A 72089-nucleotide genomic window follows, 5' to 3' on the forward strand; every position below is an offset into this window, starting at 1 on the left:
ATTTCACCAACTCTCTTGCGCATCTTCTCCATGACTTCAGACTCCTCCATTGGAATCTCCTCGCTTTGTACGCTCAAAATCGTGGACGTGTTTAAATCTCAAATGCCATTCGTAGAAAGGCAAAAATTAAATAATTTAAAAAAAAAAATTAGCCAATAATAAAGGGCCACATCAAAATTTAGTGGCAAATACCAAATTTTTATTTTTATATGTTAATAGGGTCCATAACTTTTCAAATATGTCAATTTGATTCCTAATCTTTTGTTATTGTGTCTGTGCGTTCCAAAATAAGGCTGTTGGGCCTCAGAGGAGTTTGGGCTCACAATCTATTTGTATAGTGGGTTTTTGAATTTCCTACCATGGGTGGCGCTATGCTCAGCAGGTCCGTTTCCTGAGTCTCCCCTCTTTTCCCACTCACATTCCCTTTTCTTCCTTGGGGACGATTAGTACTATTTCCTCTAGTCTCTCCACTCTGGAATTGCCAACCTCTCCAACTGAGTCATCCCTGCCTATTTATAGCCATACTTAGTGGGGTGGCCATGATTATTCCCCATCATTCATAGTGGCCGCTTGCTGATCACCCCTTATTATTATAATCCCTTCATCAGTTCGGAACTTGACTTTTACGTGCAAGGTGGACGGCACAGCCCCCATGTCATGTATCCACGGCCTTCCGAATATTGCCGTGTACGGTGAGAAAGAGGCGACCACTATGAATGTCACCATTACCTCCCTGCCTCCCATGATAACTGGGAGCGAAATCTGCCCTTCTGGAATCACCATATGCCCGTCGAATCCCATTAAAGGTGTATCATACTTGGACAAGTCCCCCTGTTTCAGGCCGAGCCCCCTGTATAGGTCCGAGTACATTACATCTGCGCCACTCCCTTGATCTATCATTATTCTCTTCACTATAAAACCCCTTATTCGGGCCGTGACTATTAAAGCGTTGTGGTGGGGCTGAGTAGTACCCTCCAAGTCGTCTTTGTCGAACGCGATGGGTTGTCTACTGTACCTCGGCTTCTTACCCGGGGGTTGTTCGCTCGTGCTTCCTTCTGCTAACACCACGGTCAACACCCCTTTTACTGTGGGTGCTCTAACCACCCTTGGTGTTGCGTGGATGACCTCTATCACTCCCAAAGGGGGTGGGAGGGGGTTTCGATGCAGCCGATCAGCCTGTCCGGTCTCCTGATTCCTTGTCTCCACAGAAACTCTTTCAAATGCCCCGCCTTCACCAACTGTTCCAGGTGATCTTTCAACACCCTACACTGCTTGGTGGTGTGCCCTTTATCCCTGTGATAGAAGCAATACAAATTCTGGTTTCTCCTTGATGGGTCGCCCGCCATCCTGTTCGGCCGCTTAAAGTACGGCTCATTTTTTATCCTATCAATGATGTAGTGTACGGGCTCCTTGAACGTCGCGTTGACTCCCCCAACCGCAGGGCCGAGCTCTTGAATTCTCAAATCCTTCCTGTGTCTGGGGTTGAAGTCGTTGTTCCGAGGATAACTGATTATTGGCTCCTTCCCTTTGGACTGCAGCTGATCATCTTTTAAGCGCTTGTACTCTTCAATACGCCTCATCAACTGCCTCATATCCTCGGGAGGCTTTAGGGTCAACGATTCTCTCAGCCCGGATTCTTCGAGTAGGCCCATCAGAACGGTGCTCGCAGTGATCTTTTCATTACCCCCGCCAATCTCGTTGTACAACTCCCAGTACCGACTGGCGTAATTGCAAAGGGTCTCTCCAGCCCCCATCTTCATTGATAGCAACGCGTCTACGAGCTGCGGCACCCGGCTGCAAGTCATGAACTGCACTCCGAACTCCTGAATCAGTTCCGAAAAACTATGGATCGAACCCTTCTTCAACCCGTTGAACCACCTTAAAGCAGTAGGGCCAAGGCTCGTGGGAAAAACCTTACACATCAATGCATCGTTATGGGAGTGTAAGGACATCATCTGAATATAGTGACTTACATGTTCCACTGGGTCTGTCTTCTTCGTGTAGGAATTGAACGGTGGGAGTGCGAATCGGCTCGGCATAGGCGCGCTCTCGATATCTCTAGAAAACGGAGACCGAGTAGCTTGACGCAATGCTCGGCTCATGGTATCCATGGCCGCATTACATGGTCGCTCCGCGTCGAGGGAAGTCGATTCACGGTCCGCATACTCCCGCGAATGGTAGCGGCGCCTACGAGACCCGGATTGATGAGATCTTGCCTCACGGCGATTCCCCACGCTTACTGACCTTTCCCTTCATTCTTCCTAGTCCCTTCTCCTGCATCGACCCCATGCTTGCAACTCCAAATCCCTGACCGTCCTGCGCAGGCGCTCGAGCTCTTGATCCCTCTGCTCAAGCTCCTGGTCTCTTCTGTCAAGGCGGTTGCAGTCTAAGGCATCAGACATTGTCCGGAGGGTTTGGTACAACCCTTCTCCGGGCCCGGATTCTTCTGCCTCCTCATGCCTTCTGTCTTCCTGCCTTTTTTGCCTCCTTTCTCGCCATGTAGACCCCCGTGACGACCCTCTAGTGCCGCTCTCTACATGACTTCCCTGCGCACCTCCAGACATTCTTGCCAGCGTGCTCAAATAGCACCACAGCTACGTAGGAGATTCCCACAGATGACGCCAATTGTGCGTTCCAAAATAAGGATGTTGGGCCTCAGAGGAGTTTGGGCTCACAATCTATTTGTATAGTGCGCTTTTGGATTTCCTACCACGGGTGGCGCTATGCTCGACAGGCCCGTTTCTTGAGTCTCCCCTCTTTTCCCACTCACATTCCCCTTTCTTCCTTGGGGACGATTAGTACTACTTCCTCTAGTCTCTCTACTCTGGAATTGCCAACCTCTCCAACTGAGTCGTCCTTGCCTATTTATAGCCATACTTAGTGGGGTGGCCATGATTATTCCCCTGGTGAGTGGAAAGAGGGGTCCAATACCGTTAAGGTTAAGTGGAGGTTTAGTTGGGGGTGGGAGGAAGCGAGAGTGGCATTAGAACTGGTTCCACCGATGGCTGTACTGCTCGGTGGGGGTGTTCCTGTAGCCTATACTGGTATTTACGGGCGGTCATATTCTCCGAACGGACGGGGTTTTGCATTTACAACCTGCCGCTGGTGTTCCCTTTATCTGAAATTGGGTGCCGAGAATCATCGAGACGGTACTCATAAGCCCGGTTGCACGAGTGATCTTCAAACGTGACAATTCTCGAACGCGAACCCCAGCCATTCGTGGGCTTTATGTACGTGGCATTGTTGGGATGGGCTTTAGTGAGTATTGGGCCCGCGAATGAATAGCGTCCCGTACAGTGTCAAAATGAACCCTAATGTTAAGTGATAGATGAAAAATGATGATGTAACTAATTGCCAAAAAAAAAAAAAGTTTATTGCCACATTGCCTGCCAACTGTACTAACATTCAATATAACCTTAAATAAATAAATAAATAAATCAGATAAGTAACACAACATGTGAGGAAAATTTTGGGATCAAAATCCCTAACTCACGACTTTAGAACAATTCGTTAGGGATTTTAGTTAAAGACCCAAGACATGATGGTAGCACTCCAGAAAAGGAGTTCAATCCAAAGCAGACAACTTCCAACTGGCCCAAATAAGCCAACTTGTTGGGCAAAGAGTCGTGAAAATTGCTATTTCTAAAGGATAAATGAGGTAGGAATGATAGGTTTCCCGCTTGTGGAGCAATGGTTCCTGTAAGACACATGTGAGAAAGGTTTAAGGTAGTGACTCTAAGGTGTTTGGAATCGCAAGAGATCCCAACCAAGTTGCATTCGGAGGTAGGTTTTGTAAGCGTCATCGGTAACATGGCCTTTGAGAGCAAGACGAGCTAATTGGTCTATGGTGATGCTGGTTTTTACTGTCACAGTTAAGCTAGCCATTACATAGTGCAACAGCAATAACACAAAAAAAATAAAAAAGATAGGAATCTTCATGAGTTTCTATCTGTAGGTAGGTTGAGATTTGAGGCTAGCTATATGTATAAAACAAGTGAGGTTGAAAGATGTGACTTATATAAACGGAGAAGTCAACTTTTTGATCCTAAATTTTTCCTCACGTGCTATGTTAATCACTTATCTTATTGTGTGATTTTTTTTTTTAAAATTTAATTTAAGGATATGTGGACACATTAGTATATGTGGTTGTCAATGTGACAATAAACTATATTTTTTTGTTTTGGCCGTAAACCACGTCATCATTTTCCATCCACCACTTAACATCGGGGACCATTTTAACATTATTATAAAGGTAGAGACCAAATTGACACATCTGAAAAGTTAGGGACTATATTGACATATAGCATAAAAGTTAGGGACCAAATATGTAACTTATCTTATAATTATTATTATTATTTTTTTTTTTTTGAGGACAAATTTATATTGGCAAGTTGACATTATATTGGCAAAAAATCAAAATTTGCTACATATCACTTGAGCCCTAAAAATAAAAATAAGTCTTTAATTCATATTAGTTGATAATTATACTTAAACTAGTCACAGACCCATGCGTTGCGTGGGAATATACAATTATTTTGTAATGTAGTATAGTGTATTATTTATTCTATAAACGTACTGGAGATATTATTTCTCATCTCTCCATCTCTACAAAAATATCATTCCATTATTTTGAATTTTTTTTTTTGTTGAAAAACTTACGTGCATTTGATCGATATTATTCCATTATTGATTTTTTTGAGATAAAAAATAGAAATATTATTCTTTTTTCAAGTGATCTATATAATTCAAACTTTTGTATAGTCTGTTATGGTTTTTTTTCTACAACTAAAATTTTTAAGTTCCAAAATTAACTATTTGAATTTCTCATTCTCTTAAGAAGATTATCATAATAACCAAACCTCATTACAAATTTATAATTAATATTACTCAAATAATTTATAGAGACATTCAAATACATAACCATCTCAATTCTAAAATATCTAAAAATTAACTCAAACCAAAACTATAAGAGGGATAGAGAGTACAAGTGATAAATAACTCAAAAAACATACCACCAAAGTGTATCATTTAAAATTAGAGACAAAAAAAAAAATCATCAATCTAAAATAGAGTTGCCAAAAAGAATTAATGAGAGAGAGAGAGAACAATGTTAGGATTAGTGCCCTTAAATCCTATTGTATAATACTATGTATGATATTATATATGACATTATGTATGACATGATGTATGACTTAATATTGTGATTGATAAAATTGTTTTATTATAATCTAAAATAATGGTAACATAAATATTGGACATTATCATATAGTTCTTGAGATGCATAGTATGTGATTTATGTGAAAAGTTACAAAAAATATAAATCACAAGTTTTTTGTAAACTCATAATTATAGTTCGTAGTCGGTGATGAAATTGAGAATTTCATCTGCAAAGACTATAACATATCAACTAAGATAATTTGTCTTGATCATAGAAATGTAAACTTCTAGTTGATATGTTTTAAGAGTTAAAACATATTGAACTGGACCGCTGTGAGATTTATTATTCTCCTAACGACTGTCAAATGAATAATAAATCTCACAACTTCTATTTACATGAACTCTTAATCCTGAGAGGATAATGGACATGATCATGAAATGTAGGTTGCTTTGATATATCAGGAGTGAGATCTAAAATAGCGGTCAAAATTTCAGTATGTTGGGCAGCCACATTTAGTGTTGATGGAACATATATTCTCAAGATAGAATTCATAGTCTCTTAATCGAGATATAATATATTCCATTGAGATAAGTTTAATGGGTTCAGTTATTCAGAGTGTTAGGCCTAACCACTTTGGTAAGAAGTTACTAAAGTATATATTTATGAAATTTGATTTCATAAATATATAATGAATAACTTTAAAGGATTAAACCGGGTATTCAAGGATAAAATGTAGTAATTTACAAAGTGGCAGTCTACATTCATGACTTTGTATTACTACAAATATTTTATGAAGGGGCTGCATGTATAATAAAATCTTGGGATATAATTTATAAATAAGGTCTATAGTGCAACTATATTTATATAGTAGTATTAAATATAGTTTAATGGTAACTTTGGAGTTATTAAGAGTTGACAGAAAAGCCCAAGGCCCATTGGAACTGGTGTCTTATTGGTCACTTTTTGTCCCACTCCAAGCCACATACTAAAACCCAATTGGAAAAGCCCAAAAGGCTAGCCCAATTAGATAATCAGTTATAAGGAGGAAAACATACAAAATTTTAATGTATGAAGAAAAAAAAAACATCATTGTGAAATAGTGTGTATGTGAGAGTGAGATACTCTTTCATTCTCCTTTGAAAACTGATTGAGAAACCACACTTTTTGGGCGTAAAGTGGAATTGGAGTGAAAATTAAAAGTGTATCTGAATACTTCTAATTTTGGTTTTGATTTTCACCACACCAAGGTACACTCTCTTGTTCTTGAATTCTGAAACTTGCATAGTACATGTTAACAATTGCAAATGAAGTAAATCCGTTAATTCTGCTACATATGTTTTGTATGCGATACAAACATGTAATTTTCCATCAAACAATCACATTTTTTAGAAGAGAATGTGAGACAAATAACAAAATTCTATAAAAGAAGATGAGTAGAAGAATATTCAAAAGAAAATGTATAGTTGTAAAAACCAAATTATCCAAGTCATGCTTCGTGATAGAATAACATTAAATCATTCTATAATTTTAGTGAATAGCATGTAACCAATAAAGAAAATAAAACTAAAAAGGTAAAAGAAATAAAATATAACCAAATCATATGAACCTAGAGTAGAGTTCAACATAAAAATTCATCAATCTAAAGAATTAAACATCCACCAAAAGAAACAATATATATATATATATATATATATATATAGAAAGAGAGAGAGAGAGAGAGAGAGAGAGTATCCACCTTTTTGTGTGAGCAAAATATGGATTGAATGAAAGACAAAATAACAATTTTTTTATAGTAAAAAAAGTGGGGAAAAGAAGAATCTAAATAAATGGAAGATAAAGGGATAGAGAAATTGTAAGGTTAAGATATAGAATAGTGGGGAGAAAAAAATGTAAAAATAAGTAAATGTTGGAGAAGTTATAATTGTAAAGTGGCAAATTAATAAGGAGAAAAATAATTAAAAATGAGAGTCTTTTTGTGTGAGCAAAATTTGGATTGAATGATACCGAAAATAACAAATTTTTATAGTAAAAAAAAATTAGGAGAAGAAAAGTCAAAATAAAAGGAAGATGAAGGAATGGAGAAATTGTAAGGTTAAGGTATAGAGTAGTGGGGAGATAAAAAACGTAAGAGCAAGTAAATGTTCGAAAATGTAATTGTAAAGTGGCAAATTAAAAAGGAGAAAAATAATTAAAAATTGTTAGGAAATTTAGACCCCGTTGATAGAATTAACAAGTTTTAAATCCAAGTTGTTAATTAGATTTATTATGCATAAAACTTATTAAAACAAACAAACAAACATCAATATCATGTCAAAATCATATGCAGCGAAAAAGTAAATAAGACAAGATATGATGACAAAGGAAAACTAATGAAACCAACTAGTTTCACAGTAAAAAACCTGGGGAGAAACCTTTTCGAAAAGCAATCCACTATAGTAAAAAAGAATTTCAAATCTAGTACAAAACTTTTGCCCTTAGACTCTACAATCCCCGTAGATGAACTCAAAGTAGAAACCTTTTACTGCTTCAGAACCTCTGAACTCTTCAATATATGAACGCCACCCTTTGATGCACAGATCCCAGTACGTGACTTAGTACGTGACTTAACTCTTTTGCACGAATCCCAGTACGTGACTCACTCACCAACTTGAGAAAGAAGAATGTTGGCTGCAAAGTTCTTCACTTCATCAACAATGAAGATTAAGAAGCAATTGGTTACAAGACCCTAAGGTGCAAAGATGCAGTAGCTTCTTTTTTAGAGAATAAGGCTTCGGTCACCTTTTGCATATGTTCTCCTTGTATTCTCTTATGTGACGGCCTCTAAAATAAGCCTTATATATGTCTAGGGTTGTGAGAAAAAAAACCCTACACAAATACATAAGCATGGGCTGAAAATCAGATCTGAAAATTCTGATTTCCGTAACCTCGATAGATACTTCGATAGATAGTATCTGCCGAACCTCATTAAACCTCGATAGATAGCTATTTGTCGAACAACTGTTGAGCTTTAATAAATCAACATTTCTTCACTTATTTCTTGGACAGATTTGCATGGCTTCAATACTAAACTTGAACTCTTGTTCTTTGAAGTACTAAACCCATCCTAGATCTACCCAAATACAACTAAAGTGCATTTTGTCAAAGAATTAGCCAATTACATAAAAAAATGACATATGTGTTAGGATTAGTGCCCTTAAATCCTATTGTATGATGCTATGTGTGTTATTATTTATAACATTATGTATGACTTAATGTTGTGTTTAATAAAATTGTTTTATTATTATCTAAAAATAATGGTAACATGAATATTGGGACGTTATTATATAGTCCATGAGATGTATTGTATGTGATTTATGTGATTTAGTCACAAAAGATGTAAATCACAAATTCCTTGTATACTCAAAATGTAATTCGTAGCCGGTGATGAAATTGGGTATTTCATCTGCAAAGGCTATAACATATCAATTAAGATGATTTGTCTTAATCATGGAAATGAAGATTTCTAGTTGATATGTTTTAAGAGTTAAAACATATTGAACTGGACCGGTGTGAGATTTATTATTCTCCTAACGACTGTCAAATAAATAATAAACTCACGACTTATATTTGCATGAACTCTTAATCCTAAGAAAATAATAGACTTGATCACGAGGTGTAGATTGCTTTAATATATCAAGAGTGAGATCTAGAGTAAAGGTCAAAACCTCAGTATGTTGGGCAACCACATTTAGTGTTAATGGAACATATATTCTCAAGATGGAATTCAGAATCTCTTAATGGAGATACAAAATATTCTCTTAAGATAAGTTTAATGGATTTGTTATTTAGAGAGTTAGGCTTAACTACTTTAGTAAAGAGTTACTAAAGTATATGTTTATGGAATTGAATTTCATAAATATATGATGAATAACTTAAAGGATTAAACCGAATACTCAAGGATAAGATGTAGTAATTTACAAAGTGGCAGTTTATATTCATGACTTTGTGTTACTATGAATATTTTACGAAGGGGTTGCATGTACAATAAAATCTGGGGATATAATTTATAAATAAGGCTTAAAGTACAACTATATTTATATTGTGGTATTAAATATAGTTAATGATAGTTTTGGACTTGTCAAGAGTTGACAGAAAAGTCCAAGGCCCATTGGAGCTAGTGTCTTATTGGTCCATTTTGGTCCCATTCCAAACCACACACTTAAGCCCAATTGAAAAGGCTCAAAAGGCGAGCCCAATTAGATAATCAGTTAGATATAAAGGGAGAAACATATATATTTTTCTGTAAGAGAATCGTAAGAACACAATTGCAAAGTGGTGTAAGGAGTGTTAGACACTTTTTGAAATTCTCCCTTTGGAACTGATTGAGAGACCACACATCTTGGGTGTTAGTGTAATTGGAGCGAAGATTGAAAGTGTTCCCAAGTACTTTTGATCTTCGGTTTTGAAATTCGCCGCTCCAAGGTACATTCTTTTGTTCTCAAATTCTGAAACTTATATAGTACATGTTAACTTTTACGAATGAAGTAGATTCGTTATTCTTCCGTTGCGTACATGCATATTTCTATCAATATGTTCTCAACAAGTGAACCACATATGTCCTAACAAAAATGAGAGAGAAAAATATTGAAAATAGGTCAATGATGTGGTGCTAATGTAGTTCAACAGGAGAATAGTAATATTAAATTCTACGCTTCAACTTTTAGACGTATATAGATAAAAGAAATAAAATTAGGAATAACTATTAACAAACATAAGTTCTAGTGAGAATCTTTGATTTTAGGCCAGTCAAAGTTCACCATTTATCCTCAAGGATATTAAGTATGACTCATCTTAAGAGACCACTATAAACATAAGCATCTCATAACTCATTCAAGGAACTAATGTCGAAACTTAATTAAGAAATTCTGCCTTAAGAACATTTGAAAAACATTTCTACAAATCTTTCTCCAAACCTCAAAGTTCTACAGAAATATAGCTCCAAAATCCTCCAAAAACTTCAAGAAGCCCCAAATAAACAAAACTCTACAAATTCAAGTCTCGAAGGCTTCGAAGTCCTTCAAATATAAAGAAAATTCAAAACACATTCGAGGAATGCAAAGAACAATGAGCCTTTAACAAGCTCAAACCCAGAAATTCGTTGTAATTCTATTGTAAAAACCATTCGATCTATTTTCCAATCAACCGAGAAGATTATGCTTTCGAATCAAAACTTCTTATGCATGTGGATCGAAAAAAATATTCAAGAAGACTAATTTAAAGAATCAAATTTTTGTAAAATAATATACAAATAACTATACTCATTTATTCATAAATACAAATATATATTTATGATTCAATTTCAATTGTTTAATTTCAAACTTAAGATTTTGTGTTTATAGAAAGCATTTACGACCTTGACTCATAGCAACTCGGCTCGGTTATGTATCAATAACAATCATACAGCGATCGAGCTAATTCAGATCCATGCTTCACTTCAGTGCAGTTAAAAAAATTTGAAGCTGACTCTCAACAAAAAAAAAAAAAAAACTTCTGTGTAGTTAAACAAATCCTCCCATTCCCTTGTAATTTGACGCGGTCTAATCATGCAAGAACTCTAGCCTCCCCCGATTGTAGATTGCACCAAGTGAATATTGGGCCCATAAACCCCAGATCATGGAAGCCGCAGAAGTCAATCTTTCTAACCAACTCCAATGCTCATCAGCCTTAATAGTTCGTCATAAAATCCTTCAAATAAAGCCACGAAATCAAAATCTATCTTGAAAAAGTTCTCAACAAACTCCACTTCTTGTCCTTCGTTGCAGAGGCAGAGTTAGGGGGGGGTCGAGGGTGGCACTTGCCCCCTGGCCCCACCCAAAAAAATAAATGCATTTAAAAATTATATATATAAATAGTTAATAAATATGACCATTTTTTAAACCAAAAGCAAAAGCAAAACCCTTCTAATATAACATAATTTATAATTACAATTTCAAAATGATTTTTTTTTATGTAAATAAACCCCTAATAGATAAATAATATAATGAATATGTTATTTTATTTTGAATTTTCTTGAATTCAAATATTGCTTAATATACACATGAATGAATTGTTATTTTGCAAATTGATCTCAGATACTATGTGTGTGTGCGCGCGCGCGCTTGCACATACGTAAATGTGATGTCAAATGTAATTTTTGTCCTCCCTCAAGTCAAATCATGGCTTCACCACTGCTTCGTTGGATGGTAGGGCCTGTCAAATGGGTGGATAAAAATACCCCTATGACCTCTAAAATGGTCAAAATACCATCAAAATGCCCCTTAAAATTTTAAATGACCAAAATACCCCCAAAACTCTAGAAAATTACTAAAATACTCTTAGAACCTAAGAAAATATCCAAAATACCCTTCGAACCTAAAGAATGAATGAAATGCCCCCTAAAACCTAGAAAATTACAAAAATACTTTTAGAACCTAAAAAATGATTGAAATACCCCTGAGACTTCCAAAATGCCCAAAAAACTATAAAATGACCAATATACTCTCAAAACCTAAAAAATTACCAAAATACTCACAAAAAAAAAATTATCAAAATACCATCTAAAAACTAAAAATGACTGACTTACTTGATAAAACCTCAAATTTGATGGAAATACCTAAAACATCCAAAATGATCAAAATATCCTTAGAACCTAAAAAGTAACCAAAACAGCCCTAATACATACAAAATGACCACAAATACCTCTTGAACCTAAAAAAATGTCAAAATACCCTCGAAACTCCAAAAAAATACTCTTGAAATTTTAAAATAACTGAAATACCCCTAGGCATAGAAAATACCCTAAAATCTTAAAAATGGTCGAAGTACCCCCTGAAACTTTAAAAATGACCAAAATACCCTTAAAACCTTAAAAAATGACCCAGAAAATCTCCAAAACCTCTAAAACGGCCAAAAATACCTTTAAAATAACCAAAATACACCCTGAAACTTATAAAATGACAAAAATACCTCAAAACCTATAGAAACAAAAAAATAACCTGCGACATGTAAAATGACCAAAGTACCCTTCAAAACGTCAAAACAACCAAAAATACCCATGGAACTTCTAAAGTGGCCCAAATAGCCTGAAACCTCTAAAATGACCAATATAGCCCCCAAAAAACTCAAAAATACCAAACCCCCCCTCCAATGAAACCTCTAAAATAACCAAAATACCCTCAAAATCTCTAAAGTAACCAAAGATTTCGGTGGTATTTTAGAGGTTTAGGGGTAATTTAGTCATTTGAGAGGTTTAAGGGGGTATTTTGGTCATTTTAAAAATTTCGAGAATATTTTGGTTGTTTTAGATATTTTGGGTGTATTTTAGTCATCTTAAAGGTTTGAGAGTATTTTAGTCATTTTAGAGCTTTTAGGGTATTTTTGGTTATTTTAATTGTTTTTTTAAATATCATTTTAGATGTTTCGAGGTATTTTGGCTATTTTAGAGAGTATTTTAGCCATTTTGAAATTGAATTGCTGTGCAGATTCCTTAACATTATATTACAAAACCACATCACATTGTATGATGCAATGCGATTATTATATTTTGTAGGTGATTTTGGTCGGGTTAAGCGCGGTCATGCCGTTTCATGAATAGCCCTAGGTTTGTAGTAGAAGGACTCGGAACTCTTAAGTCTTACCTGCGTTGATCATATATTACGGGCCTTCAAATTTTTGAATCCCAAGAAATCTGGATTCCACAATAATGGGGATTCTGCCGTTATCACTGCCTGTCTCTTCTTCTTGTTTTCTGGAAACTTCTAGGAGAAATAAGTGGTGTTGCCCTAACACACACTCATGTCATGTCATAACAATACGTACTGACAGTCTGATACTGATTCCAGACTATTGAGAGAGATGGTGAGATCGAAGAGAGAGCTTCATTGCGTGGGAACACTTGAAGTAGTAAAGCCCAATTCCAAACCCGTGGGTTTTCTCTGCGGTTCAATCCCAGTCCCCACCGACAATTCCTTCCATGCTTTCCATTCTTCCACACTACTCGTCCCTTCACTCCACCACACGTACTCTCTCTCTCTCTCTCTCTCTCTCTCTCTCTCTCTCTCTCTCTCTTTTTTTTTTTTTTGGTTTATTTGGAATTATTATGGTTGATATATTTGTTTTTGTTTTGAAACGGTATATACAGAGTGAGTAGTGCTCCTCGTTATCGTATGCTTCCGACGGAGACAGATTTGAATACACCTCCGCTTCTTTCAAATTCCAACCCTACTACTACTGCTGCCAGTACTGGAGGTACAGCTAACCTAACTACATTCTTCAGCATTACCTCGCTCACGTTATTTCCACTAAGCATGAGTATAAATTGCTTAGCCTGCAGGCAACTGGTTCAAGATCTATTGCATGTATGTTTTACTGTCTAAACAGGAGCCCAATGAATAGCCGAAAGTACGGTAGATAAAAGTGCCAAAAAAATATAATGTGAATTATAAATAATAGCAAAAATAAGTTAAAAAATAACAAAAATAAACTAAATAATAAAAAAAGCTGCATTTTTTACCCAATGCCAACTGCAACCTTATTTGGAAATATTCTCTCTGTTATCACCAAAAGAAAATGAAAGTGTTTGATGCTTGATTTTTAGGTTTTATTACAATGTTTAATGTTGTTTATTTGTTAATAATATTATCTGATGTTTGTACTATTGTGATAAATATGCAAAACAGTATTTTGATAATTCTTTAATATTTGAATTTGCTTCTTTTTAGTATCAGTTTTATTTTATGATATTATTTTATTTTGGCAATGGGAATTAGGTGACAGTGTTATGTCAAATTTTTCTCGAAAATGTGAGGGCCTAGCAGTATCTGGTTTAGTTGAATATGGGGATGAGATAGATGTGATTTCTCCAGCTGACATTCTTAAGCAAATCTTTAAAATGCCTTATTCCAAGGCACGATTATCAATTGGAGTCCATCGCATTGGACAGACGCTTGTTCTGAATACTGGGTGAGTTATTGCACATATTACTTCAATTTGTTTGTCATCTTATTAAGATTGGATTTGTTGTCAATTTGGTCGTTGCAGTTTATATATGGTCAATTTGAGGTCTAAAGTGTAGTCCTTCTGTCCATATCTGTTAATATTGTTCAAGCTAAAATGACAAAACAATGTCGTTTTTTACAGGAAAAGATGGCCACCTGACACTAGACTATCGACATCAAAAAACTCTAGAAAAAGACTTTATTTTTAGTTTTCTAGTAAGGGAAAAATAAAAAATAAATAAAATTCTCTTTTTGGTCCCCTAGTTCCATGAAGTCTTGACCATTGCATCCAAACAAAACTTCCCTTGACATGGCATAATGTTAGTTAGGAAGCATGGACATGGGTACAGGTATGGATACGACTAATTTTTAATTGAAAAATTAAACATGACGTGGTGGGCATTGGATACAACACGAGTATGACATCTCAAATGAAGTGTTCATGCTTCCTAGAAAGTTAGCCACCTCAAAACATAACAAATAAAATTAATTATTGTAATAAAGAGGGGAAAACCAACCCAAATGACCGTCATTGCTCTAAAATTGTTATTGGACTCCACCTAACCTTTGTAAAATAGGGCAATGTTTTTTACACACACCATATTATACACACGCTATTACACACCCATTTTTTGAACTAAAATCATGAATTGAAGACATAATTTCAAAACTAAAATCGTGCTTTCAACTCATGATTCTATTTCAAAAATTGTGTGCAACACTTTTATCCCGTATAGAAATCCCATCACTCCCAATACCAATCCAACTTCCCAGAAATTCCATTTGATCCCCTTGAAATCCAATCCAAAATTAACCAATTGGCAACTTAGTTGTTGATAACCTAGCCAAAGCCAGTGTTAAGCTGTACCTCATCGAGTGCAAGCTTGACAACTATAAACCCTATAGCAGAGCCATCCCACTTTGCATAATTGCAAGTTCTAGATCCCATTCAACATTTTAGATCGCCAAGTCACCGAAATGAAAATGATATGTCATGACACTGGGAAAGTGGTGGCCATATCTGCCAAAAAAGACTAATTAAGTTATATTTAGGGCTCCTTGTAGTCACATATATAATAAACACTTGATATGAGACTCTTCATATGCCCAAGTAACAAACCCTCTATCTGATCCATACAGTCTAGGGTATTCCAATTTCTCCCATTAAATGCCTGACATCCTCATTATGGTCTAAGTTTTGCTTTAGTGCCCCCAACCTACATGACATTACCAGATTGTTTTTGATACATTGAGGTTGAGGTTGATGTAGATCATGAAGAAGATTCTTGATTTGAGCATGAAGTTATCTTATTTCAGAGTCAAAGACTCATGGAGTAGGACCAAAGAGTAAATTTAATTAATCTCTCTTTTCTAACACAGAGTAAAAATAAAAAATAAATAATTTTCTGGATTGCTTATTGATATTCTAGTTCCACAATGCCCTTGTTTTTAATAAAGAAATGAATTTCTTTGTCATCTAATGGGAGCAAGGTTAATGGATTTAAACAGAAGTACTAGAATAGAATTTAATAATTTTCTGCATTTCTAATTTTGACTCTCAAGAATCAACTTTTGAGCATTGAGTTTCTGAGAAATGATCGGCTATTAATATCTGTTCAATTTTGTGGAAAGCAGGCCTGATGTTGAAGAGGGAGAAAAGTTTATTAGAAGACATAATCAATCAAAATGTGCGGACCAATCTTTATTTTTGAATTTCGCTATGCATTCAGCTAGAGTTGAGGCTTGTGATTGTCCTCCAACTAATCATGTCCCATCACAGGAGCAATCAAACTCTTCCATACTTCCTGGAAGAAACACAACTCATATCATGGGGAAGAGTGATAGTGTTGTCCAAGATGAAGGATTAAATTCTTGTTCTGAGTACCCACAAGTTAAACAGGATAGCCTTCTTTGGGAAAGCAAGAAGAATAACAGAAGAAAAGGGCATTATCCTGTCAAAAAGGTTTCACAAGTTTGCGAGATGCCCAGGTGCTCAATGCAAGAGTCTGAAAAAGATGGAAGAGCTAGTAATGATGAGTTTTTAAGGGTTTTGTTTTGGCAGTTCCACAATTTCCGTATGCTCTTGGGCTGTGACTTAATGCTGTTCAGTAATGAAAAACATGTTGCCGTAAGCTTGCATTTATGGGACGTTACACGACAGGTAGGAGTGAATTTCTGATTTTTTTTTTTTCACGTTTTATTCTACACAAATTTTACTGTGCTTTACATCCTTGTCTTCATAGGCCACTCCATTAACTTGGCTTGAAGCTTGGCTTGACAATGTCATGGCAAGTGTGCCTGAGTTGGCCATATGTTATCATGAAAATGGTGTTGTTCAAGGTTATGAGCTTCTGAAAACAGATGATATTTTCCTATTGAAAGGAATCTCTGAAGACGGCACTCCTGCTTTTCATCCGTATGTTGTCCAGCAAAATGGCCTTTCTGTTTTGAGGTTCCTTCAAGAAAACTGCAAGCAGGATCCTGGTGCTTATTGGGTACTGTCATGATTTATAATTACTTTCCTTTAAATGTGAACTACCTTCTAATAATGAATGCATTAACCATGGATATGATGTTGGAGGAAAATTCTTAGGTACTCCCGGAGTATAGTGAAATGTGCTCCCTCCTCTCACATTCATGGTGGACCCCACCATGAATTTAATGAGCGGACCCCACCATGAATGTGAGATGAGGGAGCACCATTCTCCGTGCTCTGGGAGTACCTAAGAATTACTCGATGTTGGAAATGGACCGATTTTATATTTACTTTCCATTAAATGTTAACTACCTTCTAATAATGAATGCACTAACCATTGATAATCACCCTTCAATTTGAATTCGTGAAAGCAAACTGTCCTTGTGTAATATGATTTAATTTGAATGAATCCACTTATTCCTTAGTCAGTTAGTGATTGGAGCATCCACATCAAATTTTAATATCATAGGACTTCCTTTATTTCCCAAGCACAGATGAGTCAGAAGCTTGAATGAAGTTTTTTTTTTTTAATGTCAAAATTAGAAAAGTGTATTGGAATTATAAAAAGAAAATAAGTAAAAAGTTCCTCATTTGTGTTTCAAATCTGCAACTATTCGGAACATTAGGAATTATGTTAAAGAAAGTGCGTCGGAGGAGCATGAACTTCAAGAGATCTCACATATGGTTATTTTTACTAATGACCACTGATACACTATAACCAAAAATATATTAATAATCGTGATGAAGCCAAGAAGGCAGCTTTGAATACTTTATTTTGTTTTTGATTTTTTGAATACTTTATTTTGTTGATAATCCAATAGTTACAAAATGGGAGAGGGGGGATTTGAACCCTAGATGTTTAGGAAACACCAAGAGGAGTCAACCAATTGAGCTATAAGGCTCTTGAGAAGGCAACTTTGATACCTAATAATTTCATGGTTATACATATTTATCTAGAATTGGTTGCATTAGTAATATTTATATAATAAAACATCATATCTATTTTATTTTCTAAAAGTAATCTTTTTGGTTTGTTGATGGGTCTGTGCAAGATAAAGTTGTTCATCACGCATTTATTATTAAAATTGTTGGTGAACTTGTTCTTCATGTATGACTTCAATTTTTGCAGCTTTATAAAAGTGCTGGCGAAGATGTAATTCAACTTTTTGATCTTTCTGTCATACCCAAGAACCATTCTTCCAATGATTGTGATGATGCCTCAAGCTCCCTACCTACTGTATTGCATACGCGAAGTGATTCCTTGTATTCATTAGGGACTCTCCTGTACCGAATTGCACACAGGCTTTCGCTTTCAATGGTGTGAAAGAGATAATATCTGCTTTCTTTTATGTGTTGTCAAGTAGTCTCAAAGTAGCTCTTACTAATTGACAATTTGTTGCAGGCTCCGAATAAAAGGGCCAGATGTGTGAGGTTCCTTAGAAAATGTTTGGATTTTCTGGATGAGCCAGATCATCTGGTATGTTTCTAGAATTTCTTTTAATCTAAGAGTTTTTTTTTGTTTTTTTGTAATTTGTTAAATCTAGTTATAGTACATTGGAAATATAATGTGATTTACTTTTAATATTATGATAAACAGGTTGTGCGTGCATTTGCTCATGAACAATTTGCAAGGCTCGTTTTAAATTATGATGAAAAGCTGGATCTGACATCTGAATCTCTTCCTGTAGAATCCAAAGTTACAGGTACCGATGCAAAGGAAGAATCCTTGGACTTTGTTAGTGGAATTTCTGAATCAATTGTCCATGAAAAGGTCTTCTTTTCAGTTGCAGGTGACAAACCATATGAAGATGAACAAAGTTTTCAAGATTTAGTATCAGAAGCATCTGTGAAGTTGACTTTGGAGGAAAATTTACCTGCTTCCCGGAAATTGATAGCAGCAGGTGACAAGGTACAATCAAGGGATCCAGGACGAGCTGCACCAAGTATTAGTGGCAATGAAAGCTTTGCAGTGTGCAAGGTGTCTCCAACACCAGTTCACACTGTTGCTGATCCCATTTCGTCTAAGTTAGCTGCAGTGCATCATGTCTCTCAGGCTATCTCATCTCTTAGACGGATGCGCCAACTGCAGAGCACTGAGCTAGAGCTGGAGGAAGTCATTGAAACTAATGATAAGTTGCCTTCATCTATTCATTTTTCTGTTTGTGCTTGTGGTGATGCTGACTGTATTGAAGTTTGCGACATTCAGGAATGGCTTCCAACATCAAAATTGGACCATAAGTTGTGGAAACTTGTTCTTTTGCTTGGAGAATCTTACTTGGCGCTTGGTCAAGCTTATAAGGAGGATGGCCAGTTACATCAGGCCTTGAAGGTTGCAGAATTGGCATGTTCTATTTATGGATCAATGCCTCAGCATCTTGAAGACACAAAGTTCATTTCCTCAATGATTAGTTGCTCATCACGGCAGAAAAATTTCATTGAAAGAAATGAAAGCACAAGAACATACAGTGTTGGTGAGAAAGATGACATTTCCAACTCTGCAGATGATTCTCAAACTTTTGAACTATTCTCTTCAACTTACCTTTTCTGGGCCAAGGCATGGACACTCGTTGGAGATGTTTATGTTGAGTTACATATGATAAATGGCAAAGAGATCTCAATACAGGCAAGGAGGAAATCCAGTAATAGACAATTGAGAATGTCTTCTGAGGTGGCCATGGAAGTTGAAAGGCTCAAGAAGAAGCTGGGGCAGCATAACCGGAATTGCAGTTCATGTTCTTTGGTAAATTGCAGCTTCCAGAGTGACAGAGCAAGCAGTGGTAGTAGTGCCAGCAGTAGCAATGCAGATAAGCACTCAGTAGCTTACGGCAAAAAACAAACAAAGAAATCACATGCTAAGAGCATGTCCTACTCACTTTTGGGAAACCCTGAAAATGACCAAATGCATAGTAGAAATAATTCTGGTATTGAGTGTCTACAGCACACCAAAGGCGATAAAATCCTAAAAGAAGCTTCTTATACCAATGGGGTAAAACCTTTGGGGACTAATTCTAAAAACCTGGAGGGTTTTTTGGAGATGCATGATGTTGGCTCCACTGTGGCATCTCAAACTGAAACAGCTCCCAAAGAAGCACCTGATATGAAAATTGGTAGTATATTTAAGTACCTTGGGGGTCCTTTAGTTAAAGATGCAGAGCATAATCTTTTAGCTGCCCTAAGCTGTTATGAAGAAGCTAGAAAGGCATTGGGTGGACTTCCATCTGGCTCTACAGAATTACAATTTGTATTCAAAAAGAAAGGGTGGGTTTGCAACGAATTAGGTCGTAATAGGCTTGCAAGAAAAGAATTGAACATAGCAGAAGATGCTTTCGCAGAAGCTATCAATGCATTTAGAGTAGTTTCTGATCACACCAATATTATATTAATTAACTGTAATTTGGGCCATGGGAGACGATCATTGGCTGAAGAGATAGTATCAAACATTGAAAATCTCAAAATACATGCAATTTTCCGTAATGCGTACAACCAAGCATTGGAGAGTGCAAAATTAGAATATAGTGAATCACTTAGATATTATGGGGCAGCAAAGTCAGAACTGAATTTCATCACCAAAGAGGCTGATTCTGTGACAAGTAGCTTGAGGAATGAGGTATATACACAATTTGCTAATACGTATCTAAGGCTTGGCATGCTCTTGGCAAAAGAAGATGAAACTGCAAAAGTTTATGAAAATGGAGCAATGGAAGATACACGTGTAGGTTTTAACCATGAAAGAAAAGGAAGGAAAGAATTAAGAAAACATGAGGTTTCAGCCAATGATGCGATAAGGGAGGCATTGTGTGTGTATGAATCATTAGGTGAATTGCACAAACAGGAGGCTGCATATGCTTACTTTCAGTTGGCTTGCTACCAAAGGGATTGTTGCTTGAAGTTTTTGGAGTCAGATCATAAGAAAAAAAATTTGTCTAAAGGTGAAAACAGCACTCTCCAACGAGTCAAGCGGTATGCTTCCTTGGCCGAGAGAAATTGGCAAAGAGCCATGGAGTTTTATGGCCCAGTGACACATCCCAGCATGTACGTGACAATTCTCATGGAGAGATCAGCTCTTACATTAAGCCTTTCAGGCCTTTTACACTCAAATGCAGTATGTTCTTGGACTTATCTGTTTCTTGTACACCTTTTTATTTAATGATTATACATGTTATTCCCATGGCTTGTTGAAAATGTGATAAGACACCAAATTATCTTCCTCGTCATGATTAGAATTATGGAGATTAGGCTCCGCTAGAACCAACCTAAATTTTATAAATTGATACTCAAACCAGCAAAACCGAGTCATCAAGGAGCTATCTCCAGTTTTGGAGATGGAAATAGCGATGACGATAATGATGCCTTCAGGCCTTTACTCAATTTGGGTGGCAAAGTGGTATGATTACACTAGGTAACTCTTAGGTTCAAGTCTTATTCATTAAGGAAAAAAACTTGATGATAAGACTTTTAGAAAGAACCCAAATTTGCATTTTTTGAAATTAAGTATATCAAGTTTTTTTTTTTTTTTAATGAGTAAGACTTGAACTCAAGACCTAAGTAGTGCAATCCTACTGCTTTATTCAAATTTGCATCTCAAACTGAATTAATCATCTTATAATATTTTTTATGCTATTTAAATGATTACATTATGAATAGCCTTTTGATGGAGAGGGGAATCTGATATTTAGATTTATTTTTCCTTGTGTTATAAAAGTTTACAAAATACTTCAAGATAGTGTGCTCAGCAATTTAAATACAAATCTTATGTAGTTCCACCGTAAGCCAATGTGACCACACTTTGCATTTGACATCATCACAAAAAAGATTAGCATCGCTTGTTGTTATTGTATGAGATTCAGTAAATATGAGGCCTAGGAGGGGATCACTTCTTTTGTCTTGCAACATGGTTAGGGCTCTTGGCTCAGTTTCAAAATAATATGATGTATCAGCAAATCATGGGCTTGTTGCTAATGAGTTATGATGTCATGGTCAGCTTAGCATTGTTAATTTACTCCCCACTTGTTGAGAGATATTAAATATATTGCGCTTGTTTTTTAGATGCTGGAATCAGCTCTATCCTGCATGCTTGAAGGACACCATGTATCAGATAAAGATTCAGACACTTTTAGAACCAGCTGTCCCGAGATTCATGAGAAATTCTGGAAACAGTTGCAAATGCTTTTGAAGAAAATCCTGGCCATGACAATTTCAGCCAGTGCAAACAAGTCTGCTCCTGTTTCTCAACCAAATACAGTATCCAACAGGTCAGGTGATGCTGAAAAGCTGAGAGAGCTTTACAAAATGTCTCTGAAGTTCACCGATATGAGTCAACTGCATGCCATGCACGTATTGTGGAAATCATAATCAGAAAATTATCTCTATAGTTTTCATTTTTAAACATTTTCATGTTAGGAAAGCTCAGACGGTTATGGATAGTTGTAAATTACTTGGTATGCTACTCTGTATTGATTGCCTACATCATTTAGAGGAAGATTTTGAAGATGAATGGTTGGCAGTTTCATATGTCAGATAACATATACGTTTTTCTTTTCAACAATTGCAAACTGGGTATGAATTTTCATACTTCCTTTTTTCCTTTCCAGATGAATTGCAATTGCTACCTCACTCTCAATTCAGTGAGCTTTTTCTGTTCCAATTGGTTTGAGGGTTTAGCCTTTCAGGCCAAATGAATATTTGAAGAACCCACCATTCTGATGTGACAATATCATTATATTTTCTTTCTAAATATCGATTATGTGGTAATTTTTTTGCACTCTGCTTTGTTATGATAAAATTTTATTGTGTCTACTTGTACATAGTTTCAAAATTTTCTCGAGATCAGCTTGTAATTGTTTACTGGGGATTTACTTAAATTAGGAAGGCCAGGTCTAGTACAAGATCAAATGTAAAACAGCAATTGTCATAACTCAATTTTCAGCTTGATGATGCTTAGAAAAAGTGATTTTTATCTTATACCTGAAAGGCAATATGATTTGCTTTAACAATGCAGGCGGGTAGTACTGTAGAGTCCCAAGCAGAAAAGTTAAGAGTCCTAAAAATGATATTTGTCATACTTGAGCTTTAAAATTAATTAAAGTGAAAACTTATACAATTTGTTAACAAGTATAACAATAAAAACTAATACTAGAAGGGCAGATATGGATAGAAACAGGCTAACATTAAAGGACAACTAGAGACAACTTCAAGAGATTGCCACACCGCAAGAGGAATGTTCTAGCTAGCACATAAACCCCATTAATGAATAGCATGCTAGAATCAGCATAAATCCTTATCTTATTTGGATTTGCTAATGTGTGCTGAAGGGCACACAATAATTAATCATTTTTGGCAAAAACAAATTTTGAGAATTGAAAAAGTATTGACAACTTTTTTAATTCCCGAGACAATTTTACCAAAAATGGATGGTTTAATGTGTGCCTAAAGGCACATATTAACCGGACCCATCTTATTTTTAGTATTTCATTTTGTTCTCTAACCGCAAAATATCCAGTGCGTTTTTTTTTTTTCATATTAAATTTAATTTAATATATATATATATGGACATGTGGTTGACTGTAATTAATGGAGTATAAAAAAGAAATGGAATAAGAAACCAATGATATTATAATAACACTTTTCTTCTTTTAGATCTCACTATTTTCTTTTTTCTTTTTTCTTTTTTCCAACGAGGTTGTCCAAAGCTCTTTGAGACCCTAATTATTCCTCACGAGGTCTTAGAAACCATTAGACCATGTTGTCCAGCAGAATGGTATTACTGTTTTGAGGTTCCTTTAAGAAAACTGCAAGCAGCATCCTGGTGCTTATTGGGTACTGGCATGATTTATAATTACATTCCTTTAAATGTGAACTACCTTCTAATAATGAATGCCCTAACCATAGATATGATGCTGGAAATATACTGATTAATATCACCCTTCAGTTGGAATTAGGAAAGGTAAACTCTCCGCGTAAAATGTGATCTAAATTTGAATGAACCCACTTCCACTTATCCCTTAAGCCAATTAGTGATAGGAAAATTAACATCAAATTTTAATATAATAGAACGTCCTTTATTTCCCAAGCACAGACGAGTCAAATGCTTGAATGAAGATTTTTTATTTTTTATTTGATGCCAAAATTAGAAAAATGTATCGGGATTTTATAAGTATCATCTTCTGCTAGGTAATTATAAGAGGAATACCTCCACATCATATAATTAATTTTATGTAGAGTCTAGTGTACAACATGATGGTGCTGATGTGGCATGAGGGGGGGGGGGGGAACATGGCACAAATGCCACATGGCAAGCATGGAGTTGTCTTAATTAGTTGAATGCTACAAAGAGGCAGCCAAGCCTAAGGGCTGAATATCAGGTTTGCCTAATGAATATTGTAACTAATTAAATCCACACGTGCCAAGTTTCTTGTAGTATTTGAAAATTGGAGGGAAAATTAGTTATTTTGGCATGTGATAAATGTGAGTTAGTTGTGACATCATCCATAACTAACTCTTAGGCTATAAATATCCATGTACGTGCATTCTAATAGATAGAATGATTGTTACTAGTAAATTTCACAATTTCAGATTGCGTTTAGATTGAGGTATGAACTTTCTCTCTTCTCTACTCTCTCTCTCTCTCTCTCTTTCTAGAATCTTTCTTTTTCTAGAAAATGCGAATATTATATATGTCTAGCATCATTATGTTATATAACAAATCTCTCTCTAGAATCTTTCTCTCTCTACATATTCAAGTTTCTTGTAATGAAGTTTGACAAATATAGCTGTTTATTGACATTGTAGCCACTCTAGTATACATCTTGTTTTGATTTCTGTGATGAATTATTTATGTGTTATATAATAAAATATTATATTTGCATTCTTTTCTAAAAGTTTTTGTTTTTGGTTTGGTAATGGGTCTGTTCCAAAATCAATTTTGCTCTTCATCCAATTACTGTTAGAATCATTACCAACAATTTACTAGTGAACTTGTGCTTCTTGTCTGACTTCAAATTCTGCAGCTTTGTAAAAGTGTGCAGTAGAAGACATAATTCAACTTTTTTATCTTTCTTTTATTCCCAAGAACCATTCTTCCAACTTCTTTATTGCATGCACGAAGTGATTCTTTGTATTCTTTGCTCGCAGACTTTCACTTTCATTGGTGTGAAAGAGAAAATAACTATTTTCTTTCATTTGTTTTCTAGTTTCCTTGAAGTATCTCTTAATAATTGATGGTTTCTTGCAGGCTACTAATAATAGGGCTAGATGTTTGAGGTTCTTTAGAAAATGTTTGGATTTTCTGGATTCTTTTTATGTTTCTTGAATTACTTTTAACCTAAGAGTTGTTCTCTTCTTTTTCTTTTTCTTTTTTTCCTAACAAAAAAAAAAAAGAGTTGTTTTCTTTTTCTTTTTTTTTGTAAGTACTTTTGTTAAATTTAGTTGTATTACATGGAAATATAATTTGATTTACAATTATTATTATTATGCTAAACAGGTTGTATGTGAATTTGCTTACGAAAAATTTGCAAGGCTCATTTTAATTTCAGCTTAAATTGACATCTAAAGTCTCTTCCTGTAGAATTTGAAGTTACAGTTGCTTTTGCTGAGGACGAATCCTTGGAATTTGTTAGCAGTATGTCTGAATCAGATGTCCATGAAAAGGTCTCCTCTTCAGCTTCAGGAGATCAACCATATGAAGATGGACAAAACTCTCAAGATTTAGCACCAGAAGGTTCTGTGAAGATGACTTCAGAGGAAAATTTATCTGCTTCTCAAGAATTGATAGCAGCAGGTGATGAGGAATTAAGGGATCCAGGAGGAGCTGCATCAGGTTCCAGTGGCAATGAAACAGCTGAAACAGCATCAGTTGAAACAGCTGCTGATAGCATTTCATCCATCGTAGCTGAAGTGCATGATGTCTGTCAGGTTATCAAATCTTACATATCGGGGCGCCAACTGCACGGCACGAAGCTAGAGTCGCAGGAAGGCAGTGGAACTACTGATAAGTTGCCTTCATCTTCTAATTCTTCTGTTTGTGCTTGTGGTGGTGCTGACTGCATTGAAGCTCGCAACATTCGGGAATGGCTTCAGACATCAAAATGGGACAAGGTGTTGCAGAAACTTGTTCTTACGCTTGGAGTGACTTGTTTGGGACTTGGTCATGCTTATAAGGAGAGTGGCGAGTTACTTCAGGCTTTGAAGGTTATAGAATCGGCATGTTATATTTGTGGATCAATGCCTCAGTATCTTGAAGACACAAAGTCCATTTCCCCAATGATCAGTGAAAGTAATGAAGAGACAATATCATACAGTGTTGGTGCGAAAGATGATAAATCCAGCTCTGCAGAGGATTTTCTTACTTTTGGGAAATCTTATTCTCCTGAAATTTTCTGGTCCACTGCATGGATGCTAGTTGGAGATGTTTATACTAAGTTCAAGAATTGCAGTTCATGTTCCTTGGAAGATTGCATCTGCCTGATTGACAGGGCAAGCAGTGGTAGTAGTGCAAGCAGCAGTGGTCCTCGCAATGCCAAAACTTGCTCAGAAGCTTGTGAAAGAAAACAAAGAAAGATATTGCATGCTAAGGGCAGTCCTTACTCACTCTTGGGAGACCCTGAAGATGACTCTGTTCATCACCAAATGCATGGGATATATAAGTACCTTCGGGGTCCTTTCGTTAAGAATGAAGTATATAACTATTCAGATGCCCTAAGCTGTTATGGAGAGGCTAGGAAGGCATTGGTTGGACTTCCATCTGATTCAGAAAAACTACAAGTTTTGGTCGAGAAGGAAGAGTGGGTTCGCGATGCACTGGAGGAAATCAGGCTTAGCAGAGAAGCATTGTACCAATCTATTAATTCGTTGCTACAGCCGATTATATGATGACACCAACAATGCATGACATGCACGCATTGTGGACGTCGTACTCAGAAACTTATCTGTTATCTCCATAGTTTCTGTTTTTAAAACATTTTTCGTTTTAGGTAGAAAGCTCAAACGGTTTTATGGATAGTTAAACATTACTTGGTACGCTATTCTGTATTGATTGCCTATATCATTGAGAATAAGATTTTGAAGATGAATGAATAGCACTTTCAGATATTCATTTTGATTGTCAGATTACACATTAGAGCATCATATAAAGGTTGCTTAAGATGATAAAAATCAACATCTAAGCTTGGAAAATATCGACACAATTTGAATATGAGGTTTTGAAATAACATTTTGCTTAAAAAGTTTTTATTAGGAATGTTCACATGCCCCTTCCTCATTTATGGGATGCTAGCAGAATGTCATGAGCTTAGGAATGTAGTGTTCTCTCATGTGAGACCACAAGGCAATAGGCCTGCCCATTTGTTAGCTAAACAAGCTTTTGGCTTGGTTGATTTCTCTGCTTGGATAAAGGAGTGTTCTTATTTCTTAAAAGAAGCTCTTATCCATGATGTTTTTGTATTGTTATTTTCATAAATAAAGTTTTAGTCTTTTCATATAAAAATAAAACTTACTAATACACTGTTGCAGAAGACTGATGGACCAGGACTTTGGAGTGAATTAACAAAATTTTAATTATTTCATAATTATTTATATATATATTTATATTGTATTTGTTCTAAAAAAAATTATCGAGTTGTACTTTAAGTCACATGACTTTTTTAATGAATCATGTGACTTTGTTGGATGGTTTTGTAAATTAATATATAGTGAGTTGAAGAAGATTCTTCCAATTAACCTAATTTTTGTTTGACTTATGGTTAATCTATGGTTGTCACCCAAGTTTTTAAGTCCTCACAATTTTAAATATCATTATTTAATATATAATTTTAATTGAATTTAGTTTCCATATTATATTTAAACCATTCATTAGAATATGCACAAAATATAGCTACAAAATTGGTTGTAGCCTTATAAGATATCTTTTTATTAGATGTAAATTTTGACAAATCCACCATTATATTACATCTTCTTCTTATATCCTTCATGCTTGCAAAATTTCTAAAAAATTAATGATCAATAGCTATTTCATCAATAAATTGTTAAAATTGCAAGTTTTTGTAGTTTGAAATTATGCATGAAATATAAATTTATAAATTATATAGTATATAATATCTTATTGACACAAAATTTGACATATATATTAGGAGTATAAAAAACATGCAATTTAACGGTTTGATTTTCAAAATATGTAATTGTATAGACACTGAAAATAATCCCCGAGGAACACAACTCGGAAACCTTTTATAGCCGCCCACCACTGAATCTAAATCCTAGAAAAATAATGGGAAAAAGCAATTTACAATGGGAAACTCAAGCTATAGATTTCATTGACCATTACAACACTGCAAACACTATTACAATCTAAGCCTTACTGTCCGCAGGAAGTTCTAGCTTATGTTCCCGTGATATTATACACATTGTTTTTCTTTCTCTCTCTCTCTCTTTCTTTTCTTCTAAGATAGGTTTTCTCATTTCTTTCTTTTTGTTATTTTTTCCAACCTCCCCTCTTTTTTGGCCTCCCCACTTATATCTTCCCCCTTCCTTCTTATCCTTACAGTTGTTTCCCTTACCCCAAAGTAGCAAGGATATTTTCCTAACTTTATAGGTTATCTCACCTTCTTATCTCATAACTCTAACGGCTTGGTGGATGATGTGTACTGTTCAGACTGTCTTATGTGCCATTAATGTGGCAGAGTTTAGGTAAGAACCCTTCATTAATACGGAGGCAAAGATCTTCCTCCTTCTTGCACATTTTAGGAACTTCCCGTGGTTACTAGCATTTTCAAGAAGTCACGTGTTGACAATTTGTGCTCCGTGTCTCAAGGAAGCTACTAATTTATCCTTTCCATCGGAAAGGACTTCCGGTGGTACTTAACCTCGTCGTTCATCCCTAGGACGAACCATCTTTAAGCCCATTGCCCGAGGGCCAAGCCCAACTACTTTGCCTCTACCCAGCAACTTCTTGGGCTTTAGGTTCGCGAAGGGACTGTTCCTCTTACCACAGTAATAATGTTTAATAATTACCATAATTATTAATTTATATTTAAGAAAAAATAGAAAGAAAAAAAAATTATATTTTGTTAAATTTTTGCATTCATTGCATGAATTATCGACCAATTTTATATATATATATATATATATATATATATATATATATATAATTGGTCAACTTCATCATATTTTGGCATTTAAGTTTTTGGAACCTCACAAATCTTACATGTCATTATTCTTATTTTTTAAATTTAATTTAAATTTAAACCCCAATAAGAATGTTAACACATCATATTATCTTTAAAAGGTGTGATATATAATTACATATATAAACAAAATCATACTAAATATTTAGTGATATACTTCTGACATTGTACAAAATAAAAATAAAACAATTCCTTATGGTATAATATATAATTTGGCATAAAAATATCTTTTCAAAAAAAAAATTGGCATAAAAGTATACTCATAATAAATAATTATTAATATTATTATTATTTTGATAATTCAATAGCTGAAAATGAGGCTTTTCGTTTATTATTTGCTATTTTTAATAATTAAAATTTATATTTAGGGGAAAAAAAAAGCATATTACATTAAACTTTCCCGACATTGAAATGGGGGAGAAAATATTAAAATAGCATTAATTTTCAAACAATATAGTTAGTAGTTAAGTTTTACAAACTATATTTTTTACTAGTATCTCGAGTCTAAAAGACTCGATTTTGGGGTTATAAATCGAGTCTTTAATGCTCGATTTTTATTGTCTGATTTTATCTGACGTGGCATTTTTTTCACGTGGCGACTACTTGGAAATCGAGTCTCTAAGACTCGATTTACCACCAAAAAAAAAAAAACGCAGTCAGCTGCCTGGGTCGCGCGCCCAGGTCGCGCTGCCTGGGCGCGACCCAGGCCACCGCGCGGCCTGGGAGCGACACCCAGGCCAGCCCAGGTCGCACGCGCTGCCTGGGTCGCGCTGCCTGGTCCGTTTTTTTTTTTTGTGGTGGAGTTCAAATTTCATCTGGCTTGTAAATCGAGTCTTAGAGACTCGATTTTCAAGTAGTCGCCACGTGGAAAAAATGCCACATCAAATAGAATCAGACCATAAAAATCGAGCATTAAAGACTCGATTTATAGCCCCAAAATCGTGTCTTTTAGACTCGAGATGCTAGTAAAAAATATAATTTGTAAAACTTAACTACTAATTATATTTTTTGAAAATTAATGCTGTTTTAATATTTTCTCCCAGAAATGGGCCATTAAGACAAAATAGTAAAAAAAAAAAAAAAAACAAAAGAGGTCTCTAGTTGGTTCTGAAAATTTCTAGTAGAAGATGGTGGAGGTGGTGGTGCCCTAACTGACTGGTTTTAGAGGCACGCACGCACGCACTCACTTAGTTGAAGTTGAATTCATTGGAGACCATACAGAAAATAAATACATAGTGAAGAGAAATATTATACTACCAATTAGAGAGAGAAATGGCGAAGTCGGAGGGAGAGCTTCAGTGCGTGGGAAAACTTGAAGTGGTTAGGCCAAATTCAAATTCAAAACCCGTGGGTTTCCTCTGCGGTTCTATCCCCGTCCCCACCGACAGTTCCTTTCATGCTTTCAATTCCTCCGCACTCGTTCCTTCGCTCCACCACACGTTCTCTCTCTCTCTCTCTCTCTCTCTCTCTCGTTTAATTGAATTGTTGATTTTTGATTTTTGTATTGACACAAATACATATATGTATATACACAGAGTGAGTGCTCCGCGATATCGGATGCTTCCGACGGAGACGGATCTGAATTCGCCGCCAATTCTTTCGAATTCCAAGCCTACTACTGCCACCGGAGGTACCTAATTCACTGACAATTATATTACCGCGTTGTATCGGTGCTAGAATATTAACTAATAATATAGACACGGGTTCAAAACTCTACATACTATATATTGGAAACGCCAAATGCCACCAAAAAATATGAATGCATTTTCATACTGTTTATCAAAAGATTTAGTTTTTGGTAATTTTTACGTTTAATGTGCTAATATTAAAATTTTTATTGAAGAAGGATTACTTCATACAGAAGAATGAAATAGCCGAAAAAAATATGTACAAACAACAAAAACAGATAGAGGGAAAAAAAATTATGTACAAGGAAAAAGGAAAACTATAAACAACTGAATGGAATCACTAGAAGTGAATCCTCAAGCTCAAGACCAATCAAAAAAAAGTCCCTGTATACAATGCTATGAGCTGGTATTTGAATGCTCCTAAAAGCGATTATTTGCAAAGCAAAAAGAAAAAAAAATATTTCAACAATCCCCAAATACCAGCTTATCCACTTATACATCTCAATGTTGTCATATATATATATATATTTCTTAAAAGCATGTATAGACTGATGAGTATCTACAGATTTATAAACTCCAGAAACAATTTGCTGCGGATGCAAAGTTTCCTTTTTTTGCCATGATTCATATGCATACAGCTTTATACCAATACTACCTCCTTCGATTCTATCTTTTTGGGATGTATATACAACACTACAGATTTATCTTTTTGGGATGTATGGTGAGGGTCAAGGGGGTTGGAGTACTAACGTTTGTAGGAGGGCTCATGGATGTGGTATTTGGAGAAGCATTCATGAAGAGTGGGAGAGTTTCTCTAAGCATTTGTCTTTTGTAGTGGGTGAAGGCACTTGTATCCATTTCTAGCACAATAGGTGGATTGGTGATAATACCCTAAAAAACCTCTATCCGGAACTCTATGTGTGTTCAACAGCCAAGGATGCGTGTATTTCTGAGGTTTTGTGGATCCCCCAGGGGAGAACTGTTAGATTGTGGGATTTAAGGTTTTATAGAGCTTTTGAAGACTGGGAGCTAGTTGCATCATATTCTCTCCTTCAGTTTATCCAATCTCGTATCCTTGGGGTGAAGGGAGCGATACTCTTTGTTGGCGGCTAAAAGGAGATGGTAAGTTTGACACCCGGTCTTACTACCATGTGATTCAGGGTACTCCAAATTGTTTGTTTCCTTGGAAGGGTGTTTGGAAACCAAAGGTTCCTAAGCAAGTGGCTCTTTTTTTTTGTGTGGACAACTGCTCATGATCGGATTCTCACTTTGGATAATCTCATGCTTAGGGGTCGCCCTTTGGCAAATCGGTGTTGTATGTGTTGTTGTGATGGGAAGTCAGTGGACCACTTTCCTCTTCATTGTCTTGTTACACATACCTTATGGACTTTTATGCTTCCGGCTTTTAGTATTCATTGGGTTATGCTAGGTGGGATTGTTATTTTGTTGGCATCAGTGACTTGGGAAACATAATTCGAACATCTGGAATTTGATTCTAGGCTGCTTAATGTGGATTGTTTGGTTGAAACAAAAATCGTCGTTCCTTTGAGGACACTAAGAAGATGTTGGATGAGTTAAAGGTTTTATGCCAACGTAGTCTTTTTGAATGGTCTTGTTGTTGGGGTTTTACTAATTATTCTTCTCTCTCTGAGTTTATGTTTTCTCTTAGATTAGTTTCCTGATTTCCCTATTTTTTGCTGTTTGTTAATCTTTTTCTTGTTGTTCATCATCATGAACAACTTGTACTATTCCTTTTTTTTCAATAATAATAGTTCTCTGATTACCTATCAAAAAAAAGTATATACATTCAACATTCAATTTTGCATTTACTTCTAGCAAAATTATAGCCCAATCACCTATTGCTAACCTCACAAAGTCATTAGTAAGCGTACTAAAAAATGCTGTGGAGAACTGTTGTGTGACTCCCGAGTAATTATTCACTCCACTGGGAGTCTAGGGGGTCACATCAACAATTCCTAGTGGTCCTCTCACTCAATAATATTGTGCCATGTGTGACAATTTATTGAGTCAAATCCTAGTCATCAATCCGGTGACTAGTCATAAAAAATAAAAATAAAATTGACTTTCATCCTCACCCTCTATTGCCGCTGGCTTCACCCCCACTATCTCCATCGTTGCCACCATCCCCAAACTCCAGTGGTAGAGTGACGGTGGTCCTCCTTAGTAAAACATTAAAAATCTGTAGTCCCAAGTTTTTTATTGTTGTATTCTTTCTTAACCGCCATAGTTATTCCAGAAAGCCCAAAACAACCATGTAGCTTAATACACAAATTTATCTGAAACACCACAGAAATACAACAAAAATCTTGAGTTTTGAAGTTTTTTTCTCTACTTTTCCTCAAATTTTCTCAGCAATCAAAGAATAATAATATTGGCACTTAAGATGTAAAAGATATTTAAACTTGAACAGAAAAATGTGTGTGTGTGTGGGTATGGGTAGAAATATAGAAAATTAAAATTGGTTGATTCGGAGGAGATTAGAACCTGAAGTGAGAGAATTGAGCATCTTGCCAAATAAGGAAAAAGGGAAAAAAGAATGAGATGGAAGATTGCATATTTTTTTTATTCTTTTGGAGCTTCTTTGTTATATTGGGGAGGACCACCGTCGCTGTCGGCAGTAGAGTTGGGGATGGTGGTGGTGGAGCCACCGGCAGCAAGGGTGAAGGTGAAGTATTTTTTATTTTTTTATTATAATTATGAGATTGTTGACTAGAATTTGACTCAACTTATCAAACATGGCACAATATTATTGAGTGGGATGATGTGGTTCTCCCGGTGGAGTGAAATTTCTCCCTGGATAGTTGTTTGATTTGTAAAACTTCTAATATGAAGCGAAAGAGCTAATAAATTACAAATTTATGTATTGCATTTATCCTATTGTCTCTGTTTACCTATCCTCTGTAGTCTGGATTATACTTGACTTCTAGGCTACCATGAGATGTTTAATTGGTAGCATGGTGATAATTTGGTGAACTCTATAGTGCAGGCACAAAAATATGCATCCAACTACCTAAACCTGTGGACATAGGTGTAAGAAGAAGACAATGGCCCAACCATTGGTCTTATGGATGGAACCTATTATTAGTTAGGCCTAAGGCTTAATCAAGATTTATTTTATATTTGTAATTGTTATTTTCTTTTTCTTTCTTGGTTTAGGAATTTAATTCATTTTCTTACTGGGCTGGTAGGTTTTTTTCTTTTCCTTGTACCCAATGCACAAAGCTTGCATTTGGTGGGGTCTTAGAGAGGTGATTCATAATTGGTCAGAAACTTACTCCCTTTTCTTTTGAGAGACTTATCCCCAAACTCAAATCCACAACTTGTCACTTTTGGTGGAAGGCACTTGCCAACCTTAAGAGTTATTTTCTTTTTCTATTAAGATAATAAGTTTGAAACTCTTTTAAAGGAACCTAGGGTTCAATATTGTTTTATCATTTTCTTGAGTAATCAGAGTTATTTGTTAGAGTTTTCCTTAAATTGCTTCGTGCTGATTCTAGGTGACCATAGGTGTGGATCCCAGGTTTTACTTTCCTGCTTGGTGCTGATCCTAGTGCCCCTAGGTGTGGATCCTAGTTTATTTTATTTTTCTGCTCTTTAATTTTTTTTGATAAGTAACGAGAAAATTTTATTAAAAAATGAATACTAGCCAACCCGAGTACATTGGGAATGTACTATGGGGGCATAAATCAAAAACCAAGATTACAACGATCAAGTAAAACAGGAATGGAAGAACAAGAAAAATGACAAAAAACCACACTCCAATCTAGTAGAGTGTGTAAGAAAGAAGACTTAATCTCTAAAATAGAGCGTTCACAGCTCTCAAAGCATCTCGCATTCCTTTCGCGCCAAATACACCATAACACGCAATGAGGCACAATTCTCCACAACTCTATATTTCTATGTCTTCCAAACTTACCTTGCCACGACTCAAACAACTCAATAACCTTCTGAGACATAACCCAATGAATACCAAACAAGCAAAACACCAACGACCACAACTCACAAGCAATGGGGCAATGAAGAAGAAGATGATCCACCGACTCCCCACAATTCTTACACATGTAGCACCAATTAAGAACAATCACGCGGCGTTTACGAAGATTATCTGTTGTTAAAATCTTACCTAAAGAAGCAGCCCACGAAAAGAAAGCTACCCTTGGAGGAACCTTCGATTTCCAAATCAACTTCCAAGGGAATGATAAGCTGCTATGAGGGTAGAAAGAAAGATAGAATCCACGAACCTCAAAACCTCTACTCCTAGCTGGCTTCCAACACAACCGATCCGGACCCAATCCCCTTACCGTCGAAGAGTAAACCATATCCATGAAACAATCAAAAGATTCTTGTTCCCAATCTTGTGGAGGACGACGAAATTTAGCATCCCAATGCATCCTCCCACCAGACCAACACATAATCTCCGCTACTGAAGAATCCTTTGTTCGACAAATACAATAGAGTTCCGGAAAAACCTCTTGGAGAGTACGATCACCGCACCATACATGCTTCCAGAACTTCACTCGAGTACCATCCCCTACATCATACCGAATTAGTTTAGAAAAACTCATCCAACCACTCCTAATATGTCTCCACAAACTAACGCCATAAGCACTGGTCACCTTTTTTGTGCACCAACCACCCCAATCATTCCCATATTTCACTTCTATAACCCTCCTCCAAAGAGCATCGGTCTCCAACCCATACCTCCATAACCATTTCCCTAACAAGGCAACATTAAAACTCCTCAAACTTCTAATACCCAACCCTCCAACCTGCATCGGTTTACACACACACGAGCCCAAGCCCGACCAAGTGTAATTTCGATTCCCCATTAATACCACTCCACAAAAGTCTCGTTGTAGCTTCTCCATACGATTTGCCACCTTCCCGGGTAAAGGCGAGGAAGGGAAAGGAAATATGTAGGTAAGGAGGAGAGGGTACTTTTAATAAGAGTTACCTTACCCCCCTTAGATAGATACAACCTCTTCCACCCTGCTAATCTCCTTTCCATCTTCTCCAGAATAGGGTTCCAAATTGACAACTCCTTAAACTTAGCTCCTAATGGTAGCCCCAAGTATCTCAATGGAAGAGAGGATTGCCTACAACCCAACATCCCCACCAAAACATCCATATTGTAAACCACCCCTATAGGGACCAACTCAGATTTCCCCAAATTAATCCTTAAACCTGAGACCTCCTCAAATCTAGCCAGGATTGCTCTCAAACACGCTATATGCGATGGATCAGCATCACAAAAAATAAGAGTATCATCAGCAAACAAAAGATGAGACACCATCACCGAGTTACCAGCTGTATTACCTACAGAGAAGCCTGAAAACTGACCAGTCATAATAGCCACTTCCAACATACGACTCAAACCCTCCATAACAATATCAAAAAGCAACGGAGACAAGGGGTCCCCTTGCCGAATCCCCCTAGTACTACCAAAAAAATCAGAAGGACTACCATTGATCAGAATGGAGAATTTAACAGTAGATATGCAACACATTATCCATTTTCTCCATTTCTCTGAAAACCCACATCGCTGAAGCATATACATTAAGAAACCCCAACTCACATGGTCATATGCCTTCTCCACATCCAACTTACACAACACTCCTGGAACACCTGACTTCAATCTACTATCAATACATTCTGAAGCAATCAAAAAGGAGTCCAAAATCTGTCTACCTTTCACAAATGCATTCTGAGAATTTGAGATAAGCCCATGTGCCACCCTTTTGAGCCGATTGGCCAACACTTTAGAAATAATCTTATAGATCCCACCAACTAAGCTAATAGGCCGAAAATCCTTAATCTCCACAGCATCCACCTTTTTAGGAATAAGAACAAGGAAAGAAGCGTTAAGGCTCTTCTCAAACACAGCCTGAGTATAAAATTTTTGAAACACTGCCATAATTTCAGCTTTCAAAATACACCAACAAGACTGAAAGAACGCCATAGAAAAACCATCCGGGCCAGGAGCCTTATCACCCTTAAAGTCACTAATCACCCCATACACCTCTTCCTCATCAAACGGCCTATCTAGCCAAATTGCATCCTCCTCCGAGATACAAGAGAACTCCACATCATCTAATAAAGGTCTATGAGCCACAGTTTCAGCATATAGCTGCCTATAAAAATGAGAAATACCACCTGCTATAGCCTCCTGATCTGAGGACAATTCTCCATCCACCATAAGCCTATTAATGGAATTAACTCTTCTGTGAGAGTTAGCTATACGATGAAAGAATTTGGTATTCCTGTCTCCTTCTCTAATACAAAGGACTCTAGACTTCTGCCTCCAACAGATTTCCTCCATTAAAGTTACTTTTTCTAATTCCCCTCGAACTCTCTCCAACTCCAGCCTTTCCTCCACAACTAAATCTCGACTATCCTCAATCATCACTAAGTCATTAAGCTTTTGCCACAATTTTCTCACCCGATCCTCAACATTTCCAAAATCCTCCACATTCCATTTCTTCAAGTCATTTTTCAAAAGCTTCAATTTAGTTGCCAACACAAAACTCGGCGCTCCTTGGACATTATAAGATTCCCACCAAGCGCGCACCCTCTCCACGAAACCCTCCTCATTAAGCCACATATTCTCAAATCGAAACGGCCTCCTACCTCTCTGAAAAGAACCACCCTCAAGCACAATCGGGAAATGATCAGATAACAACCTAGGCAAGCGTTGTTGAGAGACAGATGGAAACTTATCCTCCCAATCTGCAGAAAACAAAAACCTGTCCAGCCTAGCCTTCGAAGCAACCTCACGAGCATTAGACCAAGTGAAAGATCCCAATCTGCTCTTTAATTTTGGTGCTGCATCAGGTTTAATTTTGTCCTGAGCCACTTTCTTGTCCCTCCAATGTTTTTTCATGTTAGCCCCTTGTCAAAAAATTGAACTCATGTCTACTATATGAATAATGGGCGTCATGTGTTTTTTGGATTGTTTGGACCTTGCTAAAGTTTTCAGAAAAGGGATGTTGTTTCTGAAGGTGAAGTGATGGCTGCTTTGGCTGAATAAATGCCTACTAACGTGTGGTTCTCACTCACTTGGATCTAGTAAGTTGGGTCAATTTGTCAACCTGGAAAGGATGGTAGGAGTAGTTGCATGGTCTAGTCTTGACATCAATTCTAGTTGTTAGGTATTCTCAGTGGACAGAGTCCAAGCTTGATACTTCTTTGAGCTGCTTCAACTATTTCCATAAGTGCTCAAGTCATGTTTCCCTGAATCTGATTACTTTTAAGCATCTGCTTACTAATTTCACTGAGACAGTCCAACTTGGATAATAACCAGTTGGGTGGGCCAGGGCCTAGTGGTACATTCTTAAAGCTTGATGCTTGGGCATTGCTTTTCACAGGTTGGGTTACTTGTACTTATGAAACTCCTTTTATTGCTTGCATAGTGGAGAAAATAAAAAGGATGAATTTAAAAAACTATTACTCTTCACTATTTTTCTAAAACCACTAGCCTAACTCATCACATGGCAGCAACTATCTGGGGCTTGTACAATGTTTCTTTTAATTAAGAACTTTCCTTAGCATTGGATTTGCCTTCGAGGTATTATATCCTTTTTGGTGATCTCATTTCCTCATACTTTGCTTCACTCTTTTTTTTTTTAAACCTCAAATCTAGGAAATTGGGATATGTGCAGCAGTGCAAGCATTTTAGAGTCAGGTTCTACTCAAAGGAAGCCACCTTTGCATAGGTGAAGAAAGAAAATAATCAGGTGCCTGGAGAAAGAGAACTCTCCAATGGGTTCCAATTTTCCTTGAGTCTTCATGGATTTTCACTACTAGAATTATCAAGAAACTAAATTAGAGAACTGCATGAATGCATTCAGAAAACTGAAGACATTCCAGGAAAATAAACTGATCTCACTTAGTTGAACTCACTGCTACTGAGAAGTTCAAATGTTCCTCATGAGTTTTTCTTTAAGAAGCATGGACACCCTGCAATCCCTGGTGTATCTATGTCAGACATGCCAGGGACACTTTTGCATGCATGTCCTCATTGTGTTGGGAGGAAAAGGTATTTTTATTTTTAAAAAAAAGAAAGAGGAAAAAGCAATTCCCTTGATTTTAGATATGTTTTTAAATATTTTAATAGTTGTTATTTATTTTGGAAACATAAAATATGCATATAAAAAAATAAAAGATGCCTAAATATGTGTAGTAATTGATTAATTAAGGTTAGTGGTTACTATTGGGTCTTGATTTGCACTAGCGCTCAGTCATTCCCTCGGAAAAGTGTTTGGAAGCCGAAGATCGCTTCTAGAGTTGCTTTCTTTAGAACTTTGTTGGTTTGATTCAGTTTTGCATAGCCAATCCATTTGTTTGGCTAGTGATTTGATAGATTTATTTAATTTGCGAGATTGTATACTTGTTCCTCTATTTTTTTATATCAATAAAAATTTATTATGTAAAAATAAAAAATTCATATCCCAGCCATGTTGTGTCCTAATTTTTCTAAAATTTTGTGTCATGTCCTTATCCATGCTTCTTAGGTTTTTTTGAAACCCTAAATATTATGCGTGCCAGTTTTCAAATGCCCTAAACAATACCCACTGGGCACTCTTTTGGTCTTTCTTTCATTGACTGTTGTCCACAGGTTCATTTCTTCTTTGTACATGTGTTTAATATCCTGGTGTTGCTATTAGTTTTGCACTGTGACCAATCTTGTGTAGGCTGAATAAATTGACAAGAGACCATTGGAGCCTCATAATATCTCTGTCTAGGCACCAATGGTCAGTACTTGGGAGTTCACAACTCTACTCTCTTTTGAGATGTTAGCACTGTTACACTCCTTTATAGTCTTTTTTATCTTATTTCCCACTGGATCCATGTCTCAGTTTTTATAGTTTTGGCGATAGGAATAGGAGTAGATTTATCAACAAAAAAAAGAGGTTTTTCTGATAAGAATAGTTTCCGTAAGAAATCCTGTACTTTTCCCTTTCACTTGCTGGTGCATTTAATTGCAAATGTTTTCCTGCATTGGTGTGAGTCCCTTTTGAGGTTTCTGTAACAATATCTATTATCTGATGTTTGAACTATTGTGTTAATGTAAACAGCATTCGAATAATTCCTTTAATATTTTAATTTGCTTCTTTTATGAATCAGATATATCTAATAGTATTTTCCTTATACAAAAAAAAATGTATATCTGATGTTATTATTTTGGTGCTCATACTTGGCAGGTTTACCATGGGAAGGTGGCGCTGTTGCATCAAATCTTTCTAGGAAATGTGAGGCCCTTGCGGTATCTGGTTTAGTTGAGTATGGAGATGAGATAGATGTGATTGCTCCAGCTGACATTCTGAAGCAAATCTTTAAAATGCCTTATTCCAAGGCTCGATTATCAATTGGAGTCCATCGTATTGGACAGACGCTTGTTCTGAATACTGGGTGGGTTATGCTTATATTGCTTTGTTTGTCATCCTATTACATATTAATCCCTTTAAGATTGGATTTGTTGTCAATTTGGTCATTGAAGTTTAGATTTGGTCAATTTAGCTCTAAAGTTGTGGTCAGTTTCATCCATCTGTCCATATCTGTCAACATTGTCCAAGCTAAAGTGTCATAACGATGCCATCTGTTTAGCCAAAAAAATGGCCATTCGACACTAGAATATCAATATCAAAAAACTTTAGAAATTTTTTTATTTATTTTTAGTTTACTAGAAAAGAGAAAAATAATTTAAATTCTCTTTTTGGTCCCCTAGTTCCATGAAGTCTTGGCCATCACATCTAACCAAACTTCCTTCAACATGGCATAATGTTAGCCACTTCAGAACATAAAAAAAAAAACAATTTAAAAAAAACTATAGTAGTAAAGAGGGTAAAACCAATCCAAATGATCGTCATTGCTCTAAATTTGTTATTGGACCCCACCAAACCTTGGTAGAGAAATCCCATTTCACTTCTCAATACCAACCCAACTTCCCAGAAATTCCATATGATCACCTCAAATCCAATCCAAAACTAACCAACTGAAACCTATAGTTGATTGCAGCCCAATTGGCAACTTAGCTGTTGATACCCTTGCCAAAGGCAGTGTTGAGATGTACCTCATCAAGTGCAAGCTTGACAAAGCTAAAACCTATAGTTGAGCCATCCTAGTTAATATGGTGGGCAAGTTCGAGCTCCCATTCAACATCCTAGATTGCCAAGTCACCAAAATGAAAATGATTTGTCACAACGCAAAGAAAGTGGTGGCTACATCTGCCTAAAAATACTAGTTAAGTTATAATTGGAGCTCCTTGTAGCCTCTTATATAGTACACACTCAATGTGAATCTGTACATGCCCACACACAAACACTCATTCAATTCAGTCTAATCTGATCCATACAATCTGGGGTATTACATTCTCCCCCACTTATGTCCTCATTAGGGCCTGAGTTGCTCTATAGTGCCCCCAAGCTACATTGCATTACTAGGTTTGCGATGATACATTGAGGTTGAGGTCAATGTCGAGCAAGAGGATCTTTCGGATTTGATTTTGAAGTTATATAATTTGAGGCAAGGCACATGGAGTAGGACCATAGCGAGAATTTTTTGCCCACCTTTTCTAAAAGAAAGTAAAAATAAAAATAAAATAATTTTTTCTCCTATTCAACAAAATCCGAATTATGCTTTGGAGCTCCATAATTTTACACCTCATATTAATTTTTAAAATTATTTAATTTCCTGAGTAAAAACCATACGATTCACCTTTGAAAACCCGACTGCATGATTTCATGACTTTGTTTCTGAAAAACCCTAAACTGAAAACCTGAGACCCACACGGTCACAAGCATAAAAACTGGATACTTGGCCGCCCTTGCAAATTGAACCTTACTCACAAGCCAGTGAAGCCACAGCTCACAGCCCCTACCATACGATTTTGTTAATAGGCTATCTGAACTACCCAAGTAGCGACCATAGCTTTTGTATGTTTCCTTCCCATAATGTTGCTCCCAGTAAAAGGCCACTTTACTATCTGGTGCTGAGCCGTTAACACAACTATATAAGCATTAGTTGAACAACACTGATCTCCCAAAGTGAGTGTGAAGGTAAGTAATCCATGATATTGCCAATAACAGTGAAAGCTTAGTTTATTTCACCATCTGAAACCAATTTTATGTTGTCTATTCCCTGGTACTACTTATATATGTATAAAAGAGTCTATTCTGGTAATGATATGTTTAAGTAGCTTTTTACATACTAATTGATGCAAAAAGAGAAAAAAAAAGAGGTTAGCTTTTATTTACGATAGTTTGTAGTGTGCCTTCAAATATACATTCAGCAATTGTGTTGCTTTGGTTCAAAGGCACCATAAAGGAGGTGGAATTTTACATCGAATCTGATCTAGAGATGAAGGAGAGTGGGAGAACCATGATTTTCAAAGTTCAAGTAGTTAGCTTGCAAAATATTGTGTCAAGGGAGATAGACCCTTTTTACATTCTTGAGTATTAATTAATAATAATTTCAAAGTCTAAGTACTCATATCAAATGAACTCAGTCATTTAGTTTACAAGTTAAGTCTACAATTTGGAGTTGAATTTCATATTTGACTTTACATAATGTAGGTTATTTATGTTACCATAAAAACTTGCAATCAACGATTAGTAGTCATGTTAAACTTTGTCCGTAATAAATTTTCAAACTATCACAATAGAAAACATTGTCAATAGCAAAAACAAATTAATATAAATATATTTTTTAAATCGTATTTAATAGTTTTTCCGTGCATTGCACGAGTTAGCGACTAGTTTTCTGAATTATTGATACTGATATTCTAGTGCCACAATGCTTTTGTTTTTAATAAAGAAATGAATTTCTTCATCATCTAATGGGAGCAAGGTGAACGGATTTAGACAAAAGTACTAGAGGTCTAGAATAGATTTCAATAATTTTCTGGATTTCTAATTATAACTCTCAAAAATCAACAACTTTTGAGTATTGAGTTTCTGAGAAACAAGCAGCTCTTAACATCTATTTTATTTTTTAAAGCACAGGCCTGATGTTGAAGAGGGGGAAAAGTTTATTAGAAGACATAATCAATCAAAATGTGCAGACCAATCTTTATTTTTGAATTTTGCTATGCATTCAGTTAGAATGGAGGCTTGTGATTGTCCTCCAACTCATCATGTCCCATCACAGGAGCAATCAAACTCTTCCGTACTTCCTGGAAGAAGTCCAACTCATTTTGTGGGGAAGAGTGATAGTGTTGTTCAAGATGAAGGATTCAATTCTTTTTCTGACTACCCACAACTTAAACAGGATGGCCTTCTTTGGGAAAATAAGAAGAATAACAGAAGTAAAGGGCATCATCCTGTCAAAAAGGTTTCACAAGTTGGCGAGAAGCCCAGGAGCTCAATGCAAGAGTCTGAAAAACATAGAAGAGTCAGTAATGATGAGTTTTTAAGGGTTTTGTTTTGGCAGTTCCACAATTTCCGTATGCTCTTGGGCAGTGACTTACTTCTGTTCAGTAACGAAAAATATGTTGCTGTAAGCTTGCATTTGTGGGATGTTACACGACAGGTGGGAGTGAACTTCTGAAATATATATATTTTTCATGTTTTTGTTCTTCACAAATTCCATTGTGCTTTACATCAATGTTTTCACAGGTCACTCCATTAACTTGGCTTGAAGCTTGGCTTGACAATGTCATGGCGAGTGTGCCTGAGTTGGCCATCTGTTATCATGAAAATGGTGTTGTTCAAGGTTATGAGCTTCTGAAAACAGATGATATTTTTCTATTGAAAGGAATCTCTGAGGACGGAACTCCTGCTTTTCATCCTTATGTTGTCCAGCAAAATGGCCTTTCTGTTTTGAGGTTCCTTCAGGAAAACTGCAAGCAGGATCCTGGCGCTTATTGGGTACTGTCATGATTTATATTTACTTTCCTTTAAATGTGAACTACCTTCTAATAATGAATGCTTTAATCATGGATATGATGTTGGAAATAGACTGATTTATATCACCCTTCAATTCGAATATGTAGAAGTAATCTCCTTGTATAATGTGATCTAAATTTAAATGAATCCACTTATCCCTGAGTCAATTAGTGATAGGAAAATCCACATAAATTTTTAATATCATAGATTCCTTTATGCCAAAATGAAGATTTTAAAATTTTTCTTTATTTCAAAATGAATAAAATGTATTGGAATTATAAAAAGAAAATCAGTGAAAAGTTCCCTATTTGTGATTCAAATCTGTCAACTATTTTTTTTTTAAAAGTATATATTTTGAACACCAGGAAGAGAAGGATGAAGAAAGTGTGGCAGAGGAGCATGATCTTCTAGAGATCTCACATATGGTTATTTTTAGTTTTGTGAATGACCACTGATACACTAAAACCAAAGATGCTAATAATCATGATGAATGCGACAAGGCAGCTTTGATACTTAATAATAGCATAGCTGTACTGATGCAGGACAACCTAGGCTTCCCACCTAGATTAGTCCTACCGTAGAACCTTAGGCTTCCCACCTAAGGTGTTTGGAATCACCACCAAACAAATCAATGCAAAATAATCTCAATAATAATAATAGTTTGTAAAAATACAAAAGGAACCATCTAGAGCTTTATATACAGCTTCCAGGAATCATAAAGATAAAGATAAACACTCCTAAACAAATCCTAAACAATCTCAAATACTAATATGATAAACCTAACAATCTCAAAGACTAATCTAATACTAAAGATAAACCCAAATAAAGATAACATAAATGATAAAGATAATCTCCCTAAATGTGGTGTCCGCACCAACTCCCCTGGGGTGGGAGAAACTCGACCCCGTCGAGTAAGGCTCATAAGGATCAAATGACATCAGAATAAGCTCCATCGAGCCACAAACTCACTGGGTCAGCATGGCGCCTCCGTCGATGCTCATATGTGCGGATGATAGGAGGTAGAGATGAGGCGGTAGCAAGTGTATCCAAGTAAGCCTCCAAAAGAGCAGGAGCAAGCTGTTGCAACTCCTCTCTAGTGATCCATGTACAATCAAAATCAGGCTGTCCTTGCCAGCGAACCAAGAAGCACTAAACTATTCCATCCCTAGTGAAAAGAGACTGCTCATCCAAAATAACATCAATAATATCTTTATGTGCCTTTTGGAAATAAGATGGTGTAGGGTTAGGGACAGGGTTGGCCAAAGAAGAAGATGGTGGATCATCAAAAGGGTCATAGGGAATAACTGTTGGACCTTTAAAAGCAATTAAATCAGCAATATTAAAAGTAGAACTAATACCATAATCTGAAGGTATATCAATCACATAAGCATTAGATCCAAGTTCCTTTAATACCTTGAATGGGCTAGCACTATAGGTCTGTAGTTTCTTAACGGTTCTTGAAGGATACCGTTGAGGCCTGATATGAATCATAACATAATCTCCTACATCAAAGTCTAAATGACGTCAATCTAAATCAGCCTGAGCCTTATACTTAAGATTACTAGCATGAATTAGTTTGTTGATCTCTTTATGCAGCTCATGCATGTGACTAACAAACTCTACTGCAGACACAGAAACCCTATCATGTGAGGACATTGGGAGACGGTCTAAAGGTCTTCTAGGTGTATAACTATGAACAACTTCAAATGGACTTATACCTATGGACCTATTGACTGAGTTATTGTATGCAAATTGGGCTACAAGGAGTATAGATTCCCAAGTCCTACCATTCTCACCTATGAGACACCTTAGAAGATTTCCTAGACTCCTATTGACAACCTCAGTTTGACCATCAGTTTGAGGATAACCATCAGTTTGAGGATGGTATGCTGTGGAGAATTTCAACTTCGTTCCCATCATGTGCCAAAGGGTCTTCCAAAAATAGCTCATGAATTTAACATCCCTATCTGACACTATTGTTTTAGGTAACCCATACAGCTTAACAATCTCATCAAAGAAAATCTTGGCTACCTTGGATGCATCAGATGTCTTAGAGCCTGGAAGAAAGTGAGTCATCTTAGAAAACTAGTCTACCACTACAAGAATGGAATCAAACATCCTAAGGGTACGGGGGAGACCTAGTATAAAGTCCATGCTAATATCCTCCCAAGGACGGTGTGGAACTGGAAGAGGAGTGTAAAGGCCAGTATTTTGCTTACAATGCTTAGCTAATTGACACTGACGACATTGGCCAATTATCTTGGCAACATCCTTCTTAAGACTTGGCCAATAAAATTGCCTCTCTACCTCTTCAATTGTCTTATCACGTCCAAAATGTCCTAAAAGTCCTCCCACGTGCACTTCCCAAACCAAAAAGTCTCTAACTAATGTGCGGGGGATACAAAGCTTATCAGCTTTAAACAAGTAGCCATCTCGGAGGATAAAATCATCAACAACCTAAAGATGCTCAGTCCTAAGTGTAGTGTACACTTCTCCAAAATTTGGGCAAGATTCATACTCCTCTTGCAACTTCTCAAACCCTATGACTTTTGTGCTCATCACAGAAAGTAAGGTGACTCGACGACTCAAAGCATCAGCTACCTTATTATCAACACCAGATTTATGTCTCAAAACAAAAGAGAATCTTTGCAAATATTCAACCCAAGGGACATGTCGAGCATTTAATTTCTTTTGGGAATTGATGTGGCGGAGAGCATCATGATCAGAATAAATGATAAACTCATGGGGTGTCAAATAATGGCTCCAATATCTTAAAGCTTGTACCACAACATAGAGTTCTTTGTCATATGTTGAACACTTCTTCTTAGCCTCATTTAATTTCTCACTAAAGTAAGCTATAGGGTGACAATCTTGGCTAAGAACTCCTCCTATGCCTACACCGGACGCATCACATTCCACTTCAAAGACCTTATCAAAGTCTGGTAGGCGCATCACAGGTGCTTCTGTCATCTTCCTCTTGATTTCTTGAAATGCTTTACCAGCAGCATTTAACCATTGGAATTCGCCTTGCTTCATACAATCAGTGATTGGTGCCATGATTGTACTAAATCCACGTATGAAGCGGCGATAGAAAGTTGCGAGCCCATGAAAACTACAAACCTCATGAATGTTCTCGGGCTCGGGCCAATCCGCTATGGCCTTAACTTTCTGGAATTTTTTTTACATTTAACTTTAATTTTCTAAGAATATAGTTAGTTGTCCTGTTGCAAAACAAAGTGGGAAACTGACATCTCGAGTTTCAAAAACTCGAGATTAATGGTAAAACTCGAGTTTTTAAAACTCAAGACCCAAGCGGTGGAAGCTGTCATGGAAAAAATTCCACGTGGAACTCGAGTTTTAGAAACTCGAGTTCCACCATTTTTTCCTTTCAAATCATCCTTCGTCTTCCTCGCGTTCTTCTGAGTCAGACCCATCGTTCTTCTTTGTGCAGATCGTCCAATCGGAGCTCCAGCATTCTGGGTTCTTCCTCTGTTCTTCCCTCTGTTCTTCATCGTCAGATTGTTCTGGGTTTCTTCATCTTCTGGGGTTTCTTCATCATCTTCGTTCTTCGTTCTTCGTTCTGTTCTTCTTCTACTGGGTTCATCTTCATTCTGTTCTTGTTGTTTAATTTTCGATCGGTTCGGGTTTCATCTTCTTCATTCTGGGTTTTTCTTCACCTTCGTTCTGGGTTTCTCTCTTCTTCATCGTTCTGGGTGCTGGGTTTCTCTCTTCTTCTCTTCTTCATCGTTCTGGGTACTGGGTTTCTCTCTTCTTCCTGGGTTCGCAGTGTGTGTGTTTGGTAGAACTCGAGTCTAAGAGACTCGAGATCTATGTGGCATTTCTTCACATTTTTGTCCAAGTACTGAATGTCCAAGTCATCAATACAAAGCGAGTCTTTGAGAGTCGAGTTTTAAAATTGAACTCGAGTTTCTAAAACTCGAGACGCTAGTTTGTTAATTTGTTTCAAACGTGTGTTAACTTACTATATTGCCCTCCCTCACTGTGCTAGTCTGAAAATTCCCTCTAACTTTCTGTGGGTCAGCAGAAACTCCATTGGATGAGACCACAAAACCTAAGAAGATGACACTATCAGTGAAGAAAAAGCATTTCTTGAGGTTGGCATACAAGTTTTCTTTCCTCAAAGTGGAACAAACTTGTTTAAGATGGTCCAAATGTTGCTCCTTTGACTTACTATAAATGAGGATGTCATCAAAGTACACTACCACAAATTTGCCCATGAAAGGCCTTAGTACTTGTGTCATCATTCTCATAAAAGTACTAGGAGCATTTGATAAACCAAAGGGCATTACTAGCCTCTCATATAGACCATCCTTTTTCTTAAAAGCAGTCTTCCATTCATCACCTGGGCGGATCCTAATCTGGTGGTATCCACTTTTCAAATCAATCTTCGAAAAGATTGTGGCTCCTGACATCATATCAAACATATCATCTAACCTAGGGATAGGAAAACGATACCTCACAATAATCTTATTAATTGTACGACTATCCACGCACATTCTCCAGTATCCATCTTTCTTTGGGGTCAAAAGTGCAGGGACTGCACATGGGCTTAAGCTTTCACGCACAAATCCTTTGTGCAAGAACTCATCCACCTGTCTAGCCATTTCATCATGTTGAGGAGGGCTCATTCTATAGTGGGGCAAATTGGGAAGTGCAGCTCCTGGGACAAGATCTATGGCATGTTGAATATCACGCATAGGAGGCAACTGATTTGGGAGCTCCTTAGGGAAGATATCTTGGAACTCTTGAAGCACTGACCGTTTCCTAGGTTCTTCAAAACTATCTAGTGCAGGACAACCTAGGCTTCCCACCTAGATTAGTCCTACTGTAGAACCTTAGGCTTCCCACCTAAGGTGTTTGGAATCACCACCAAACAAATCAATGCAAAATAATCTCAATAATAATAATAGTCTGTAAAAATACAAAAGGAACCATCTGGAGCTTTATATACAGCTTCCAGGAATCATAATGATAAAGATAAACACTCCTAAACAAATCCTAAACAATCTCAAATACTAATATGATAAACCTAACAATCTCAAAGACTAATCCAAAACTAAAGATAAACCCAAATAAAGATAACATAAATGATAAAGATAATCTCCCCAAATGTGGTGTCCGCACCATGTACATATTCTCTATATGAAATTTTCTTGTATCTGCGTAAATCATCTTCTACTAGGTAATAATGATAGGGATACCTCCTTATCAAATTATTTGGTTTTTTGTGTCACTTAGTTATAAGAAATATACATATAGTTCTTTGTTATAATCCTAATTAATATATTTTTGTAATGAATTAGTTATATTTATATAATAAAAGATTATATGTATATTATTTTCTAAAGGAATCTTTTTGGTTTGGTATTGGGTCTATCCAAAATAAATTTGTTCTTCATGCGTTTAATGTTAAAATTGTTGATGGGCTTGTTCTTCTTGTCTGACTTTAATTTTTGCAGCTTTATAAAAGTGCTGGTGAAGATGTAATTCAACTTTTTGATCTTTCTGTCATTCCCAAGAACCATTCTTCCAATGATTGTGATGATGCTACAAGCTCCCTACCTACTCTATTGCATACGCGAAGTGATTCCTTGTATTCATTAGGGACTCTCCTGTACCGAATTGGTCACAGGCTTTCGCTTTCAATGGTGGGAAAGAGATAATAACTGTTTTCTTTTATATGTTGCCTAGTAGCCTCAAAATAGCTCTTACAAATTGACGGTTTGTTGCAGGCTCCTAATAATAGGGCCAGATGTGTGAGGTTCTTTAGAAAATGTCTGGATTTTCTGGATGAGCCAAATCATCTGGTATGTTTCTGGAGTTACTTTTATTCTAAGAGTTGTACTCTTTTTTGTAATTTGTTAAATTTAGTTATAGTACATTGGAAATATAATGTGATTTACATTTAATATTATGCTAAACAGGTTGTGCGTGCATTTGCTCATGAACAATTTGCGAGGCTCATTTTAAATTATGATGAAGAGCTGGATTTGACATCTGAATCTCTTCCTGTAGAATCCGAAGTTACAGTTACTGATGCCGAGGAAGAATCTTTGGACTTTGTTAGTGATCTTTCTGAATCAGTTTTCCATGAAAGGGTCTTCTCTTCAGTTGCAGGTGACAAACCATATGAAGATGGACAAAGTTATCAAGATTTAGTATCAGAAGTTTCTGTGAAGAGGACTTTGGAGGAAAATTTATCTGCTTCCCGGAATTTGATAGCAGCAGGTGACAAGGAACAAAGGGATCCAGATGGAGCTGCACCAAGTTCCAGTGGCGATGAAAGCTTTGCAGTGTGCAAGGTGTCTCCAACACCAGTTCAAACTGTTGCTGATCCCATTTCTTCTAAGTTAGCTGCAGTGCATCACGTCTCTCAGGCTATCAAGTCTCTTAGATGGATGCGCCAACTGCAGAGTACTGAGCTACAGCTGGAGGAAGTCAGTGAAACTAATGATAAGTTGCCTTCACCTATTCAATTTTCTGTTTGTGCTTGTGGTGATGCTGACTGTATTGAAGTTTGTGACATTCGGGAATGGCTTCCAACATCAAAATTGGACCATAGGTTGTGGAAACTTGTTCTTTTGCTTGGAGAATCTTATTTGGCGCTTGGTCAAGCTTATAAGGAGGATGGCCAGTTACATCAGGCTTTGAAGGTCGCAGAATTGGCATGTTCTGTTTATGGATCAATGCCCCAGCATCTTGAAGACACGAGGTTCATTTCCTCAATGATCAGTTGCTCATCATGGCAGAAAAAATTCAGTGAAAGAAATGAAAACACAAGATCATACAGCGTTAATGAGAAAGATGACATACCCAACTCTGCAGATGATTCTCAAACTCTTGAACAATCCTCTTCCACATACCTTTTTTGGGCCAAGGCATGGACACTAGTTGGAGATGTTTATGTTGAGTTCCATATGATAAATGGAAAAGAGATCTCAAAACAGGCAGAGAGGAAATCCAGTAGTAGACAATTGAGAATGTCTTCAGAGGTGGCTACAGAAGTTAAAAGGCTCAAGAAGAAACTTGTGCAGCATAACCAGAATTGCAGTTCATGTTCCTTGGTAAATTGCAGCTGCCAGAGTGACAGGGCAAGCAGTGGTAGTAGTGCCAGCAGTAGCAATGCAGATATGAGCTCAGTAGCTTATGGTAGAAAACAATCAAAGAAACCACATTCTAAGGGCACGGCCTACTCACTTTTGGGAAACCCTGAAGATGACTCTGTTCATCACCAAATGCATCATAAGAAAAATTCTGATATTGAGTGTCTTCAGCACAGCAGAGGTGATAAAAGCCGAAAAGAAGATTCTTACACTGATGGGGTAAAACCTTTGGGGACTAATTCCAAAAAAGTGGAGGGTTTTCTGGAGATGCGTGATGTAGGCTCCACAGTCTTATCTCAAACTGAAACAGCTTCTAGAGAAACACCTAAAGTGAAAATTGGTGGGATATTTAAGTACCTTGGGGGTCCTGTAGTTAAAGATGCAGAGCATAATCTTTTAGCTGCCCTAAGCTGTTACGAAGAAGCTAGAAAGGCATTGGGTGGACTTCCATCTGGTTCAATAGAACTACAGTTTGTAGTCAAGAAGAAAGGGTGGGTTTGTAATGAACTAGGTCGTAACAGACTGGCAAGAAAAGAAATGAACAGAGCTGAAGATGTTTTTGCAGATGCTATCGATGCATTTAGAGCAGTTTCTGATCACACCAACATTATATTAATTAACTGTAATTTGGGCCATGGCAGACGAGCATTGGCTGAAGAGATGGTATCAAAGATTGAGACTCTTAAAACACATGCAATCTTCCGTAATGCATACAACCAAGCATTGGAGACTGCAAAACTAGAATACAGTGAATCACTCAGATATTATGGGGCAGCAAAGTCAGAACTGAATTCTATCACTGAAGAAGCTGATTCTGTGACAAGTAGCTTGAGGAATGAGGTATATACACAATTTGCTCATACATATCTGAGGCTTGGCATGCTATTGGCAAAAGAAGATGTAACTGCAGAAGTTTATGAAAATGGAGCATTGGAAGATACGCATGCAGATTATACCAGTTCTAGTGAAAGAAAGGGAAGGAAAGAATCAAGAAAGCATGAGATTTCAGCCAATGACGCAATAAGAGAGGCATTGTCTGTGTATGAATCACTAGGTGAATTGCGCAAACAGGAGGCTGCATATGCTTACTTTCATCTAGGTTGCTACCAAAGGGATTGTTGTTTGAAGTTTCTGGAGCCGGATCATAAGAAAATCAATTTGTCTAAAGCTGAAAACAGCATTCTCCAACGAGTCAAGCAGTATGCCTCCTTGGCCGAGAGAAACTGGCAAAGAGCCATGGACTTTTATGGCCCACAAACACATCCCAGCATGTACCTGACTATACTCATAGAGAGATCAGCTCTGTCATTAAGCCTTTCAGGCCTTTTACACTCAAACATGGTATGTTCTTGTACTTCTTTGTTTCTAGCTAAAGGAGAGCCTCATATTCCTATTTTTCCCTTGTTGAATGCGCATCTTGTTATTTCAATGTTTATATGTCTCACACTTCCATGGCATGTAAGAAATGTGATAAGACACCAAAATATCTTCCTCGTCACAATTAGAATTACGGAGATTGGGCTATGCAAGGGCCAACCTAGATTTTATAAATTGATTTTCAAACCAGCAAAACTGAGTTGTCAAGGAGCTAACTCCGCTATTTGCAATGGAAATAATGATGATAATGATAACGATGCCTTCGGGTTCCTACTCAGCTTTGGGTGATAAAGCAGTATGATTACACTAGGTTACTCTCAGGTTCAAGTCATAGTTCATTAAGGAAAAAAATTGATGATGAGACTTTTTAGGAAGAACCCAATTTTGCATTTTTTTTTTAAATTAGTATATCGAGTTTTTTCCTTAATGAGTAAGACTTAACCTAAGACCTAAGTAGTGCAATCCTACCACTATACTCAAATTTGCATGTCAAACTAAATTAATTATCTTTAAAAAAATTATGCTATTTAAATCACTATATTATGAAAGCCTTTCTGATGTGAGATGGAAATCTGATGTTACATCTATTTTGCCATGCTATAAAAGTTACAAAAACTTAAAGATGGTGCTCAGCAATTTATACGCAAATCTTATGTAGTTCCATCATAAGCCAATGTGAGCACATTTTTGTATTTGGCATCATCATAAAAAAGATTAGCATCTCTTGGGTTATTATTGAATGGGATTCAGTAAACATTAGGATAACAGAGGCTTCATTTCTTTCTGTCCTGTAACATGGTTAGGGCTGTTTCCTCGGTTTCAAAATTTTATGATGCATCAATGAATCATGGGCTTGCTGCTAATGAATATTATGTCATGGTCTGCATAGCGTTGTTCATTTACTCTCCACTTTTTGAGAGAGATTAATATATTGTATTTTCTTTTTAGATGCTGGAATCAGCTCTATCACGCATGCTTGAAGGATGCCATCTATCAGATAAAGATTCAGACTCTTTCCAAATCAGCTATCCTGAGATACATGAGAAATTCTGGAGACAGTTGCAAATGCTTTTGAAGAAAATCCTGGCCATGACAATTTCAGCCAGTGCAAACAAGTCTGCTTCTGTTTCTCAACCAAATCCAGTATCCAATAGGTCTGGAGATGCTGAAAAGCTGAGAGAGCTTTACAAAATGTCTCTGAAGTTCACTGATATGAGTCAATTGCATGTCATGCACGCATTGTGGACATCATAATCAGAAACTTATCTTTATAGTTTCTGTTTTTAAATATTTTTGTTTTAGGATAGTTGAACATTACTTAATATGCAACTCTATATTGGGTGTCTATATCACTGAGAGGAAGATTTTGAAGATGAATGATTAGCACTTTCAAATATTCATTTTGATTGTCAGATTACAGGATCATATATGATTATTTTTTTCGCAACAGTTGCAAACTGCACATATATTTGCATCTTTCTTTTTTCCTTGGATGAATTTGCAATTGCTTAACTCGATCTCAATTCAGCCAACTTTTTCTGTTCCAATTGGAGGGTTCAACCATCTAGGGAAAATGAATATTTGAAAGGATTTGGCTTACTTTCAGTACTTTTTTAACTAAACATGTTTTATTTGAAATATACGATGACAAGTGGTAATGAGTTTTAATTCTCACATTTTATTTAGTTAGTGGATAATGTGACAATTTCTCATTAAAACAAACGGAAATTCCAATTAAAAAAGTACAGGAGATAAGCTAAACCTTATTTGAAGAACTTACAATTCTGACATGGCAATGTTATTATATTCCTTTTATAAATATCGATCACGTGGTAATGCTTTTGCACCCTGCTTCCTTATGATAAAATTTTCTTGTGTTTGCTTGTAACATTGTTTCAAAAAATTTAGGTACAATAGTGAATGCAAAACAGTAATAGTCATAACAAAATTTCTCTCCAAATTAATTTAGAGATAAATCCTTTAAACTTTTCATATATCTTTATATTGAGCATGAATATTGAAAATCTAACTGTTAGATTGTATGTTCTTATCATACCATTCATGCTTGCAAAATTTCAAGAAGATCAAATATCAATTGTTATGTCATAAAAAAAATGTTAAAATTTTAAGTTTTTGTGATCTAAAATTATATATAAAAAATAAGTTTATTGATTGAATAATAAATAACATCTGATTTATACAAAAATTGATATACTTGTTAAGAACATAAGGAATGTGATTTTCAACGGTTAAATTTTCAAAATTCACAACAAAATAAGAGATATATGAAAAGTTTTTCAAAGTACGTGTTTTTATTACATTTTTTTTAGATTATAGTTTTCATATTATCTTGTAAACTAAAACCTTTGCTACCAACGGTTCCATATATGTCATAACTTTAGCTTCAAAATCAGTTACATTTTAATGAGTGAAAGTGTAATACAATTCTGCTTTTTTCTTCTTCTTTTTTTTTTTTTTTCCTTATGATAATTCCTTAGTTACAAATGATAATAGTTAAGCAGAATACAAATTTTGTGTCCCATTTTTTGTATTTCACTTTATGGCTTCACCAATTATAGTATGTCATATGTTTAATTTTTTTTTTCTTTTTTAAACTTTTGGTATTTTATAAGAAAAGTAAAAAGAATATTTAATAAATTGTGATTAATAAAGCTGTGCGCGCCAAAAGTGAAGTGGATGGGTTGGTTCTCACTTGGGCTCACAATCTATTTATAATGTGGGTTTTGAATTTCCTACTTTGGGTAGTTCATGATGCAGAGACTCGATAAGGACACTACTCCTTATGAAGTTTACTCCTTTCGCTGCTGCCACGCTTTTGTTACTCTCTCTCTCTCTCTCCCTCTTTTCAGTTCCCTCTCTCTCCCCTGCTTCCCAAAAGTCCCTTCTTTTCCTTTAGCTTCTCATATTTATAGCCTCACAATTAGTGGTGGGTTATGATTACTCTTGCAGTTAGTGGTATTGGAGGTCCAATGTTATTGTTGCAAAGTGGATGTTGTAGTTGGGAGTGGGGTGCGATGAAAGTGGCATTGGAAATAGCTCCCCACCTTAGGAGGGATGTTCGGCGACGATACTCTTGAAGGTGGTGCCAAATAACCGGGATATTACGTTTCCGACCAATCATGCTTTCGCCCGAGATGTATATTGCCGGACAATTCCCAGGCTATGAATGATGATGTGCACGTATAACGATGGCTTGCTCAATGGGTTTTGGGCCGAGCAAAATGGCATGAGGCCTTGTCCCATGGCTTCATCCGTCGAGGCCAGGCTTTAGATAAGATGGTTGGGCCTATGGGCCGTGCTGTAAGGCTAGAGTTTTGGGCCAAAGGCCCAAATAGGCCTAGGGAGGCCCGTGCCATACAAAAGCATAAAGTGAAACACAAAAAATGGGAAAGAAAATTTAAACATGTCAAAACTCATACAATTTGTTAACAAACATAATTATATTCTAGGGTTAGAAAATGATCTTGGCAATAGGACCAAAGATGAAGAACAAATGGGCAAATTGGCAAGCTCTTATTTCAATACCATGTTCACTACTTCGAATCTAGATGGCTTTGATGAGATTTTAAGTGGTCTACTCCTTACAGTCACTGATGAGATGAACACTAGTTGGAACAGACAATATAATGCTGAAGAGGTTCACAAAGCTCTCAACCAAATGGCCCCTCTTACAGCCTCGGGCCCAGATGGTATGTCTCCTATTTTTTACAAATCTTTTTGGCATATAGTTGGTAAAGATGTGGATGAGCTAGTTTTGACTACTTTAAATTCGGGTTTTATTCCAGCTTCTATAAACTCTACTTTTATTGCACTTATCTCCAAAATAAAAGATCCCAAGAAAGTTTCAGATTTTAGGCCTATAAGTCTTTGTAATGTGGTCTACAAACTCATTGCTAAAGTGTTGGTTAACCATTTGAAACTGATTTTGCCCTATGTAGTATCTAATTCACAGAGTGCTTTTCTTTCGGGAGGTTTATCATTGATAATGTGCTGGTGGCATTTGAGACTCTACATTACTTGAAGCGGAAAACCCAAGGGAAATCTAGGTATATGGCTCTAAAGCTTGACATGAGCAAAACTTGACATGAGTTAAGCTTACGACAGAGTGGAGTGGGATTTTTTGGAAAGGGTAATGTTGCATTTGGGGTTTTCTGGGAGGTTTGTAACTACTATAATGTCTTGCATCAAATCAGTATCATACTCTGTTCTGCTCAATGGGGTGCCAGGTAGTAATGTCAAGTCTAGCAAGGGTCTGAGGCAAGGCAACTCGTCGTCTCCATACTTATTTCTGTTGTGTGCCATTGGCCTTCAAGGCTTGCTCCACAAAGCCGAAGTTGATGGATCTATTAGGGGAGTGTCAATTTGTAGAAATGGGCCGCGAGTCTCTCATCTTTTCTTTGCAGATGACAGTGTTATTTTTTGCCATGCAAAAGAATCTGAGTGCCAAGTAATCCTTGATATTTTATCATTTTACAAAAGGGGGTCGGGTCAAAAGATAAATAGAGACAAGACAAACATTTTCTTCAACTCTAATACTCAACATGATATCTAAGTCAGAATTCAGCATCTACTGGGTGTACCAGCTATTAGGCAATATGAGAAATATTTGGGGCTAACAACATTTGTGGGGAGAGCTAAGAAACAGGGGTTTGCCTATATCAAGGAGAGAATATGGAAGAAGATCTAGGGTGGAAGGAAAAACTCTTATCACAAGCAGGTAGAAAAGTGCTTATTAAGTCCGTAATCCAAGCCATTCCAACCTATTCTATGAGTTGTTTAAAACTCTCCAAAGGTTTAATTCAGGAGATTGAGATTACGATCTGCAAATTTTAGTGGGGTTACAATGGTGTTAGTAAGAAAGTGCATTGGGTTAAATGGGAACGCCTTTGCCAAGCTAAGGATTGTGGAGGCATGGGGTTCAAGCAGATTGAGAAGTTCAATGAGGCTTTACTGGCCAAACAAGTCTGGTGTATGATGAAAAATCCAAAGTCACTTTGTCATAGAGTTTTTAAAGCCCGTTTCTTCCCGAATTGCTCCATTCTTGAAGCTACTCCCTCGGCTAATGGGTTATATGCATGGAAGAGCATTTTAAGTGCTCAGGATGTGGTGCGAAAAGGCATGGTTTGGCAGATTGGTGATGGTAAGACAGTGTGTTTAAAGGAGGATAAGTGGCTTCCGGACCAATTGTACAGATCGATGAGTTCACCACTCCCTTCTATTCCCCCTGATGCAAAGGTTAGTATGTTTATTGATGAGGAGAATGAGACTTGGAAAGAGGAGGGAATTAGGCAAACATTCTTGCCACATGATGCAAAGAAAATATTGAGCATTCCTCTTAGTACCAGACTGCCTCAGGATAGCCCCATCTGGTCCAAAACTCCTTCGGGTATTTTTCCACTCGAAGCGCATATTAGCTGTTGGTTACTGATGCTTCGGCCAGCAGCCTAGGTAGCTCAAATCCACACCCCCAGAGATATCTTTGGAGAGGTGTTTGGATACTATGAACCCCAAACAAGGTGAAGCATTTCATTTGGCAGGCCTGCAATAATTCTCTCCCAATGATGGACAACCTGTTCTGTCGACATATAGTCTCCTCTACCTACTGCAATCACTGTCAGACCCACACCGAAGATATTCTGCATGTCGTATGGGGCTGCATAGAGGTAGCAAACTAGTGGAAAATGCTTAGCTAGGCACAACACTCGGTCCTCCCCCACACCGGGGGATTTCACTAACCTTTTTTCAAGTTTTTTGCAGGTACAGGATGATTACAAGATGGAGATTTTTGCTATCTCAGCTTGGTTGCTCTGGAATCGAAGAAACTCAGTTCGTCTTCAACGCCCGACTCAGCCACTGAACCAAGTCTTCTTTGATGCTGTCAGAAACTTGCAAGACTTCCTTGAGGCTCATGATAAAGCACCTGCCACGGTCCAGGACCTAGTACAACCTAAATGTTCTACTTCGAATCAGACTCGATACAAAGCCAACTTTGATGGAGCACTATTCAAACACACCAACTCAGCTGGCTTGGGCATTGTTATTCGCGACAACAATGGTGCAGTCATAAGCGCTCTTTCAACGCGAATCCCACTTCCCCAGTCAAGTGCAATGGTTGAAGTTCTAGCCTGCAGACGTGCTATACAATTCGCTGTTGAAATTGGTCTACACAAAGTGATATTTAAAGGCGACGTAGCATTAGTCATCAACGCACTTTCAAATGGAGGGGCAAACCAGTCCTCGTATGGTCATATAGTTGACGACATCCTAGCCCAAACCTCTCTTTTATCTTTCTCTGAATTTTGTTTTGCTACTCGGTCATGTAATAAAGTAGCTGATACTTCGGCCGAACGTGCTAAAACAGACCCACATTTGCAAGTTTGGTTGGAGGAGTGTCCAAAGGACATAACCCCTCTGGTTTTGGATGATGTTCCTTGATTAGTTTTGAGTTTCAATAAAGCCTAGCTTGTCTTTTGGGGTCTGGTTTCTCAAAAAAAAAAAAAAACTAAAACTAATACTAGGAGAGCATATATGGATAGAAATAGGCTAATATTAAACGACAGCTTTAAAAGACTACCACACTTCTACAAGAATGTTTTAGCCTAGTACATAAATCCCGTTAATGCATACCATGCTAGAATTTGCATAAATCCTCTATTTTTTTTTTTTAGCGGAATCCTCTATCTTACTTTTAATATTTCATTTTATTTTTATGGAAATTCTCTATCTTATTTTTAGTATTTCATTATATAATCTAATTGCAATAAGTTAGGTATTACTTTTACATTTTTGTTTTCATTTTAAATTTAGGTTTAATTTTAAAGAAAATTTTGTTTAAAGAAAATATAGGGATGCATGGTTGACTACAATTAATGGAGTATACACTACACATGGAACAGAACACTCAAAATAGAATAAAAGAATTTTATTTAACAATTACAATAGCCTTTAGTGTAAAATAAAAAATAAATAAATAAAAAACCAACCTAAGATGGCCTGTAAAAGAGAAGCTTGGTCTACGAGGTGGGTTTTTATTCCGCACCCCTACCCTTGCCCCAATCCCCGCTTTGGGCCTAGTGTTTTGGCCCCACCCTGCGCACTCAATTATTTATTAAAAAAAAATGAAGACCCGTTTGTTATCATTGTTTAGATAATAGTTTTTAGTATTTAAATAATATTACATGTATTTTCATATAGTTTTTCACCTACACGTATTTCCAAAAAATACAAACAACATTATTAGAATAATATTACCAAATAGGCTCTTAGTTACTTAAACGTGAGATCTCATACATACATAATACCCATATTTATGGTAGGATAAAACTTGGCAATGGTTCCTTAAATGCAGTTTATTAGGGTTTTCAATTATTTTCAAACACATTATTGCCTTGAATTTAATCGCCCTTACAAAAAATAACAATGTGTGTTTTATTTTATTTTATTTTTTTAATTCTTTTAAAAAATATTGGTACTTTATTGGTCAATGCAACCATATGTTTAAATTATTAGGAACTCTAGTATCTTGCATGCTAAAGAGTTGTATAAATTTTTCCCTTGATTAAAAAGACGATAAATTACAAAGTTGGTCTTTATTTTTTACATCATATTTCAATTTAGTCCATATCTTTTCAATTGTGTTAATTTAGTCCCTAACATTTTCAATGCGTGTCAATTTAGTCCATGTCATTATCTTTTGGATGAAAAAAGTTAATGTGTTAAATGGAACAATAAAAAAATTATTGTTCATGCCACAATATCTACTAACTATACCATTAAAACCATTAAGAAAAAAAAAATCCAAATTAAATTGAGACTGGTGACAACCAAAATTCCTAAAACCCCTAATTCATCTTCATCTCTTCTCCCTCTCTTAGTCTCATCAAGCATCAAGCCTTGGTCGCACCTTCATTTCAACACAAAGAATCGTTCTCTCTCTTTCTTTTTCTTATTCTCTCTCTAAATCAAATATCATGAGGGTATTATATAGATTCAGACTCATTATCCTATCATAGGTTCCAGTTAGCTCAACTGATAGAGTCTCTGATGATTGAATAAAATATTTGAGGTTCAATTCCGGTTTACACCAAAAACTTATAAGTGCCTTAATTTGATGATAAAAAACTATCATCATAAGCAGGGAAAAAAAAACTCATTATCCTACCATCCATGCATTATTCTCATCCTTTCACAGACCCACAAAAATGCTCATTTCGCCCATTCAACTCCTTCACTCAAAAGAAGATATGCCAGTAATCTCAACTAGAACTCACTTAGAGGACAGAATCAAAGACCCAAAACCAGACAAACTAATAACTCACCTCAAAAAACTAAAAACCATCCTCAATCTCCACCAACTTATGTCAAACTAAAAACGTTGTCCCTTCGTTTCACTACAACTCATGTCTAGGTGGCAAAACACTGTTGGACTTAAATGTCAACAAAGGCAAACATTTATTAACAAATACCCACATAGTTTCAAATGGGATGGGTTGGTGGTGACTGGTGACTGGTGACTGGTGACTGGTGATTGGTGACTGACGAGAGAGAGGCTGAGAGAAGGAAAAGAGATGGAGATGAGTTAAGGGATTTTCATATTTTGGTTGACACGTACCTTTGATTTAAATTGGGTTTTTCTTTTAAGAAGAAATTAAAAAAACTAATGTGGCGTTACTGGTGGCATGAATTTTTTTTTTTTTTTTTTAATGTTCTATTTGGTGCATCAGTCTTTTCTAGGCCTGTTCACGGGTTGGTCCGGGTCAAGTTTATGCCCAATCTGGAACCGACCCGATTACTTCGGGTCTCCTAAACTTGGACCCGCCGCCGACCCACCAAAGACAGCAGTTTAGGTGGTCGAATGTCATCTGTTTTCGGTCGGGTATCGGGCGGTTTTGAATTGTGTGAATCGTCGCTGGATCTTGTAGAAATCATCGCCGAATTTTACCAAAATCTATGATTTTTGTTGGATCTGACCGGATCTCAAAGAGATTAGGCCGGATCTTGAAGAGATCTCGGCAGATCTCAACGAGATCAAGTAGGATCTCGACGAGATCAAGCGGGATCTCAAAGACATCTGACGAGATCTCAATGTACGTCGAAGAGATCGGACAAAATAAGGCCGGCTAACCACTCCAATTGGCGGAGAACTGAAATTTCGATGTGTTTTCCAGTCGGGTCGGTTGAGAATCGATTTTTCATGCTGAAACCCATCAACCGACCCATGAGTATCGGGTTTTATGGGCGAAGACCCGTTGCCAACCCTCGCCGGCGTCGGGTCGGCCAGGTTGGGTGGGTGGCGGGTCTGGTTGGACATCCCTAATCTTTTCTATTTAAGGAATAACGGTAAGAACTAAATTGACACAAACTAAAAAGATTGGGGACTAAATTGACACAATTGAAAGGTTATGGACCAAATTGAGATATGATATAAAGAATAAGGATCAACTTTGTAATTTACCCTTAAAAAAACTATATATATATTTGTTAACACACGCTAAAATATACTTGGTAAGGAGACTTTTAAGGATTCCCACCAACATTAGGAAATAACAAGTGTAATTAAAGTATACTTGGTAAGGAGACTTTTAAGGATTCCCGGCAACATTAGGGAATAACAGGAGTAATAAAAATAACTAGAGATTGAAAATAGCCAACTTGACTACATTATTAAGTTTAGGGTAAAAAACTAGAATAATGCTAGAGATATAAACTATTTTACAAAAAATTTTACATACTGCTGATATGTTGAGTGATTATTGATAAATGAAAAAAAAAAAAAAGTGATATTAATAGTGAACTTAAATGAAAACTAATAAGAGGTTTGCCACATCAACATTTTGTAAAAATGTTGTAAAATATTTTGTAACAGTAACATTACTTAAAAAACTATTATAATATCTAAACTTGACTAGAAGTTCGTTTTTTGTTTGAAATAATTAAAAAGTTCTTTTTTCATATCTAGATTATTGAAAATGTTTCAATTTATGTCTTTAATTTTTTTTTTAATTTCTTTTGAAACTATTGGAAAAGTTTTTTTTTTCATCCCTACTTTTGTCTTTAAATTATTATATATAAAAAAAACTATTTACAAAGTTTTAAAATGATTTTTTAAAAAAACCTAAGGGGACCAAAATAGTACTTTATCCTTAAATTTACCTCATCGGTTGCACTCAACAAATCTACACTCATCAAAAGCCTTGTAAATCTCTCATTTTAACTATCAAATAATTAAAAAAAAAATTTGAGAAGCAATTAAAAATATATATATGCACTTCTTGATAGGAAGTTATATGAAAAATACTTATAATAAACGAAACCACTAAGGCCTCGTTTGGGAGGAGGGAATGGAATGGAAATGAATGAAAAGAATAATTTTATAATCTTCTTCCCTTCCCTTGTTTGGGAGTTTAAGTGGGAGGGAATGGAATGGGTAGGAGGGAACACTCATTCTCTCTATTCCCTTAAAACCTCAAATTTTCATTCTCCCCGAAATTGGGAGGAATGGGAGGGAATAAAATAAAATTTAATGAATTTTTTACTAAAACTTTCAAAATACCCCTATATATTCAACCCTTTATTTTAAAATAGGGGTCTAATGGTAATATTGTCACAAAATGATTTCATTTCATTCCCTCCATGTTACTCCCAAACAAGATTACTTACATTCCATTCATTTTCATTCCTTTCCATTCTTTTATTTTAAAACATCCAATCAAGGTTACTTAATTCCATTATATTCCATTCTATTCTATTCATTTCCCTTACTTAAATACATTCCATTCCATTCTATTCCCTTATGATCATTCCATTCCATTTCATTCCCTTCCCTTATGAACTCCCAAACGTACCCTAAAGGCCAGGGCAGTCGAATGAATATGTATGGAACAAAAGCGTAGACCCCAAAGCACAGGAAAAGACATAACAAATTAACAATTAACAAATCAAAAATCAGCAAACTAAACAATTAGTAAACTTAACCCTTAAGCACCGTAAAAATAGTACCAATAATTCCCAAAATAATTGTTCCCATACATATTTAGGCCTATTTGATAACAGTGTTTAAGTATTGTTGTTCAATTTTTAGTATTATGAAAAAATATATTTAAATATAATAAAAATACGTATCAAAAGTATTATTATTATTTAAATATTAAAAACTGTGATTTAAATAATATTACCAAACAAATCCTAATATTAAAGTTAAAAGAACATTATAATTGTCCGATTTCTTAGACGGTGGTGGTGGTGGGGTGACTTAAGACCTAAGAGCTGTGGCTATAAAAGAAAAAAGCAAAGAGCCAAAAGTTGATAAATTAAAAGCTACTATAAAAATGGGTCCAACTCAAAGAAAACTTTCATTCCTGATTTTCACGTTGCTGGTAATATCGATTACAACAACAATGGCCGAGCGTGTTCCGGAAACGAAACCTGATCAATCATCATCATCATCATCATCAGAACCAGCGGTTCAAATCGTATATATGGAGCGACCCCAAGATATGGAGCCTGAGGCTTTCCACATCCAAACCCTCGCCTCCGTCCTCGGCAGGTTCTTTTCTCTTTCTTAAAAGATAAAAAAGATTCTTTGTTATGGAAATTAGAAATCACAATCTAAGCATTGTTCAAATTTGTGTGTTGGAATTTTTGACAGCGAAGAGGCTGCGAAGGAGGCTCTGATATATAGTTACAAGACAGCAGCTAGTGGATTCTCTGCTAAGCTTACACCCCAACAAGTTTCCCTCATTTCAAGTACTTGTTTCAATCTATTCTTTGTTTCTTTCTCCTATTGTTGTGTTTTATTTTATTTTATTTTATTTATTCAAGGGGTTTTCATCTCGAAGCCCTAACTTAAGATTTGGGGATTTTTCACCAACTTGGCTGATTGCAATGATGTGCCTGACCAATCATTTGGTGCCACTTTTTCTGTCTTTTTTAAATTAAAAAAAAAATTATTTATAAGAATTGGTCCATATCAGATTTTCTAATGCAGATAATATAACACCTTAAGGACATAAAATATAAAATTTTAGGTTCGAAAAGCAGACTGCGCCTAAAGCTTAGGACGAAAACAATATTTTTGTGTTTTTTTTTTAATTTTAGTTATGTGCTTTATTGTACTTAATCCCAAATTTTTGGGGTTGGCTATAGATTCTTGATAAACTAATTAGGGTTGGCCATATGTATTCTTTTCCTCCATTCTTGCAGACGTTCCACCAATGAGTATCTATATTGGATCCAATCATAATAGAGTGGGCTAAATTTCACGATGGCCGTCAACCTATTGCAACCCTCCTTTTTTTGTTATGAACACTAAGCACATACACAGTTGGAGTTTTTCTAGTATAAGAATAGTGAAGATTTGAATGGCTGACGAAGGTCATATTTTGGACTTCTGTCTTTGAATTATATTTTAAAAACGATACCCAAAGTGAGGAAAGGTTTTTTTTTTTCTTTATAAAAACGAAGGAGAAGAAAAGAAAGGATTTCTTAGTGTCTACAATGATGTAGTCCACGCTAGGTGGCTTGTATTCAAATGTCATTCTCATATTGGTGTTGTGTGTTATGCTGTGTACATTTGTTCTTCCTGGGTACTTTAGGTATCTTGCGGTGTCCATCTAAAATGATCTCTGATTGGGTCTAAACCTTTATGATACATGTGTAGAGGAGAGCTTCCATACATGGAACACTACACATGGGCTACTTTAACACTTCGACTAGATAGGAGATTAGGTTTGCTAGATATACATTATCTTTGTGATTTTATCAGGTTAGTCAGACTAGATGAATAAAGATTGAGATTAAAAAAAATGAGCACTATCTTATCAGCTAGGATGCATTCATATGGCCGGTTACCAAATAATGAATAGATGAGAATTATGGTTGAAAAACACAAGTCTAAAAGTTTTTTTTTGAGGCTTTGGTTTTCCCTCAAAGCAAAACCAGCTCTTGTCCTGTATGTGCTGCCATTATTTGCACTTTCCAATACCATGGCCCTATGAGGTAGGTGCCACCAAGGTCTTGGTGGAAGTGGGTGAGCTCTTTTAGATTTGGTTGGCCATCGGTTGTCTCTATTTTCCAATTTGTTGTCTTGTCTGACCTATATTATTCTCTTGTTCTATTATCAAGCAAAATCAGCCTATATGTGAGCTGAAAGTTTACCTGACATTTTTCTTTCATACGGCAGTTAACTAGTCAATGATTGCCTAGAAATTGCCTGAATTTCCCTTAGAAGAATTTTAGTTATTTTATTTATAAGCATCACCTTTATTACTCCCATGTGGATTGGTACAGTGTACTGAGTCCAATGTTGGGACAGCATCTTCACGGACTCTGGTCGCCTCCTCTACTTTTTTTGCTCTTTTGTTTTCCTTTGTTCTAGCAGAAAAAACTTTATGGTAGTATAGTAGGAGTAAGAGAGAATTTATGTAAATCCTGCTACCTTATTATATTAGACACGATTATGATTTGGTTTTGTGCTGGACACCTACCAGCATTCGGCAATCATATCTTGATAATATTTTATGTTATATGCTATGAAGTGATTGTGTTTTTTTTTTTTTTTTTTGATAAACAATTGATTGTGTTATTTATTATCTGACTTTTAGTTCTATAAAATCAGTCTACTTGTTATTTTAAGTGATGACCTGTTTAAATTTCCTATACAATTTACTGTGTTTCTCATCATTGTTATGCCAAGAAATTCCCACTCTATTATATTCCCCACGATACAACAACAAAATCCATAATTGTAAAACTTTGGGATTGACAATGAATGCTCAACAGACTAATCAAAACGTATTCTTAATTAACATGTCCTCTTTTTGTTTTTTGTTTTTACTAATTCTACTGGTATAATGTTCTCCATGATAAAGTGGATGATTTATTTGTTTATTTTTTTCTTGGCAGAACTACCAGGTGTTCTTCAGGTTGTCCCAAGCCGGACACTGCAACTGCATTCGGGACCCGGGAGGCTGCATTAAAGGATATGAAACTCCTGCACCTAGTATATATATCTCTCAAACAGTTGTCTCGTGTATTAACCAATCTGCCCTATGTGCTGTCCTGTGTGGCATAGGAGCTTTCGCCTAAATAAGGTTTAACTTCTGGATTTAAACTGTAAAATACTCTCGTGTGATTACTTCTGCAGGTTATATATGACTTAAAAATATAAGTTGTTTTGGTGTTCCTAATATTCAAGCGAATCAAAAGGCCAAATCAGGGCAGAGTTCAAAATCTATGTTTTGCAGTTCAAAATATCTTCCCTCCAGCACCTAATAAATAAATACGTGTTTAACTTTAGTTGCTCAAAAATAGTTGGTTGATTGCAATAAATTTATTTGGGTAAACTACATATTTAGTCCCTAACATTTACACCATATTTCAATTTGGTCCTTAACTTTTTAATTATGTCAATTTGGTCCCTAACCTTTTAATGTTATGTCAATTTAGTCCTTGCCATTATATATTAGATGAAAATTGCTTACATGACAAACGGCCAAAATAAAATTTTAGTTTATTGTCATATCAACAGAAACTAATTTTTTAATTTGGCCATTAGACACGTCATCAATTTTTATTCAAAAGATAACTATAGGGACTAAATTGACACAGTACTAAAAGGTTAGAGACTAAATTGACACAATTGAAAGGTTGGGGATCAAATTGAAATATGGTGTATAGGATAGGGACCAAATACGTAGTTTACCCAATTTATTTTTTAAAAAATAAACCTCAGCTTTAACCAAACCACCGCAACACTTATCCATTAGACCTTCTGACAACGCGTTGAAGTAGTAGGTTGTGATCTGAGCAACATCGCTTTCATTGGGACCTCATTGACATCACATTGTTCTACACCAATTATAATTTACTATCCTAGCAATTGTGATATATGTTGTGTTATTTATTGTTTAAATAAACAAGTTCAAAAATTGTCAAATTATATTTATATCGTCAAAATCCTTGTCTACATGTGTAATCTCCTCTTGACATGAAGCCATAGCTAAGAGGCAAAATTTCTGTCTAGTGCACCAGATGAGATGTGATGCTTGTTCGTGACCAAAATCCAAACTTGACCCATAGACAACTAATTCATATTAAATATATTTTCTTAATTGAGTTATGTGGGGATGTGATCACTCTCTCACAAAAACATTGAAACTATAAAGGAAAAGGAAAGTTTTAGGGGAGATTTAGAAAAACTATAATGAAAAATGATTTTTTACAAAAACTATAATGCTCTAATATAAGCCTATGTTTGGTTGGGTTGAAAATGGAGATAATAAAAAATGGGAAAGGAGAAGGTAGAGGAAAATGTGATTTTCTATTGTTTGGTTGGAGTGAAGAGGGAAGAGGAAAGAAAATATGGTGCTTGAAATTTTTTAGGTCTCACCATTTTTTTCTCTCCAAATCAGGAAGAAAGTAGGAGAGAAAATGACAATCAGAAAAAATAAATAAAATTACCACCACTTTTTCATATTTTACTTTTAATAATAAAGACATAATAGATTTTTTTTTTCTCTTCCACTTTCACACTTTTTCTACCAAATACATGATGAAAAATACAAAATTTTTATCCTCCTAACATTTTCTAATTTCTCAATTTTCCATCTTTCCAATCAAATGGAGAATGCTCAATAAATGCCTAGTTCTCCATTTTCTCCACATTGAATTTTTACAACAACAATAATGAAAAAGGAAATTTTCAGACAAAAAAAAAAAAAAAGACTTTCCTCCCTTTGTCCCTTTCGTTTATTTTCTCGAGAACCGCAAAAAACTTTTAGTGAGAAAAACAACGTGATATTCTTTGGTAATGCACCCACACTATTACATGTTGGTCGTACAAATGTCCTAAAATTGGGACACCAACAATTGTCAAGTCCGTTGGAAAACCTTAGAAATATTGACCATTTTTGGTAGGATTTCAACTGGAATATCTCGGGTTTCTAATGTGGGTTGACTCATATGACTTGGGATTGTCACTATGTAATTTTTGAATAAAAACTTAGTAATAATGCTTGTTTTTTAAACTTTAGAGGATTATAAGTACTAATTTGAAACATTAGGAACTGTGCTCAACTTTTAAACTTAAGGGACTAACAATGGTGTGTGTGTGTGTTTTTTTTTTGGTTGACAAAATGTAATATTATTTTGTGATAATATTAGTTTTAGATATTTCATTTTATATATGGGTAAATTGTAAATTGCATTCCTAAAATTTGAGGATGTTTGGATTTTACATTCTAAAGTTTCAGAATTTGAATTTTACCTACTCAAATTTGAGGGTATTTAAATTTTATACTTTAACGTTTCAAAATTTGGATTTTACCCCTTAAAGTTTGAGAGTTTGGATTTTACACTCTCAAATTTTAAAACTTCATAGTGTAAAATTTAAACACCCAAACACGGTAGAGAATAAAATTCAGATGCCCCTAAAATTTAGGAGGTAAAATCCAATTTTTTTAAATGTCAGGGTATAAAATTCAAATACTTTTAAACTTTAAGAGGGTAAAATCTAAATTCTGAAAATTCAAAATATAAAATCTAAACACTTTCAAATTCTAAAGATGTAATTTGCAATTTACCATTTTATTTATTTTATATGTTATAAAAAAGTTATATTTATTGTTCGTCTCTATATTTGAGGTGTACTTTCAATTTCGTCCCCAAGTTTTTTCTCAGCATTCAATTTAGTCATTATATTTTTGAACTTTTAATTGACTTAGTTTCTATTATTACCTTATTTATGAAAAATGTTTATATGGCAAACGATTTGCACGCATACTAATTCGTCAACATTTTAAAGCATTTTTTTTCTCTTTTCATTTCTTTATCTTTTTTTTTTTTTTTTGCTTTTAGTTTTCTTAAATTTTTTTGAATGACAATATTTTTTGTGTCACGATCGTTTTATAGGAAAAAGAAAAAAAAGAAAAAAGAAAAAGCAAGTGACCCTTAACATCTCCCGCCATTATACCAAAGCCCAATATTTCCCGCCATCCGAAGGGTCGTATCATATAAATTCAGCCGCAGCACAATATTTTCTCAAACTCTACAAACAAAAAAAACATTCTATTTTTATTTTAATTGTCAAATTTCGAAAAAAAAAAAAAAAATCCCAAATTCACCTCAGAAAGAAAGAAAGAAAGTTAGGGTTTCTGATTCTGAAAATGGCGGAGCTGAGCTGGAGACACCAAACCCTAATTCAAGCTTTGTTATCACGCGGTCCTCTCAGGGACGATCAGTTCCACCCAATCTTCAATGGCCTCACTGGCAAAAACCCAGGTTTTCCCTTTTCCTCTTATTGTTCCATTACTGTTTTAATTGTTAATTTTTGTTTGGTTAAATTATAGTACAGTGTTTGATATATATATACACTATTACAGGCACTCATAAACAGGTGTTTGATGAATATCTCTTGAAGATAAACAAAGCACTTTCATATGTTCAGTGTGAGCTACGGGGGTTCAGGAACCAATACGATGGCCGGGTTTACTATGGAGTGGTCAATACTATTTCTGATGAACAGTCCAAGCTTGGCACTAAATATTCAGTTCCCCAGATTGCTTTCTACAAGGCAATTGTAAGTATGGTTATACTTATATTTTGATAAGAGAATTCAAAATTGTCCCATTTCAACAACAATCTTCAACCCAATTTAGGGTTTATATACTAGAGAATGCGCTTGGATTACTGGACAACTGGTTCTGGTTTGTGGGGTCAGTTGCCCTTAGGTTTTAGCGGGTAGGGGCGAGTCCAAAGGGCTCTTCTTTAAAATAGTTCCCTAGACGTTATAAAAAAAAAAATGTATGTGTACTAAAGAATGGCTAACCTTATCTTCTTCTGAGAATCCATTTTGATCACCAATCCATTTCGGCTCTCGAAGATATATAAAACTAAGTACATAGCTATTTCTGCTCAATTTCTACCTTGCCTCTTCTCCATCATCTCAAGCAAGGGTACTTTAGTTTACCAGAGGCCGTGGCTGCTTAGTTTTTAATTTCAGTTTTTAGTGTTTTGCGGTTTGGTTCTATTACAATGTGTCATTTCGTATGTGTTTATTTTACTAAGGCTTTAATTTTTGTAAAGATTTAACACCAAATAGTCTCGAAATTTTACAGCATCCAAGAACTTGTTAATGGAGTTGGTTCCTTGCTTCAAAGCAACTTATTAATCCACGACTGTGGGTCACAGGGGACTTGGGATACCCAATGGAGCCACTGTTGGCTCTGCACACCTGTGCAGTCTTTTCATATATTAGGGTAAACATAGTAAACCAATTAAAAATTTTACCTTATTTATGAGAGCTCCCATCCTCTAGGAGGCAGTATGTATTATTACCTAGCAGGTTGCTACTTGCAATTTGTTCACTCTTCTTTCTAAAGCTAGATATAGTCCCAATATAAAATGAGCATGGAGGACTCTGTACAAGCATAAAGATAACCCCTATCTCTAAGAACATTTAGCTATAGATTATTGTAGTTGGTTATATTCTTTTTAGATGTCATTCCTTATAAATGGAGAATATGATTTCCACCATGAGGAGAGATTTCATATCTCAAGGAAGTAGGTGTAGCAGAAAATTAAGGGCCAAAAACAACCTTTGGTATATTCTTCCATTGCCTCTTAGCCTTTCTTGCTTCTTTTATGGATTTCCTTCAAAATATATATATTGTGGGCATCTCTCTCTAATCCAAAAGATAAAAAATTTTGGGCATCTTTTTCTCTTATATTCTTTTGTGTTTATTGTGAAATTTACTATAAAATAGGTAACCTTCATTTCTTTTTCACGTGCTTTGTTGCTAGTGGAATAGTTGGAAAATATTGATCAATGTTCAAGGAGAATTTCATTACATTCACTTGACATTGCATTATTTTTAGTTATGAGAATGAAACAAATTCTCTTATCACTTTCTCAGTGTTTGAGCCTTTTAGAAAAGGTATAAATGGAAGAAACTATGTCTAAATGAAATCTTTGTGAAAATCTTTATGCCAATAGATGTTTGATGTTTGCTAGTATGAGTTTTAGATATCTTAATTTATATCATATCTTCTTGCGTCTTTTTTATTTCAAATATCAGATTGAAGCAATTGTGCAAGATGCCACAGCCCAAGGTAGCATATCCAACATTCTTGCTCTTAATCTACGATTGGAGAATCAGGTGTGAATTTTCTGACCTTATTTGTTGCACTGATGCATTTTTTTTTTTATAAGTAACAATCTTTATTGAAGCAGCGAAACTTCCAAGTATACACATCTTAAAGAACAATGCTCTAAAAAATCTAAGAAAGAATCACAAGAGAAAGCTTGAAGAGCTCTAGCCCAATCCAGCATAGAAAGAAAGAAAAAGGATTAAATTATAATCTGCTCACAACCCTCAAAACTTCTAGCAATTCTCTCCTACCAAATGCACCAGATTAAGCAATGTGACACAATCTTCCAAATTGCAGCATTACGGTGCCAAGCAAAATTGCCTTGCCAATTTGCTAATAGATCCATTGCCTGCAGTGGCATAACCCGATGGATACCAAACAAACAAAAAACCAAGAACCACATCTCATGAGCTATAGGAAAATGCAGAAGTAGATGATCCACATTTTCCCCATTCCATTTACACATGACACTCCAATCAATCAAAATAATACCTCTCTTCCTTAAATTATCCCTAGTAAAGATCCTCCCCAACGCAGCACTCCAAGAGAAGAAGGCGGCTCTAGGAGGGATCTTAGATCTCCAAATAATTTTTCATGGAAAATGGACTCAATTGGAGGGACATGATAGCCAGTAATAGCCTCCTACCTTAAAACACCTACTCTTATTAAGCTTCCAACACATCTTGTCATCTCCCCTTCCAATTACAGAAAATCAATAAATTAAACCCATAAATCTATCCAAAGAATCCAGCTCCCAATCTTGTACCAATCTGGGAAAATGAAGATCCCAATGCTTCACCCCAATTGCAATAAATCTGCTATGGAAGAATCTCTATCCTGACTGATCAAAAATAACTCTGGGAATGCCTCCTTTAGAGGGGAATCCCCACACCAAAAGTGATCAAAATAACTGATGCATTGAACTCTAGAAATATGGGTTAGCACTTTGAGCGATGCAAATCCAACTCCATATGGTTTGTCTTCTACAAGTGGCATGACTTGTATGGAAGAAATTAGCATTGGAAAAGCTCCCAAAGGGTTTTAGTTTGTACTACAAAGTTTATAAA

The 72089-nt window shown here is 36.0% G+C and overlaps 6 protein-coding genes across 7 annotated transcripts in view; 5 read left to right on the forward strand and 1 right to left on the reverse strand.

The window, feature by feature from the left end:
• Positions 1–543: 543 nt before the first annotated feature.
• On the reverse strand, positions 544–2111 carry LOC142625270 (uncharacterized). The gene is made up of 2 exons (XM_075798956.1): positions 1404–2111; positions 544–1263 (listed from the first exon to the last, which is right to left on the reverse strand). The coding sequence occupies exons 1-2, from the start codon at positions 2109–2111 to the stop codon at positions 544–546; spliced, it is 1428 nt and encodes a 475-aa protein (XP_075655071.1).
• A 10919-nt stretch (positions 2112–13030) lies between these two features.
• Positions 13031–22000, forward strand: LOC142625276 (uncharacterized). The gene is made up of 10 exons (XM_075798962.1): positions 13031–13194; positions 13323–13466; positions 13952–14137; positions 15808–15860; positions 15903–16333; positions 16416–16667; positions 17778–17966; positions 18051–18125; positions 18246–20750; positions 21695–22000. Exons 1-10 carry the CDS (start codon positions 13031–13033, stop codon positions 21998–22000), a joined length of 4305 nt encoding a protein of 1434 aa, XP_075655077.1.
• Positions 22001–29879: 7879 nt separating this feature from the next.
• Positions 29880–53317, forward strand: LOC142620954 (uncharacterized). 2 transcript variants are annotated; one of them, XM_075794278.1, is made up of 9 exons: positions 29880–30263; positions 30360–30454; positions 39674–39881; positions 42473–42998; positions 43085–43336; positions 48835–49023; positions 49108–49182; positions 49300–51819; positions 52804–53317. In XM_075794278.1, exons 1-9 carry the CDS (start codon positions 30097–30099, stop codon positions 53107–53109), a joined length of 4338 nt encoding a protein of 1445 aa, XP_075650393.1. In that variant the 5' UTR covers positions 29880–30096; the 3' UTR covers positions 53110–53317. The 2 variants fall into 2 exon arrangements, with proteins under 2 accessions (XP_075650393.1, XP_075650399.1); XM_075794284.1 differs by lacking the exons at positions 29880–30263; positions 30360–30454 and having other exon boundaries at positions 39763–39881; positions 42738–42998.
• A 2733-nt stretch (positions 53318–56050) lies between these two features.
• LOC142625282 (uncharacterized) lies at positions 56051–58311 on the forward strand. Its single transcript, XM_075798968.1, has 3 exons — positions 56051–56323; positions 56710–57111; positions 57634–58311. Exons 1-3 carry the CDS (start codon positions 56051–56053, stop codon positions 58309–58311), a joined length of 1353 nt encoding a protein of 450 aa, XP_075655083.1.
• Positions 58312–63095: 4784 nt separating this feature from the next.
• LOC142621552 (subtilisin-like protease SBT3.15) lies at positions 63096–66107 on the forward strand. The gene is made up of 3 exons (XM_075794838.1): positions 63096–63421; positions 63524–63621; positions 65779–66107. The coding sequence occupies exons 1-3, from the start codon at positions 63204–63206 to the stop codon at positions 65850–65852; spliced, it is 390 nt and encodes a 129-aa protein (XP_075650953.1). The 5' UTR covers positions 63096–63203; the 3' UTR covers positions 65853–66107.
• A 2768-nt stretch (positions 66108–68875) lies between these two features.
• Positions 68876–72089, forward strand: part of LOC142607971 (uncharacterized) — a 7170-nt gene continuing 3956 nt past the window's right edge. The window contains exons 1-3 of the mRNA XM_075779667.1: positions 68876–69153; positions 69255–69451; positions 70950–71030. Of these exons, the coding sequence (XP_075635782.1) occupies positions 69039–69153; positions 69255–69451; positions 70950–71030 (393 nt within the window). The 5' untranslated portion in view covers positions 68876–69038. The remainder of the gene's footprint in view (positions 69154–69254; positions 69452–70949; positions 71031–72089) is intronic.

The sequence above is a fragment of the Castanea sativa genome, chromosome 1, assembly GCF_040712315.1.
Source record: "Castanea sativa cultivar Marrone di Chiusa Pesio chromosome 1, ASM4071231v1".
In the NCBI taxonomy this organism is placed as follows: domain Eukaryota; kingdom Viridiplantae; phylum Streptophyta; class Magnoliopsida; order Fagales; family Fagaceae; genus Castanea; species Castanea sativa.

Coding starts and splice junctions, on each gene's coding strand:
- LOC142625270 (XM_075798956.1), bottom strand. CDS start 2,111: ATGGATACCATGAGCCGAGCATTGCGTCAAGCTACTCGGTCTCCGTTT. Junction 1,264..1,403: donor ACGCGACGTTCAAGGAGCCC/GTACACTACATC, acceptor CAAGCAGTGTAG/GGTGTTGAAAGATCACCTGG.
- LOC142625276 (XM_075798962.1), top strand. CDS start 13,031: ATGGTGAGATCGAAGAGAGAGCTTCATTGCGTGGGAACACTTGAAGTA. Junction 15,861..15,902: donor AAGACATAATCAATCAAAAT/GTGCGGACCAAT, acceptor CTATGCATTCAG/CTAGAGTTGAGGCTTGTGAT. Junction 16,668..17,777: donor AGGATCCTGGTGCTTATTGG/GTACTGTCATGA, acceptor CAATTTTTGCAG/CTTTATAAAAGTGCTGGCGA.
- LOC142620954 (XM_075794278.1), top strand. CDS start 30,097: ATGGCGAAGTCGGAGGGAGAGCTTCAGTGCGTGGGAAAACTTGAAGTG. Junction 49,183..49,299: donor TGGATGAGCCAAATCATCTG/GTATGTTTCTGG, acceptor TATGCTAAACAG/GTTGTGCGTGCATTTGCTCA. Junction 51,820..52,803: donor GCCTTTTACACTCAAACATG/GTATGTTCTTGT, acceptor TTTTCTTTTTAG/ATGCTGGAATCAGCTCTATC.
- LOC142625282 (XM_075798968.1), top strand. CDS start 56,051: ATGTCTTGCATCAAATCAGTATCATACTCTGTTCTGCTCAATGGGGTG. Junction 56,324..56,709: donor CAAAAGAATCTGAGTGCCAA/GTAATCCTTGAT, acceptor TGCAAATTTTAG/TGGGGTTACAATGGTGTTAG. Junction 57,112..57,633: donor CTATTCCCCCTGATGCAAAG/GTTAGTATGTTT, acceptor AGTTTTTTGCAG/GTACAGGATGATTACAAGAT.
- LOC142621552 (XM_075794838.1), top strand. CDS start 63,204: ATGGGTCCAACTCAAAGAAAACTTTCATTCCTGATTTTCACGTTGCTG. Junction 63,422..63,523: donor CTCGCCTCCGTCCTCGGCAG/GTTCTTTTCTCT, acceptor AATTTTTGACAG/CGAAGAGGCTGCGAAGGAGG. Junction 63,622..65,778: donor ACAAGTTTCCCTCATTTCAA/GTACTTGTTTCA, acceptor TTTTCTTGGCAG/AACTACCAGGTGTTCTTCAG.